Genomic DNA, 71,615 nt, shown 5'->3' with positions numbered 1-71,615 from the left:
ATTTTGCATGTTTTCAAATAAAATGTTAATGCGTGGCGTTATGGGCCTTGCCTTTTCCATTTAATAAACTACTGTGATTATCTTTCCATATCAGCTGCCGCATATTTATTTCAACCCTTTTAAAGTTCCCCCAGGACTCCATTGTTTGGAGATACTGTGCTGCACGGAGCCCGGCCGGGCTGGACGCGCACTTCCTTCCTCCATCTCTTCTCTCCTTTATCGGAAGCGGAAAGGCAACATCTTCGTGTTTCTGGCCTAATGTTTACTGAGACAGCTACACAGGATGTCTGCGTACCCACCACAGGGTACTTCTGTTAGAGGGTGCACGGATCTTTGTTGTAGAAGTTTTCTAAACAGCTTCTGTGAACGTTGGCAATTTTATATTTTTATGGGCTCAGCCTGTTTTCCCCACACCCTCTCCAGAGGTCCATGTTCTCAAACGTTAGCACTGGGACCACCTGAGTGGGGAGTATACCGCCGTCACTGTCTGGTTCGGGTTTACTCGATCTGAATACGAGTCGCCCTGGGCTGCATGTGTTTAATTATGCCGTGAGGCTGTCACGACAGGCGTGCCTGTGTCCGACGTCCCTGCTGTCCTGAGCCCCGCCTCACGTGTCTCCCTCACCCACACCCCGTGTTCCAGGGCACAGGGAGCCCCTGCCCAGGGCTGACTTGATGGGCTGAGTGAATTTCCAACGGTGCAGAAATCATTTCCCTTCCATTGCTGTGTGTGTGTGTGTGTCCACGTGTGTGCTCGGGGTGGAGGGTATTCAAACCTTAAGCCAATAATAATGAACATTTTCTGAGCACTTTGTATGCATGCTGTTCTAAGGACCTCAAATATCTCATCTTTATAACCATCTATAAAGTGAAGACTATCACTATTTCCATTTATTGACTAAAACATTGAGGCATAGAAAGATTAAATGTATTTCCTGGGTCCACAGCTCTGAGCCTGCAGAGCTAAGATTCGGCAGATCTAGGGTTCAGCCCTCCTGAGCTTTTCATCTCTGCGCTACACGCCGCCTGCCTGCGTGGAATTCTGGGCAACGCCAGTCGGCTCTCCCAGTAAGCCCGGGTGCTCCGCTCCAGGTGGGGCAGGAGTGAAGCTCACGCATGCACGATGCTCCCGTGTGCGTTTGCTGGTACCTACGGCGGCTCTCTCCGTGACGCGGTGTTATCCACGACTCTTCCTGTAGTCTTGGCGATTCTGCAGACGTCACAAAGGCTGAGAACACAATAACCGAGTCCGAGCACACCAGCGCGGGGCACGCTTGCAAAGGGAATGGCGTAGGGGTGGCGGTTCCACCAGGATGAGCCCGTGACGTCAGTAGAGGTCAGAGCCTGGAGGCTGGAGGACCGACTCCCGCAAGTCAATTCTTGACCCCCCGGGAAGAGGACGCCTTTCTGCCCTTCCACCCTAAAGCGAGGGAGGGGCTTCCAGGGAGCGAGCCAGAGCGCCAGAGCCCCTGGACGCGTGTTCCCTAACATTCCGGGGACATGAGGACCGGTGCCCAGTGCAAGCCTCGAAGAGGCCCAAGGCAAAAGGCTGCTGCCAGAGTGACTGCATTAGCAGCCGAGAGAGGAGCGAAGAAGGCAGGGGCAGGCAGAGCAGCCAGGAGCCCGCCCGCCCGGCCACCAGGAGGAGCACGAGTCTCTCTCCCGGGGAGGGGCCCACTTGAAGGTGCTCCTGCCTGGAGAGGCTCCAGGGCATGCCCCCTCCAAGCCCCCCAAAAGAAGTGATTCTGCCCGTAAACACCAGCAAACCGCAGCCCCAGGGCCTTACAACAGCATCGCTGGCCTCTGTGGCGAGCCCTCCTCTCCACCCGCTCAGCCCCTGGAGGCCCTGTGGCAGCCCCCCCCCCCCGAAGAGTGAGGAGGAGATGAAGGCAGACCCGCTGAACAAGTGGGGGGGCCCTTTGCGGCCTCTTGCCGAAGGCAGGTTTCCCAGGGGAGACAGGGCGGGCAAAGGGGCGGAGGAAAGATTAAAACTGGATGAGAGTACCTTGGCACAGCCAGACATTCGTACACTGGAAAGTGACCAGAAACGCAAGGGACCTCACCCAGATTCCAGCCGTGACCTCAGACAGTGCCAGCCAACGTGATGGCGCCAGGTGACAGGGTGGTTCGCTGGGCCCCGGTCCAGCGCGCCCCTCGGCAGTTAGACAGGCTGGCTGGAACCAGCTCAGCCTCTGGCTCTGGGCTTGTGACGACGCTCTCCGTTAACTCCCAGCTCAGTGCCAGCCCCGCCCTGCGCTTCCTCCGTCCTTGCCGATGTCAGGCCACGGCCACTTGCCTCTGCTCCGTCCTTCCCCTCCCTGTTCAGGTTATCAAGGGAAGGGACGGCGAAAGAATGGAAACACGACAGCGATGTCCTCTTATCTCCAAAGCTCCCTTCAAAGGCTTGTAAACACACGCTAGTGTCCTGTATAATCACACATTTGTATGTATTATCATTTGCTATTAGTTTTATTTCTGTTTTCAATGTTATTATCCGAACAGGCTGGCACGGGTTTTCTGTGCCTGTTCCACCAGAAATAAACAAAAATGCCTAAACGCGATTTGTAAGATGTCATCTCCGAACCACAGCCAGGATGCCGCAATGAGGAGGAAACCAAAATTTAATCAAGCTGGGCGAGACGCCCAGGCCGCAGGCTTCCGGCAAACAGACGCGGAGGAAGGAAAAACGACACCAAACTGCCAAAAAAAACCCGGGTGGGAGAACAGGGAACCGTGGCAGCCAACCCTTGGACCCGTCTGTCTGCTCCGCGGCCCACCTGCGAGTTACCTTTGCACGATGGATGTGGAATGCTGTCTGCTTTTATTTGAAGTGAATCCCCATTCCAGCCATCGTCTGAGTTTCTTTTTTTAAAAAACACCAAGCCTCACAAAGTTTTGCTTGTATGGAATTTTTAAAATATATTCTTGTTATAAAATAACCCAATAATCCCACTACTTAGAGGTATCTACTCTTTTTTTTACATTTATTTTTCAATTACAGTTGATGTATCACAGTATTCTAATTTCCAGTATGCAGTATCATGTTGAGACGTTGACACACCTTACGGAATGATCACCCCCCATCTGACCCCTACAAATTGTTACAGTATTATGGGCTACATTCCCAATGCCGTACTCTGCATACTCATGACTGGTTTTATAGCTAATTTTTCCTAAAGTCAGCTGGAGAAAAGACACAGTCACTGTTATGCCTCAGGAATGAGTCCTTTCCTCAGCCCCCTCCTGCTTTCTTAGAAAGTCACATAGCAAAAGCAGCGTCAGCAATAGCAACGCCAACAACTAGAGCAGCCGCAGCAGCCGCAGCAGCCGCCGCAGCAACTAGGACTGCTCCCCTTCTCTGGCCCGCGTGGCCACCGGTGCCCCCCGCACACGCTCAGCACGTCTGGGTCCGCCGAGAGCGGGGTCCTGGGCAGGCTGGAGCCCCCACCCCCGGGCACCTGGCTCTTTCACCTCTCTCCTCCTCTGCCCAGGGGCCTTCTCCAGCAGCTGCAGAGCTGGAGGGTCCCACACCGCAGTCCCAACATATGAAGTGGGAGGAGCTGCCACCTCGCTGGGTGGCCTTTAATCTGCAGGGGATGGTAGGGGATAAAACCCAGGCTTCCCCGTCTTCACTTGGGAGTTTCTCAGCAGGTCCTGGGGGGCTCGCAGCCCAGGGGCCCACAGCGGCATCCCCACACTGGTGTGCCGTGGCTTTTCTCCCTTCTCCCTCCTTCTAGGTGACCCCCCAAATCTACCGGCACCAGAGCCCTGGTTCCAGAGTCGCCTTGACTGAATCATCTACTACGAGTCTGCTCTGTTTTGAGTATGCTATCTGCAACACTCAGAATAAGCTTAGGCATTTTCCTTATGATATCTAATCCTCCGAATAAACATGTGTATTCAATACTGTGATTCTTGCCACAGAAATGGGGAAACTGAGAGGGAGGCCAAAAAGCTTGTCGGAAGTTTTATACCCTGAAAATGGCAGAAATAACATTAGAATTAGAATCCAGCTGCAAAGCCAGGGCCATAATATATTTCGATGCGTCTTATCGTCCCCTCTTACCATAGCCCCACGGCGGCAGGCGTCCTGTGTAACTTGTTACCACAGCCCCTGGCTGCAGGTCCAGTCTCCTGACTGCAGGGGTTTTCCCAGCAGGCCCTGGGGACCAGTCAGGGAATTTAATGCATTGGACAGCCACGTAATGAGCAGCAGCTAAGCCAGACATTGTGGTCGGCCTGGAAATACAAAGATGACTAAGGTCATTTATTTTTCTTAACAGTACCACGGCGTCCCAGGAAAAACAAGACCGGTCGAGAGATGAAGGGGGGTGAGCGCGACAGCGAAGGGACGAACGAAGTGCTTCTGGGTGTGCGTGGGGACGCGGAGGACATGCCCACCCAGACCCGCCCCCGTGTGAGGACCTGCTGCCCGTCAGTGCAGCGTGAGACCAGCAGAGACCCCCGCTGTCCCCCCCCCCCAGTGTGCGTCGCAGTTGCCCGGGGATGCTCTCTCTGTTCTGGCCCAGCTGAGGCCGGCCAGCACCCAGTGCCCGGGGTGGGTTCCAGCGCGCCCTTCCTGCCTCGTGGGTGGCTCTGGCGGAAAAGGCTCTCTCCAGAGCTCTGCCCCGGGCTAACTACGGCACTGTGGAACCCGTACTGCACTTGACTTCCTCCCTGTCTGATCCTGCTTCCTCTCTCCCCGGGCCTTGCACGCTATTGATCTTGAATTAACATTTCACCCTCCAATCGCCATCTCGGCCTTTGCTCCTGGGGAATTCAATCTCCGATGGTGAGTGCCAGGAGCGAGGCGAGAAAGCAGGGCGAAGGTGGAATTGGAAGCAGGATCAATCACTGTCCGGCCGGCGGGGAGGACCCAGTGCTAGCGGAAGGGGCAGTTCGGACAGTCCTTGACATCAGAATGCAGCCACATTAAACAGTCCACCAGGGAGTGAGGACTCATCCAGTGAGTATAATGCATGCTCGCTGGAGACGGACATATGGACTTAAAATCAACTGACTACAGATGCTGGCCAGACCTACAGACTCTCTTCACAGTAACACCTAGATTAGTGCTGGATTCAATACGGGTAACTGGGTTCTGCTGCCTGGCCTCAGCGACACACCAAGCTGGCCACCACGAGAGTTCCTTGGTTAAAGTGGGGCCATGCGGGAGTCGGGCGGCGTCCTCGCGTCCCGGCCAACACCCAGCGTGCTGTGATCCACTGCAGCCAGAGCACGGCTGTCACCCCTGTGGCCCCTGGAATGAGAGCAGATGCATTCGGCAGTTGACACAATCTCCATAATGGGATGGAGGTGTTTGGGGTCAAGTCCATCACAGCGGAGAAGGCGAAGCAGAGACCTCGGAAACTACCAATCGTGCTTCCTCCCATTCGAGGCAGTAAATGAAAAGCAGCATCACACCCTACAGTGGTGATTTTCCACATTTTTCACCTGCTGCTACCTATGAACTAATTATTAAAATCCTGCGGCACACCACAAAGTACACTGTATTTTTGCCAGCCTGACAAAAACAGGCATAATTTTGATTCATTCACACTGGATGGCTACTGTGTGTTCAGTGTGATTGTTTTTGTATCAGGCGGTCTGAGGGAAAGGGTCAGCGACCCTCACTAAACAGTTGGGAATTGCATGTTTCAAAAACGCTTACGGTGTGCGGGTTGGAAATCGCTGTCCTGGGGGGAAGGCAGGATTCGTGACCACTCTTGGGGACTGAGAAGATGTGGGGGTGGGGCGATTGCTGGGACCCCCTCTTTGGCCGGCCGAGGTGCGGAACTTCAAGAGCGGGAGGGTCTGGAGGGGTGCTGGAGACCACCGCGGCTCAACCAAGGAGCAGCCCTGCCCCCACACCAGGGCCACCAGGAGGACACGGTGTCTCTGACAGAGCAGGTCCTTGTGCCCTCAGGTACCCGACTGGTGGATTTTTGACAGTGTGTTCTTTACTGTCTATCCTTGCCACACAAGGTATCAAATCAGCTTGCGTGAAATCACACACACACACACACACACACACACACACACACATGGAGTTTACCCGAGGACTGTGCACCTCTTTAGCTCTCTGTCATAATAATAAAGTCCAAAGTGACCCAGATGCTCTAAGTACTCTGCCAGACATCACACGGACCGATTACATGGGTGACGTCATACTGATTGAGCCGGATGAGCAAATAGCGGCCAACCAGCCGGAGGCCCGGGCGAGACCCCTGTGCCTCGGGGGGTGGGAAATGACCCTCGCAAAGATCCGGAGGCCAGACACGGCGCCGTACAATTGCAGGGGTCTAACACTCGGGGGGGCAGGTGGCCGTGTTTCCAGAGCTCGGCCTCCAAAAGGAAAACATGAGTTCCTGTGTCTTCTGCCTCCCCCCATGAAGGGAAATTTCCATGCCTGCTGGGTGCCTTTGGGTTTCGGACAGGACACGGCCCACAGCTCAGAATGTTGCTGTGGCCCATCTTCTGGGTGACACTGAAGGCTGCCAGCGTTACGTGGGACCTGGAGAAGGAAAGGGCGCCGCAGCAGGCCCGGGGTGCCTGAGCAGTGGGTGCCTGAGCAGCGGGTGCCTGAGCAGCGGGTGCCTGAGCAGCGGGTGCATTATGCTTATGTGTAAGCAGCCCGCTGGTGTCCATAGGATCTGGAATGCTCTGTGGTATTGGAGATAGCACTGGTGGTTAAAAAAAAAAAGCCATGAGGTGTTTTAGACAAAATCTAATGAAAAAATACAGCATCAGAGTGAGGCCATTAGAGGTCAGGAAGGAGTTCAAGCCACCTGCCGCAAATAATTACAAGCTTTTGAGAAACAAATCGACTCGGAGACAGAACATCTGGCCACGGTGCACTCGGTGGCCTTGCGGACACAGCTGCCCATTATGAATGGGGCTCTGTCACACACACACACTGGGAAGTAAAGCCAGGCAGGCCCCACAGCCATCCCTCACCAGACAAGAGCGTGACATCCAGGACTGAGTCTGAGGGACACGCAGGGCACACACAAGCCACACGAATCCAGGCACCCATGACGGTCATCTCTGTAAAAAGAGCGCCACCCCTCAGCTCATACTGTGGCTGTGTGGGGGGACCCTGCCCGGCCCCTGAAGGGGGTGGCAGTCCCTGCACGGCTGAAGGATCCGCGGCGAGTAGTGGAGGCGTGAGCGCACATGAACAGCCCCCCCGCCAGAAGCCTGCCTCCCGCAACCCTCCCACTGAGCGCAGTTTTGCCCAGCGCCGCTCTTCACCCACCGCGCGTCGGCGGACACGTGGACCGAGGTTAGAGTAGATTCACTGAGTCACGGGCAGTGGTGCCTGTGGCCACACAAAGGCGGGAGGCTCAGGGACAAGGACGACTGTCGGAGGTGCGGTGGACGGGGCGAAATGAAGTGTGAAGGTTTGTTTATCCCGTGTTGATGCCCACCGGAGAGCGCCGACCGGTGGCCGGGCCAGGTGGCCGGTGGCTCCGTGGTTGGCGGAACCCGGCCCTTGGCGCCGGTGATCCCACCGTTGTCGCGTGGCACGTGCGAGTGAAGTGACCACAGTTGAAGAGGCCGAGGCTGACCGTGGGCGCAGCGCCACGGGCTCCCACGTACCAAGGCCGACCTAGCTGCTCTCACCACTGATTGTCCGAAGGACCAGAAAGACAGGGGGAAGTTGGATCCTAATGGAACACGGTTCCTTTAAGAGACCCAGCCACTGGGTGGAGCACCTATTGTATTGCAGGCCCTTCCTCTCCTGGGAAGGCCCACTTCTGTCTGCATTAGAATATGCTTCCTTTCCTTCCTGCACGCCCTCAGGAACACCACCTGAGGGTTAGGGTCCGCCAGCCTAGAACCCCGCGTGACGTCGCTCGGGGCTCAGCTCACAGCCTGGGAGGCGTGGACCTGGGAACACGATAATGGGGTGGACCCCCGGGTCCCACCCCAGAGGCCCGCCCCGCCCAGGAGATGCCCGTCGGGAAGAGCATCGATGTGTCCTGCCCCTGGCAAAGCTGAAGCACCCGGCTCCAGGGCTGTGGCCGGCGGGCCATCTGCAGCTGCGGACACCGGCAGAGCGGTCCCGCCGGCCTGAGGTCGTGTCCTCTGGGCAACGCAGTTCGGGGACTGAGGGAGGGAGGCCCATGACGGCCCGGTCCTTCTGGTTCAACACGGGGGAGCACTGCGCGCTGTAGGCTGGCGGAGGCCTGAGCTGGCTGCGTGCAGTCCACCTCCTTCCTCCGTGCAATCCCGCTTCTCCACTCCTCCCACTGTGCCGACTCCTGGTCCACGCCGGCCCCACACGGCCTGTGATTCCGCCCCTGCTCCCGGAGAGCCTGCCTGCCTGGGGCATGCTCCTGGAATTCAGACGTGGGAGCGGTGAACTGCACTCCCGGAACCGGGAAGCTTCGCAGAGGTGTCCTTGCACGTGACATGCAGCGATCATTCCACAAACATTCCTGGCTTGAACTGACCTGACATGGACACTGGGTGTTTAAAATAAGTTGTCATTTCCCAAGGCTGAGGATGTTCTGAACTATGAGTGAAGTTCAAGTGCATCGGAGGGGTGTGTGGAAGGAGGAATAGCATGGACTGGTCAGAGAAATCTCCTCCTGATTGACCTCTTGACCTAAACAGTAAAGCAAAGCGCTGGGGGCTAATCGAGGTGACGTGGGCAGGCGGGGAGGCGGGGACACTGAGTGCCCGAGGAGCCGAGTGATGTCAGAAGCTGGCCGGAGGGCGGAGCCCTTGAAGGCAAAGACCAGTGCAAAGCACAAGCCGAACATCGCCTTGCTATTCCCAACAACAATGGAGGCGAGGGGTGCCCTTGTTTTTATTATTTTACACGCGAGACTCTAAAACTCAGAAGGAACGAGCAATCTATTCTTTGTGAAACTACATGAGAGGTGGAGCTCTCAGTCTAGAAAATAGGGGAATGGACAGAAATAAAAAGTGCAAGTTCAGGGGCACCATGGGTAGGTCCATGCTGGCCACCGACCCTTCCCCGGGCTTCTGTTTCCATGGACACTACACACCTCCGCCTGTTTAAAGCGTTTTTTGAAAAGTCAGATTTGTGGTTACTTTCCACTGAAATCATTCCTCACTGATTCATTGGGGGTTAATTGCATATTTAACATAAATTGAAATCTACTATGTTATTAAAACGTTCCCTTTTAGCATAGGCTCTTTGCAAACAGGATCATATGCAGTTTCTAGAATCATCTTAGGATTTTCATGACTCTAATAGAAAAGAAAAAAGTACAGTTAGTACGTGTGCCTACTTGCTTGCTTTTGTCCAGTTGAACAACGTTCTATATTCAAACACCCCTTTCGAATCGGCAGTTGCCGGCGTGAGAGGCGTGGCAGTAGTGACGCTGACGTGTCCAGAACGTCACAAAAGGGGCGAAGGGAGAGGACAAGCCACTGGGAAGAAAGGCGGGGCCAGAGGTGGTAGGGAGCCACAGTCGAGGTGCGTCTGGGGCTTGATGAGTCAGGGCTCTGGGATGAGCCGACCGCGCACCCTGGGTGATTCGATGCCTACCCGCCTCAGGTCACTGCCTCTGCTACTTTCCTAGGAACATCATTTTAAAGATGCCACCAAGCTCCAGCTTGAGATTTCTCATTTGTACAAACTAGGCAACTCTACTCAAACCACACATCCTTCTGAAGGGTACGTGAGGAGACAGTGGTAGGGAAGTGGTTTGCGAATTTCACAGGGCTACTTGGCGGGGTAATACTTCTAGTATTACGTTCTAGGGTTATGTTCTTCCCTTTCTGAACTAAATGTTCCCTATTCCTCTCCTCTTCCTCATACCGCGTACCCCACGGTTCCCTATTTCCCCTTTATCCCAATGCCCTGGGTGAAGGCCGCAGGTATTTAGGGTAACTGCCTTAGAGTGTAATTCCAAGCATCGCTTTGTTTTGTGTTGGTTCAGATTCGTCCCAGACTTGCAAAAACGCAGGGAAGGCCGGGCTGCGGCGTCCAGGAGTGAGAACGGAGACAGAGATTAAGGCCACCTGGACCCTGTGCTGGGCAGCGACGCTGTCTCCTCGTGGGACCTGGCGCATTCCCGCTGATCTCGAGACCAGCTTGGCCATTTGGATCGTGGGGACGAGAGCTCTCCAGATTAACTAGGTGACATGGACGTGTGAGGAGGACCCCTAGGCTCCAGGAACACAAGGTTACCCCAAAGTTACTCCTGATCCATCTTCCTGTAGAGTTAGTAAACTGTCTCTTAATGGGTTTGAGCCCGCTAGGATGCCACCGAGTGTACCCTTAGCAGTCGCTTATTAAATGGAGCCTGGCACAGGGACCGTAACGTCTGAATGAAGCAGCCGACCCACAGCGGGGCGCGCCCCCTGCCCGGTCCCCTGCAGTATGTGAGCTGAGAACCCTGCGGAAGCAAACACACTCCAGTGTGCACGGGCCTTCCAGAAAAAAGACCTTTTCCTCCGATGACCATTTCCCTTGAAAAACATACTGGCGAGTGGAAATACTGTGACAATTTACATGTCTATTATTACAAGTTATATGTAAATACATGCATGCAGATTAGCTGTACTATAGAAATCGAGGGATGTTGATCTGTACGCAGTGTCTACCTACTGAGAGAGTGACGTTTATGTGTGTTCCTCCCACTTCTCCAGACAAACACACGATGGAGGCACTGTCATTGCTGTTGCCCCTCTCAGAGGTAGCAATCTTGAAGCTTAGAAGGTGTAAACCGCTTGTCTGAAATTACCCAGCTGGTAAGCCGAGGCACTAAGTTTTGAACCTGGTTCTGTGTGGTCCCGAAGTCTGTACCTACTCCATTACCCATCGTCTGCTTGTTCTGCCCTGTTTCTCTCCCACTAAAACTATTGTCGTTGCTCCCACCACCACCACCATCGTCATCATCGTCACCATCATCTTTACCAGATACCTCCTACTGAGTGCTTACCACGCACCTCATTCGACTTCTCCATCACACAGTGAGGTGACCGTTATTACCGTTGCTACACAGAACGAGGGGAGGCACCTTAGGAGGTGGGGCATCTGGTCTTAGACCCACGCCCCAAAGAGGTAGATGCTTTCATACAAACTGATTTGCATCTATTACAGACTCTTTTTTTTTAAGATCTTATTTATTTATCTTTAGAGAGGGAAGGGAGGGAGAAAGAGAGAGAAAGAAACATCAGTGTGCAGTTGCTGGGGGTCATGGCCTGCAACCCAGGCATGTGCCCTGACTGGGAATCGAACCTGCCATGCTTTGGTTCCCAGCCCGCGCTCAGTCCACTGAGCCAGCCAGGGCTAGGGAGCAGCTGTCTTAACATGACTGCGGGCTCCTCTCTGGAGTGTGTGGGCCGTGAATTCAAAGATCCTTCTGTGGATTCAGGTCTCTTACCCAGAAGATGCATTTGATGTTGGAGGAGTGAAAAGACACGTTTCCTAGCGGCGCGGTGAATGGATCACCTGGGCGGTCAGGAGTCCCTCGGGGTAAACGAAGCACTCTGGGTAGCACGGGGAGGACTGCCTGTCTCTCATGAAAGTGCTGCTGTACGGGAAGTTCCAAGTGCAGGTGCCACTGAAACCGTCTCGGAAAACTGGGCGTCGGCCGGCCCCGGAGGCCCAGAAACACCGAGACCTCGGCGCTGCTCTGCGCCGAGCCGGCAGGCTGCCCAGGGCTGAGCCAGTTCGCCTTCCCAGAACACGGTTTCTCGTCTGGGGCCGAAGAGGCCACACCGGAGGAACGGTGGCTTCCGCCAGGCGCGCTCGCGGTCAGGCTTTCCATTCACACGCTGCTGGGACGCCGGGGTGCCCTCCGTGTGGGTGCCGTCTCCCTCTCCCGTCACGCTAGAAGGGAAGAGCTCTCCTAGGTCTGAGGGAGGGGCCTGAGACGGACACCAGGGCACAAGGGTGCCCTCTGCGTGAAACCAAGAGACGAAACTGCTCCATTTGTGATTTGTTTTCCTCCTTCCCACGCAGCTGCGGTGGCCTGTGGGGCCCACGAGGTCCTTTCAGCAATTGCGTCCTTGCCCTCAGAAGGTCACCTGGGCCTCCGATAAGCGTGTGGCGCAGGAGAACACGGAGTGAGCATCTCAGGCCGGCTCTGCACTGTCAGAGGACGCCGGGGTGCCGCGTGCCACCTGAAGTCGTGAGCCACCCAGGAAGACGAGGACTCAGTACGGGGGTGGGGGGTGCTGGAGGAACGCAGTTCGCAGTCCCTGCCTGCCCGTGCCCTGCCGTGTGTGGGGCCGCCCCGGCGTGAGGGGGTTGAGTGTGAGCACGGGATTACCAGGCCCTGGATGTGTAGCTTATCTGGAGGCTTGGGTTTAGCTGTAATTGTCTGGATTAAGCCTGCTGAGAATACACACTCTTGGTTTCGGAGCGGGCCCAAGAATAACCACACGCAGGCACCGTAATGCTTCCCATCGGGCATACAACACCCCAGAGCAGGTCGCTAAGGGCCCTGGCAACTTGGAGAGTGTCTTTTCCCACTCGGCTGCTTGCGGCCCGGCTTACACTGAGACGGCTTTAAACGATGTCGTGTCTCTCTTTATCCACAGACACAGGACGTGGGAGGGCGGGCCGCACTCGCACCCAGTGGCAATGTCAGGAAGGGAGTGCTGGATTAAGAGGCAGAGGGCTCGGGGTCCTCACTCTAACTATTTGCCAGTGAGCCATGTGACCTTGAGCTCTGTGGCCAATGAGCCGTGTGACCTTGGCAACGTCATCTCCCGGCCCCTTTCCCTGTCAAAGCAAAGTGAGGGGCTGGACGAACACAGAAACGCTTATGGATCTTTCCAGTTTCTAATTTAATTCAACAAACATTTACAGAGCGTGTGCTATGGCGCAATCACGGCGCTGGACTGCTCCCAACCGCATAATTTATTTTTTCATTCCATTAAAAACGAGAGTCAGGTGATTTTCATGCAATTTTTAGCACAAAATCACCGCCCTGGGAGCCACAGCCTTGGGTTCTGCTTACGGCGCGAGCATTAAATATTTGTGCGGTCTTTACAAAGTTATGTCAGCCATCTGGGGGGATGCAGGGAAAAGAAATCACCTGAAAGGTTATTTTGAAAAAAGTGAAAGGGGGATGAGAAGTTAGATTTCTTTCCTCTCAACTTCGCCTGCTTGGGAGATCTCCCCTGAGGCACAGTCCGAGTTTCTGCTCCTCTCTCCGTTCCCTGGAATCCTGAGTGATTCCTCAGCAGGAAGTCAGTGTCTTCCTCCCTTTCCAGGCTGGGAGGCCTGGGGGCCGAGGCCCCGCTGGGCAGGCACGACTCCTCCAGGGGTCACCGCTCCGGCCGCCCGCAGTACTCAGGTTGCTCCATGCGCTCTGGGTCTGCAACGGGCCCACCTCCTACCACGCTTCCTTGCGGGGGGGGCCCAATCCACCTTGACTCGGACCTTCCAAATGTTGGCACCCCGTCATGTGAGGGGGAATTATATGGTTCGGTCTAATTCAGGGGGCCGGGATTTAAATCCTCTTTGTTCGCCCCTGCTACAGCCTCTCCCCCAACTCCGAACACAGCTCTGAGCACACCTACCCCCCTGCACCGCCTTCCCAGCGTGGGCACCCCTGGGCTGTGCCTCGGGCCGGGCGCCCCACCTTTGCTTCTCCTGCTGCTTGAGTTCTTCCTCGAGACTTGTTCTCTTCCTGCCCCAGCTTTTTAAAGATGGCTGGTGCTCAGTAAAAAGTCATGTTGTACCTTCCACATATCCTCAGAAAATGTTTAAATTCTCTTTCGTTTTTGTAGTGTGGCAGTATATTCTTTTTTAATTTTACTGAGTATTGGGGTGGCACTGGCCCATACAACCATGTAGGGTTCAAGGGTGAGCCTGGGTAACAGTCCCTCTGCGCAGGGCACGGTGCGCCCGCCACCGGGAGTGAAGTCCCTTCCCACCGTCACTCACGGCCCCTCGGCCCACCCCCGCCTCCCCCAGCCCCCGGAGAAACTGTTTTCTCGTGACCTTTTCCTTAATGCTAGGTTTCAAAGATCACTAGACAAAATGATGTGTTTCAAACGTACATCTTGCACACCAGCACTCACAGGGTAACAGACATGAATCTGGGGACGCAGGGCCAGCTCGGGAAAATCCATCATCCAAACTGAATTTTCCTCCCACTGGAACGGGGTACGCGTGAAACCTGGAGTCAGAACGTGGACTGAAAGGTCAGGGGGCAGGGGTGAGAGCGGAGGTCGGAGACATGGGGGTGCGTGGTGGTCACGGTCATGCGTCACATTTACCCTGTGGACGACAGAGAACCTCGGGTCGGTAGCTTAACCAGGACCCTTGTTTAGAAGGTGAGACCGGGCTGGCTATCCTAAGCAGGGACAGCTGTATTTACCACATTCCCGCACTCACCGAATCCCTGGGGGAATCAGGCTCGTGGGCCTGACGCCACACAGCCACGCGCCAGCCAGGTGCGTCCCAGGCCTGGTCTGGCAGAGCAGCTGCTGCCCACCCTGCCGGTCCTGGGCCGAGAAGACCCCATGACTAGTGGTAGACAGGCACCGCCGCCATCTCAGGGTAGGTGGTCGGTGACCCAGGTCAGCCTCCAGGCGCCTGCACACCGCAGGATCAGGCCCCGTGGGAAACACCACTCGGAGGGTGTCTCAGGGGCATAGAGTTAGCGGCACGTGGCTGTGTGCTCAGGGGACCAGCCCACGCCCTCTGCCCCCCGAGTTGCACTGAGAAACCCCAGTCTGTCTAGAAGACAGTGTCAGGCAGACGACTTGGGGACAGTTTTAGAGCAGGGACTTCGGCAGTGGGTGGGACTAGCGACTTTCTAACGTTCCTTTCAACATCAGGATTTTTGGCCTTTGGGGGCTCAGCTCCCTTAAGAGAATGTGAGTTAGGGGAACAGAACTACTTTTTTATTGATCAACTACTATGTCCCCAACACTGAGCTTGGTGTCTTGTCTGCACAGATTCATAAACCTCTCCATGAGGTGAGGGATGGAGAGGACTCTTGTCTCCTTTCCTTCCCCTCTGTCCTTGTCCCCACCCACCCATCCTGATCGGGGACTCTCTGTCCCAAAGGGGGACAGAGTCGATCTTTAGAGCTTAGAAAATAAACAAACAGCCTGTTCAGAAGCAAACATTTAGGAAGTAACTGTGCTTGGGTTCGAACGCAGATATTTCTGTCTCTTCCTCCCTCACTCTGCCTTGGGCAGTGGGGGTGGGGGTGGATACAGAATGCGAGAGAGCTCCCCCGTGAGCACCCAGAAGGGGCCCTGACAACGCCCACCCTGCTGGCAGGGAAGGGTGTGGTCCAGCAAGGCTGCCCACGCAGCTTCCACAGGGACTGCCTGCAGCCGGGGAGTCGGGCCATGCAAAGCATCTGGACCCAAACCCCGTGAGCATCTTTCCCTGCCAGAGATGCTTCGGGAACGTGTCTCTGAGCCAAGAACAGACCAGCGGGAGCCCCGTGGATTGTAAATGACTGGAGTGCCCCATGAGCTCGCAGACGCCCTTCCCCAGACGGCTTCCGGCGCGGAGGCAGAAGGTGGCCCGGAGTGGGGCGAGGTGCCAGGAGCCGAGAGAAATCCTCGCTCCGCCGGAAACCACAGCCCAGAAGTAATCAAGGCTCTCTTTTGACGCAATTTTACTGCGGGCACCTGTTCAAGGGGAAATACAGTGCCTGGGTAGGAGAGAGGTCAGCATTCACTCACAGGGCAGGGAGGGTCCTGAGTGGGGAGATTGCGCCGGGAAGCCGAGGACAGAGTGGGGGGGGGAGGGTAGGGAGTTCGGTTATTACACCGGGACTTGCGGGGTGGGCTGAGGAATGCTGGTCTGCATCCTTCCTCTGTCACTCCGGACCTGCGTGAACTGGAGCAAACGCCGGTCAGTCTCCTTTACGCAGCATCGTGGACCCGTTGAGACGGTCGAGAAAAACAACCTACAGGAAGGCAATTTTACGCAGGTGGAAGTTTAGCCAGTTAGACCGCCCCCGCTGAGCACCTGCTGAGTGCCTCCTGCAGGTCGGGGGTCTGCAGCCGCCTAGGCGACAGCCCCTGAGCCACCAGCTGTTCCGCTCAGGTCTCCCCGAGTTCTGTTGCCGCTCCGGAATGCTCCTCCCACCGACACTTTCCCCCTTGCTTTCTACTTTCATTCATTCAGTTTTCCCCTCAAAAGTCACTTCCTCAGAGAAGCCTTTTCTTACCATCACTGAAACAAGTGGAGCCTCGGACACTCTTTCTCCCATTTCCAGCATTACTTTAGTCCATATTGATCATTTATAGTTCTAGTTTACACATTGAACTTCACAAAGCAGGAGCCGGAGCCTGCAGCCATTTCCCTGTGGGGTCACATGGCTAACGTTTCCCGGGCGCTGGTTACTGGCCAAGCCTCCAGGTGGGCACTTTGACCGTCTTCACTCCTGAACCGCTCTCTGCCTGGCCGGTGTGCACGCACGCTCTTTTCTTGAACGGATTGAAGGGAGAAGGACACCACGGAAAAACCCACTTACTTAGCAAACGTGGCTGAGGCTGACTGCGGCGGATGGGGGGAAGATCAGCCCGTTCACCTGACTTACCTGCCCCGCTGTTTCCCGCCCACCGTCGCACCCATGAGGGAACCTAGCATGCTGTTTGGCTCATCACAGCTGATTAAGGCACGGGCATTAATTTAAGTAAGTTCCACTGAAGGTAGGCGATCCCGTGCCATGCCTGGACTGCAGTTGCTAAGTCTCATTATTTTCATTGTTACCAAGCTCCCCTCTGACCCCGCCAGGGCAGAACCCACTCGCAGGCACCTCGCAGCACCACCCCACGCGTGGTTTTGCTCTCCGTGGTTTCTGGTACTCTCGGTCAACCACGGTCTGAAAATATTGAATGGGAAGTTCCAGAAATAAACAACTTAGAAAACTGGTTCTGAGTGCATGATGAAATCTCGCGAGTCCCGCCACGCCCGGCCTGCACGTGCCGGAGCGTCTGCAGGTCTGCAGGTCTGCAGGTCTGCACGCCACCTGTCACCTCGGCACAGCGAGGTTATCAGATCCGCTGTGTCCGTCCGCGGCGCCAGCGTCGCGGGGTTTGTGATCAAGTCCCGTTTGCCTTGTTCAACCGTGGCGCGGGAGCTCGGGAGTCGCCGCGGGGCTGCAACCCGGCTCGCCCGCACGGCGGCCGCCAAGGGCGCCCTGTAAGTGGGGCGGTGCGTGCAGTACACGTGTTTGGTAAGAGAGAGAGGCCGCACCCACATAACCTTTATCACAGGACGTTGTTGTAATGGTTCTGTTTTATTATCGTTGCTGTTAAATTCTTCCCGGCCCTAATGTATCCATTAAGCTTTATCACAGGTATGTATGTGAGGGAAAAAAGCAATCTATATTAAAGGGCGTGGTACTACCCGAGCTTTCGGGCGTCCTCGGGGGCTTGGAGCTGCCCCCTCGGTAAGGGGATGACCGCATCTGGAGGTGTGTTCGCCCGACGTTGTATCTGTGAGGGTTCTGAACCCGTGAAGGCTGAGCGGCAGGTCGCTGAGCACTGGAGCTATTCACACCAGCTCCTTCCGCGCGTCTCACGTTTTCCGTTCTACCATCATCCTTCTTTTGCGCAAACTCAGGTGGAATCGGACCCTACAGGTGTCTCTTTCAGGCTCCAAATGCCTTGGGGTGGAACATCACGTGCCAAAGGAAATCCACTGGCAAGTCTCAACATCGACGCAGCGGAAAACACGGACTCGGGTCCCCGAGCCAGGTGTTGTGCCAGGAGCTGGGGAGGCACAGCGAATCAGACCCCGCCGGGGCCCCGCCCCTCGTGGGAGGGGCCTTCAGACAGGAAGGAATCTGGGTCCTTGTGCTCAGTGCCTTCGGCAAGCACGGCCCTGGCTGGACCGCAGCTCCGAAGAGCCGATGAGACTGGGCCCTGCGGCCCTGCTGGCCCAACATTCTGTGACTTCTCTCCACTCCCTCCGCTCCCTCCCTCGAGCTCCTTTAGAAAAATGCATGACTTAATAATGCATGAGAGGACATCACTTTAATGTATAATTACGCTTTTCCACGGTGACCTGTGCAATTACACCTGAGTGGTGAACAGCAATTGCAGAGGGAAGTTGAAACAAGTGCCCGGGAATATAATGCTGCAAAATGATCCCTGTTTCAATTTTGCTTCTCGTAACTACGTGAGGATGACTTTTGCCTCCATCACAGAGCCGTGCAGTAAAGAATGAAAAAGACCCATTAGCTTATCCACTCTCATCTCCTTCTGGGGAGGGGGTTTTTTTAACACTGGTAGGCTTTCTTGGGAATTTATTCTGAGATGATGGGGACAAGGTCGAGGGAGGAAAGGCCCCTCCCCGCTCCGTGCTCATACTTGGGAAATCCGTGGCTGGGTACCCAGAGTGGGGGTCACTGCCACGGCCAGAGCGTGGGTGCATGGGGCCCAGAGGAAAGGTGGGAGGTGGAGCCAGGAGACCCAAGGCGAGGCTGGGATTCTACGGGTGGGGCCGGCGTTAGAATGGAAAACCATACTTGGATAAACGAAAGGGGTGAGTTCGTACTCATGCGGGCGGTTCCAGATCCAGACGCCAGAGACTCCAGACAGGCGTGTGTGGGATGAACGTGAATGCGGCTGTGATAGTGATATAGATGATTATATAAACAAAAATATTTGATGAAGTTCTATCAGACCGTGAAGTCTCCTCATTCTCTTCCCTTAATAATAAATTCTAATCCAAATCAGCATCTTGAAGAACATCTATGAATGACCCGTGGGCATGGACAGCAGCGTGGGGACTGACCGTGGGCGTGGGGGTGGGCTGGGCAGAGGGGGCCGCGGGGGGTAAGATTGGGACAACTGTAATAGCACAAACAATGAAATATTTAAAAAAATAAAAACACCTCCACACAATTACCTTAGTGTCTTAATAATGTTAAATATGTATATTAATTCATTAATTACTTTATGGCTGGCAACAAGTTTATGGTGGTTATTTAAATAAAATAACACCGTTGAGTAGAAGCTTTAAAAACATTTCCCTGTTTTAATTCAGTAGATCATTTTCTGGGTGTATACTTGAAAGAGAAAATCGGAGAGGAAGTCGAAGACGTGCGTGTTATTTGAATGAAGATGTTTCTGTCTGTGTGCGTCAGGATTCAAAAAGTGTGTTCTGGTTCCAGAACTTCGCTACTTCCTCGCTTCGCCATGTCGCTTCCCCGTGTGCAGAAAGGCTTGTTGAGAAACAAACCAATGAGAGACGACAGCAGAGGCCGACACGTTGGCATCCCCGCTTAACGAGAAAGGTGCTTTTGGGTCGCTGACAACTTAGGAAGGAGCACAGACTCAGAGTCGGACAGACGTGGGTGGTGTGGTGCCCCTAATATTTGCCAGCAAGGTAAACTTAAAAAAAAAAGATTTAATCCCCTTAAGTATCAGTTGTGATATCTATAATTTGAAAAACCTTAATATAAAATACTATAATCTGGGCAAAGCTCCACATCAACCTCCCAGGCACAAACTTGGAACCCAGAAAAATGAATATTTGTTCACCTTCCAGGTCCGCAGGTGATACTACTCTGCACACTCATGCGCTTGGTCACTTACTGATAACTGTTTCCTTTGAGTTACTCGCCTTTTTCGACTTCAGCGGTCCTTGCGGTTCCCGCATCTTGTGTCCCACATTTATGCTTTTCATGATGGGGGCTCATCTGGCCTTCCCGGCTGCTGCACAATGCTCCGCTTGTTTTGCTTTAACTTATTCTTTTCCCGGATTCTTCTGGTGGAGGCTTTAACAATGGATTTTAGACATTCCTTCTTTTCTAATATATTGGTTTAAAACTATGAATTGCTTTTTTGATTTCATGGAAAGTATATTGCCTAAATCATAGACGTTCAGAGACTTTTCAGGTTCTTAAAAAAATATTGGCTTCTAATTTAATTATACAGGGTTGGGGGGAAAGTAGGTTTATGGCTGTGAGTACGTGAAATAGTTTATTCTTGTTTTATTATTTATTAATTGTTGTTTTCTTTTCCATACTAACCGCCGTCAACCTACTTTTGCCACACCTTGTGCCGTGACTAGAAAACCAGAATAACTCCGTGTTATTTCCATTATTTTACATGTATTGAGCATTTGCTTAGTTGTCCGTGTTTGGTCTACCGTGGTGAAAATTCCACGTTCACCTGAGGGGAGAGTGCACTGGCCCATGACTGGGCCCGAAGTGCTGGGACAATTATCGGCGGCCCGGAGCTGGACTGGAGCGCGTTCTTCCTGACCTCCTCTCCACTCCTACCGTCAGCCCCCAACAGTGACGTGCTGAAGTTCACCACTGGGACAGGATGGTGTACTTGACCTTTCCACCCTGTCATGTTTTCTGCATAGGTTTTCAGCTCTGGGATGAGATATAAACACATTTACTATCATTATTTATTCCTGACGGACTGACCCCTTTATCATTACGGGAACTTTCAGTCACCTTCGCAAGTTACTGTGTCTGATATTGACATGGTCACTCATTATCTATCACTAGTGTTTACCTAGTGCATAATTATTGCCATTATTTTACTTCAATCCGGGTCGTTGTATGTAAAGAATATTTCTTATGGACACAAATACATGCATCTGGATTTAAAACTTTTACTTACCCCTCTCTGCTTTTTCATTTAGGTGTCCATACCATTTCTGTTTAATAATTACTGGCAGGATTTGGTTTAAAACTACCTATTTGATATGGACTTTCTGCGTCCTATGTGCTCAGGCTTGGTGAATTTCTGTGTGCACTTGAGAATAATACGTATCCTGTGCTTGTTGGAAGTAACATTCTATAAATGTCATCGGCCAAGTGGATTAGTAGTATTGAAACAATTTTCTACATCCTAACTTAATTCTTATGTACTTTGTCTGCGTGTCTTCCTATACACGGGAGAAGTTTCTCTTTTCTCTCTGCACGCTGTTCAGCCATCCTGCTCCTCTTCACCCTTCACCCTTCACCCTTCACCCTTCACCCTTTGCCCTTCACCGTGGTGTGCATGGGCAGGCTTTTCTTTCGGTTTATCTTCATTGGGCTTCTCCGAGCTGCTTTGGCCTGTGGGATATTCTCTGTCATTTCCGAAGACTATTGACCATGTGCCTTCTTCGTTTTCTCTCCACCCATCCTCTCTCTCAGCTCCTTCTGGGGCTGCGGTTACACGGACATTGGGGAGTTTTATATTTCCCCGTGGACCTGGAACGTTACACCCTGCTTCTTGTCACTTTTTCTTTTTGTCTCTGTCCGGATAGTCTGTGTGAACATGTCCTCACGTTCACAGACGATTCACATGGCTCTATCCGGTATGCTAACAAGTCCACCAAAATAATCTGTTATCACCGATATCACATGCTTCGTAGCTAACAGTCCAATTGGGCTTTTTTAAATTTATAATTTATGTCTTTCTGGTTAAATCCTCTCTCCACCTGTTAAAATTTTTTCTACCTTTTAAATTTTTAACAGTTATTTTTGTAGTTATTTTATAGTCTTTGATGAGTCCAATCTGAGCTATCTCTGGGTCTGTTTCTTTTTATTTTTTTAAGTCTTTTGATGTTGTGCCTTATTTTCTTAACTTTTTTGTCTAACTTCTTAAAATCTGAATATTACACATTGCATGAAAAGCCGAGAGTCGGACAAAGGAAGCGGAAGGTGGGGGTGGGGGGCAGAGCTCGCTCACGGGCCCCCGGGGAGGAAGAGAGGAGGTTTGTCGGCACAGGCAGAGCCCCAGGGCACCCTGGGCGGCAGGAGTCCTCGGGCACTGGGAAGCGCCCTGAAACCTAAAGGAAACTTAAAGAGCAAATTCTGTGCTCCTTAGGTTGCGGGGACCGAGCGCTGCGTGGGCAGCCAGGGCAGCGGTGGTGCGAGCGGACTTGGGGGGCCACATCGGGCCTGACATCCGTACCCCATGAAAGTGGCGGACAGCTCAGCGGACCGTGGCCTGGGAAGTCCTGAAAGGAGGGAGGACAGCATCCTGAGCCCAGAAGTAGGACTCTGTGCCGCATCTCCATCATCATCATCATCATCATCATCACACAGCCGCACTCCATCGTCCTCAGGACGCAGGGCCTCTGCATTTCTTCTCTGCGTCCTTCCGGGCTGGAAGCTCCGACTCCGAGAAGGAGCCCGTGACTGTGAGGTGGGAACGGCGGGTGACAACTGTTCCTCCGTGAGCGAGCAGAAGTCACCGCTGCGCGTCTGGGGCCCAGAGAAACACCTTCCCTCACCAGTCACCCCAACGGGGCTTGAAGCAAGGACGGCGCCGACAGGCAGGTCAGAGATCCCGTACGCACGCAGGTCAGGTCGTATCTCAAGTTCCTTGCACATTTTAAAGGTTCTAATTGCACTGGCGAGTGTGCTTACTAGGAACAGCAGTTCCGAAGTCGGGTTCTGCAAAGCGCGATCTTCAGAAGGAACTCCCGGAGCTTCTGGGGACACAGACTTAAACGCCCACATCCGGAGGACTCTGATTCCGAGGTCTCACATCTGCGTTTCTAACGCAGCAGGCGGGCAGTCTCTCTAAAGCGCCGGCGTCTCTCTGGCCACATTCTGAAAAGCACTCCCCCAGAAACCCGGCCTACCAGTCCCAGACCTGGGCCCTTCTACTCTTTAAGGATCCTCTTCCTTAGGTACCCGGACACATCGACCTTAGGTTCTCGGTCCTAAATCCCAGATGCTCTGGCATTATTCTTTTGCATCTTAGCTAAAGCACAGTTTTCACATTCCAGTTATAACCAAGCACTGGTGACTATAATGACAGTCTCTACCAATTAACCGTATTTATTGCTATCCGGTTGGGAGAGTGTCACCAGTTTCCAGGGGAACCACCTATCGATGTCTTTCTTTGCTTTTCTTCCCGACAGCCTGTGAGGGCAACCTATTTTCATGGAGGAGCACACACTCAGTCTGGGGCAAATGAGATGCAGAGAGGTTTTGTACCGGCGCTTCTCTGCGTAAACCCCATCTCGGTAGAAACGAAGTAATTAACACACTGGGAATTAGTTCAAAACACATCCAAACACTGAATCAACCACCTTCCTCTCTGGTGGACGTTAGCTCAGTGGCAGACGATCATTGAGAAGGAAGAATCCGCCGTCTGTACGTCCTGTTTATCCTCCTAACCGTTCTCCTTCTAGCCTCTCCGTTACTCCGACCGCAGTCCACGCAGGGCTTCCGTCACGAATGCGCCGCTCGTCCCTCGCAGCCGCCCTACGCCGTGGGCGCAGCAGGGGCCGAAGCTGAGGAGTCCAAACCTCAGCGGAGGCGTCTTTGCCGGGTTAGCACAGTCACGGGGAGGTGGAAAAGACATTCAAAGCAGGCGTTGGCTTTCACATTCATTGCTCCTATATCTTTAAAGCAAGATTCTATTCTTTGGCAAGATTTGTAATGAAAAACGAACTATCCACCCTGGCTGGCGTAGCTCATTGGATTGAGCTCAGGCTGCGAACCAAAGGGTCACAGGTTCGATTCCCAGCCAGGGTACATGCCTGGGTTGCAGGCTATAACTCCCAGCAACCGCACATTGATGTTTCTCTCTCTCTCTCTATCTCCCTCCCTTCTCTCTCTAAAAGTAAATAAAATTTTTAAAAAAAAACGAACTATCCAATGTCAGGGTACAGAATCCAAAATGTTGGCCACGACAGCAAGAATGGCGACGCGTGTCGATGTCCAGGAGAGGGCGAGGACACTCGCACACCCGTCCGTAGCCCGGGGTGATGTCGGATGATGTCAGGTGATGGATGCGTCAGACCGAGAGGATCTGAAGGTCGCCCGAGGTCGGCACGATAAACAATAATCCGCGCAGAGACGTAACCCAGACCCCCGCCACCGACAACCCCATAATTCCTGCCGTGGCCTCTCAGCCAGATGCCCTCGGCCAGCCATTACTCACTGCCCAGCCGTGTCAGAGGTGACCGTGACTGTGCCGCTGACCTCTGAAATCATCCCGAGGCCACTCCGGCCAAGGGCCTCTGTCTCCCGCAAATGTCAGTCTCATTTCTAAATTCTTATTGTCAGGGAGAATGTCATCAAGTCTCTCCGAGTCATTGGGAAGTCTTAGAAATAAAACAAAAGTCAAGACTGATATTCCCCAATATCAGACATAGGACCAAATAACAGGTCTCCTCCGGTCCTGAATACTCCCTAAGTATGAACAAAAACATGCAAAATGCACCCCTTTTTCTTAGAATCCCTTTGGCGTGTGGATTCTACCTCTGTTTCCAGGTAAAGCACACGGGGATCAGAAAGTCAACGCTGCTCGCTCCAGGGTGAAGAGCTGGGAAGGGCATTGGTAGGACCCGAGTTCACATCCGTACCGCCCGCCAGACTGCCCCTGGGAACAGGGCCATGAGTGTCAGGCACAGTGAGGCCCATGACTCTGGGCGGAGCAGGGGCCAGAGGAAACGCACTGGAAAACAGAAATGGCAGGCTAGGGCCATAGCAAACTCTTCAGTCAGAGACAAGATCCTTAGATTTCAGGCTGAAGGCAGGGTTTAGAAATGACCGTTTGGCCTCCTCGCAGATCCTTTGTGTCTGACCAAGGGGCACCTAGAGAACCAGAAGCAGCCTCAGCTTCCCCAGCAAAAGCCTAGGAGGGACTAGGGACGGCTTAGGGCTCCACATGGGTGGGTCGTGGGGCCAGGCCAGTGAACAGTCCTTAGAGAGACCAGAATTGGGAAAAGCAGCCTCACCCTGGGCCTGGGAGAGGCTGTGCCCACAGGAGGGGGGAAGCCGGAGCAGCTGTGTCCCCAGGGCTCCATTGGGTGCAGCTAGCCTGGCGTGACCGGCTCCGAGAGAAGGAATCAGTCAGTCCCCAGACCGTGACCACAGGTGGGAAGGAGCCCCACATGCGGTGCACACTGGTGACAGCTTACAGACCACACGCCTTCGGTTCATCAGATGACTGGGGGCTGGGGGGATGGTGTCGGCAGGAGAGAGCTGGCTCGGGTTTTCCCAGAAACAGACACAAGATGGGAACTTGAGGGCAAGTGGGGGGAGGTAAGCAAGGGAGGGAGTCCACACAGGGTGCCTTGTGCAGCGAGCTGCCCCGGGGGAGACCGGGGCCCCTTACCCTGACGAACGGAGGGCCGCAGTGCAGGGCGGTACCAAGTGAGGGGTGCTAGGGGCGGTGTGTAGCAACTGCCTGTCTGACAGTGGTTTGGGGGGCAGATCTTGAGGACATTAACTCTGCAGCACACACAGCTTGTCACTGCTTTGGGGGGGCAGATAAAACGCCCACAGACACAGGGAGTCAATCTCCAGAGCCCTGTGGTCAGAGCTCAGGGAGTGCGGGTAAGGCGGGAGGAGCCGCTGCGGCCTGGACGCCTGCGTGTCCCTGCCACTATTTCCACAGGGAGTGGGATGGGGGACGTGGGTGGGCAGTGGGGTGAGAGACACCTGAGCTTGAACCCCAATTTGGCCCTAACAACTTTGCAGCAAATTGTTTTTCAAAGAAGAATCAGCCTGCATGATCCGATGTGACCCCCTAAACCAGTAAAAGCAGGGTCCGTCTGCAGTCCGTGTGAGGAGCACAGTGACCCTGAGGGCACTGTCTGGTGAGAGGCAGGCTCTGCCATTAAAGAGAAGGACCGAGTGCTGTTTGAGAGAGGCACGCACCACTCTTTCCAACAAATCCTGTCTCGGTGTCTCACTGAGAAGGCTGCAAGGTGATAGGAAACAGACCAAGCCCTGGCTGGCATAGCTCAGTAGATTGAGCACGGGCTGCGAACCAAAGCATCGCAGGTTCGATTCCCAGCCAGGGCACATGCCTGGGTTGCAGGCCACAGCCCCCAGCAACTGCATGTTGATGTTTCTCTCTCTCTCTCTTTCTCCCTCCCTTCCCTCTCTAAAAATAAATAAATAAATCTTTAAAAAAAGAGAAAGAAGCAGACCAGCTAGTTGGGGAGGTGGGAGAGTGTGTGTGAGCGCTCCGTGCAATGGTTGCCATAGCCAGCGTGCAGAGGGTGCTGCCTAGTGTGGATTCAATCTGGTCATAATTCTTGTAACAGCAGCAACTATTTCTGAGACGTTCCACATTCCGGGAGCCACGTCTGTGGGAATCTACAGGCACGTTTGTGATTTTCCTCTCTAGGAACTTACGTTGAGATAACAAACATACAATTAAGTGACGTCGTGAGTGCCAGACATTGTAGTAGAAAGAAAGAACCCTTCTGGCCGCATAATAAACTATAGGAGGCAACCTTATGCAGAGAATTGCAAGTATTTAAGAAATAGATTTCCTTATAAGCTTCAGGAGAACAGGGACCTAGGCTGTCTGGTTGCTGCTGCATTCCTGCCGGATCGAACAGGGCAGGCCAACAGCTCAATACTCAACAGACGTTTGTCAGTGAAAGGACTGCGGAGGGGATGGCGCGTGTTTCCTATACGGAGTGACGGCGTGAGCGGGAAGGGGGGCAGGCCAGTGGAAGGAGCAGAAGGAGACACGGAGCGATGCACTTCAGCTGCAGCTTGGGATTCGGGTAGGACAGAGGCGGGGCTGGAGCCCGGAGGGGCCGTTGGAGCAAGATTGTCGCAAAGTCCCGAAGAGCAGTCCGAGGTGCTTGAATTTTATCCTGTCCACAGAGTACAGACACTGAAGGCCAGACGTGACCCGGTAAAAACGGGGGTTGGGGACGCTGAACCTGGCAACACGGCGAGGAAGGGTGACGTCAGGGAGGCAGGAGGCCAGGAGACAGGTGGGAGGCGGTTCCAACCGCCCAGCCCCAGGTACGTCCCTGTGAGTGATGCGCCCGGGGTGAGCTCCAAATCCCCGCGGGCCCCGACTGCTGCGACCTGCTGCCTCCTGTCACCCAGGACAGAGAGGCAGGGATATTTATCTCTGGCTATAACCCCCACGTGGGAAAACCTGTGAGTCAAGCAATCTGTTCACCCATATGGACCCCACCGATTTTATAAATGTGAGTAAATTCACTCTCAACTTGGGTTTCGTATAATTAAATTTAGCGGATATTCATCAAAATTACACCCGTTGCAATTTCTCATTGCAGGGAGCGCTTATCAATTAAGTAGAAACACGCACGTACCTGCCCACACAGAGTAGCAACATAATTCTGTGCTCAAAGTTTCCTATCTTCTGCACGGTGCCGTTAATGAATGAAAGCAGAGTCGGCCGAACAGGACCGCGCACCGACTGCCTCTGTAGCGGGAATATCCCATGACCGCCCGGCTCGCAAGGAGAGTATGTGGGCACGATTTGAGACAGAAATCTCTCTCTCTCTCTCTCTCAGTAACTTTGTGCCTGTCAACCTAAGACAAACCTATCGGAAATACCTTACTTATAATTATTCAGTCAGTCATTTATGAAGTGTATGTTAAGTGCGCGGGTGTAGAGCTGTGACAGACGTGATTGGGATGATGGGGGCGATGGGGAAATGACACGCACACAGGACCCTCAGGGATCCAGAGTCGACTGAGATGTGGTAACACGCGACGGGAGGCGGGGAGGTCGAGGCACCGCTCGCTGTGGGAAATCAGCAAGTGTGTATTAGCGTCTGTTGTGTGCAAGACCTCGTGTGAGTTACTATTATTTGTAACTATTTGGAAGATAAAGCTTAGTGATCTTTCAAAATGCTGACATCTCTGTGGGTTTGAAAACTAAGCAATATTGATAGCTATGTTACTTTTAGTTGTCATTCAAAAATGTAATAATTTAGCCCTGCCTGGTGTAGCTCAGTGGATTGAGCACGGGCTATGAACCAAAGAATCGCAGGTTCGATTCCCAGTCAGGGCACATGCTTGGGTTGCAGGCCACAGCCCCCAGCAACCACACATTGATGTTTCCCTCTCTCTCTCTTTCTCCCTCCTTTCCCTCTCTAAAAAAAATAAATAAATAAAAATCTTTAAAAATGTAATAATTTAGTACCTACTATATTCTGGACGCTATGGTAGGTAATAGGGATTTGATAATAAGGAAAACGTGGTCTGCACCCTAAGCAGCTTATCCTCTAGCCGGACAGGCTGCGTGAGACCGCACAACTTCAGAGTAAACACAGGTTCGCTTCTCGGTCCTGCCACTTACACGTTAGCATTCAGCCCCAGCTCTGCCCCTGGAGTCCTCTCCGTGTGGAACTAAGCCGGCAAGTGTCCCCCTGAAACATGGCTGCTGCTGTGGCGGGGAGGGGACACATATGCACAAAAAGGACATGGTACCGCTGCTGTCGGCACTTCACTGGCCAGCACACCTCTCGTGCCCATCAGGACACCGGCAGGATGGGGAGGGAAAAGCGTCCCACAACAGGAGGCGTCTCAGGGAGGGACCGGGGTGTTTGGTGAACGACACATCCGCCCCGGGGAGTCCCCCGGGACCGCAGACCCGCCCAGGAGTGCGTTCCTGGGTTCTCAGGGACTCGCCGGTGTGCACACGTTAGTTGGCAAATCCTCACGCTGGTTGTCCACCCAGGAGCTATTATAGTGGAAAGACCAAGTGCAAGCCCATGAAATTACCTCCACCCCCTGATGCCAAGAACCAAATAAAAAGAATAGCCCTTCACAAGGGTAATGGCCCAATGAGAATTGGAAAATTTGTTCTTCCTGAACCCATAATTCCAGGCTCCATCTCTGCAGAGGTCCTGGTTTCCAAAGCGGGAAGAATTACACAGGGGTGGGGGCCACGGTACTTTGCTAACCTTGAAATTCTGTACTATTAGTCAGGGCTTCTCTCAATATATTGGTTTCTACACCTGTAAAATATCGATTATTGTGTCTGCCACTAATGTTCTTACTCTGTCATCATCACACCCACCACCTCCACCGTCACCATCATAACTGCTGTCACTGTCATCATCACCACCATCACAGCCATCCCCACTCCCACCACCATCATCATCATCGTCACCACCATCACCACCACAGCCACCTCCACCATGACCATCACCACCATCACAGCCATCCCCACTCCCACCACCATCACCACCACTTCCATCCACCATCACCGTCACTGACATCAACGCCATCACGACACTGTCACCTTCTACTAAAGACTTGTGTGTGTCTGTTATGTATTTTTATTTCATTTAATGTACAGTGATGCTATGAGATAGGTACTCTGGTTATCCTCATTTTATTGCTCAGGTAAATGAGGATTAGTAAAACAATTTTTAATTGCTCAACTTTTGATAGCTAAGAAATGATAGAATTTAGAACTTAAATCTAAAAAATCTTAATGCCAAGTCTCTGTAACATAACCGGCATATACATTGCCTCTGAGTAGCATTGTCTACCCGGCCAGGCTGTCCCCAAGGTGGAGAAAGAAAGCAGCGGTGACCGCAAGCAGCATCGCGCAGGTTTCCCTGTTATCGGCACTAGTGGGAGAATCGCAGAGTTGGGGACCAGAGGATGTTTCTTCTGTTCTTGTTTCACTGCCAATGGACTGCGGGACCTTCCAGATACATCCACATTAACCTCTCCGAGGTGGAGCTGTGAACACGAGACAGTAGTCCCGTTTGCCTTACCCACGATTGGTGAGAAAGTTAAAAAAAAAAAAAACATGTGAAATCATGATGTGAGCTGTAATTTCTGTGAAGGTGTAAATTCCTATTATTTCTGCTTGGCGTTTCTGTCCCCAAACAGCCTGTCTCCCCATGCGTCTCACACGCAGAGGAAACCTAGACGGTGGTCTCGAGGGTGTGGCCGGAGGAGTGCATTCTACGAAGGATCACCATAAGTACGTGAACCCACCTGCTTTTCAGTAACAGAGCAATCACCACTTCATCGGGGTGTCAAAAAAAAAAAAAAAGGCTGACTCTGATGGGCCAGGGACCTGCGGGATGTCCCCAGGTTGGTAGGAGGACAGGGCTGAGGGGGCCGGGACAGTCCCTACTGTCCACCCTGAAGAACCCTCTCTAAAGGGGGGTTTTCCGAGTCAGAAGCTGCCCCCCCCCCGCTCTTCGGCTATTCAGGCCACAAACTGGCTGTCCCTTCATTGCATCCGGAAGGGACATCAAGGGACAGCCGGGAGCACCCCGGGCGCACGGGGGTCGCCTCTTCTGAACAGAATGGACTGAGGCCGTGCACAGGAGCGCGACTGCAGGGGCTGCCCTGCCTGGCGTGTGTGCTCGGACGACGAAGCTGGGGACGCCTGTGGGTGCCGGCGGTGGCTCTTCCGAGCAGGTGCTGCGTGTACGCACTGTTCACGCCCTCCTGAGCCGCCCTTGCCTTGTCGAACTTCGCTGAGGACAGACACCTGCTCTGGACACTGCGGACCATTCACGCGACTCTGCAGGCCCCTGCCCACCCCCTGGATGTAAGGGCTGCGGGCTAGAGGCCCTTCCCAGAAGCAGAGATGACCTCCTCCCCTGGACACGGCCTCGCTGTCGTTCAGGGCCGCGCGAGGGGGCCAGGGAGGCTAGGATGCGGGGAGCAGCTGAAGCCGTCCGCTGTGTTTCACACTGTGCGGCAGTGCTGAGCCCTGCTCGGTCTGTCCCGCACTCAGTCTATCTCCCTGGGAAGTGGGAGGCAGTTCCAAACCCGGGAGCCAACGGCAGGTCCTGGCCTGGCTTAATTTACGTGTCCGAGCAGGTGAAGGTGGCGGTGGGCCCGTGACCCTCAGCCACACTCCACGGGTTCAGATGAGCAAGTGCTCGCCAAAGGGGAAGCGTCCTGATCTGTTTATTGCCCCACACGGAGCAGAACCGTGTGCCGGGGAAGCCTCCCTTCTCACGTCCTGCCGCCTCGCTGAGCGCCGACAGACGGATTCCTCTGGGCCCTCTCCTCTCTGGGCAGATCTGATTTCTGGCGCAGGATGGATGCCCCCTCGGGGGTCGCAGACCTTCCCTGTTATCTCCCCTCATGGCCAAGTGTGCGCTTCGTCTTCCAGGCAGGGGCCTCGTGTCTTCATGTGACTCATGTAAGAAAAATAGCCCGCCGTCACAGGATAGTAATCGTCTCTGTTTTCCTCAAAAGTAAAGAGATTTTTTTTTTTAAAGTCACACGCCTTGCAAGAGTAGGTCCGGCTGTAGGTTCTTACAGGGGAACTTAAGATTTTCCGTAAGGCTCCCCAGTAAGCTTTGGTTCCCGGGGCCCTCGTGCAGTGGTCGAATTTGGGGCTCCCTCGTCTCTGCCTAAAGGACCGGACTCATTAGCATCTGAGATTTTCTTTACTCGGCCCGATTGTTATAACTAATGACTTTTTCGGGCTGCCTGAGCCTGCGCCTTTTCGCAAAGTCACAGCCTTTTGTTACTCTGGGGTTTGCTTTCAAGGTACTGCTCTAAGTTTTAAATCAAGGGACTCCATTGGTGGCGGCCGTGGAAATAACATCTATTCTGCTCTGGTTAAAGTTACAGGCGAGCTTCCCTCGAGGCCCTGGACCGAAACGAGGCCGGGAACAACTCTGTGCTTTCCCCAGCGGCGGCCGGGCTCGGGAAGGACATAGGGCCTGTTCGTCGTCACTGCCTGTGGCCTCCCCTCCCTCTGTGTCGGGACGGAATCTCTCCACAAGCACCTCAGAAACTGCCACAGCGTTTCTCCCGGCCACGTGCCGGGGGGCCCAGGATGGAGGGTCCCCAGGCCGTCTCTTAGGTTGCCCATCTTGCCGTGCTTAGCTTCTGCTGTTCCAGCAGGAGCTGCTGCTTCTGCCTGGGGCCCTCCTCCCCCTCTCCTTACCTGGCCTTAGGCTTCTGTTGACATTTAGATTTCTTAAGGTATTTCCCGAGTTTAGGTGTGCTCTGAGGATGACATTTTCACAAAAGGCTTTCCTTGACCCCCTCCTTCCTCCAATTTATATCTCCCTGTTGTTCTCCGTTTTGTGATGTTATAACCATGTGCATTTGTATCACTCGTTTCCTTACTAGGGGCGCATTATTTATGAGGATGGGAGCTCATGGGTTCTCTTCACAGCGGCGTGTCCCCCGGGGCACAGGCCCAGCGCAGGGAAGGCAGCCACGGGGCGTTTTCGGACGGCGGGGTGGAGGGGGAGAGGGAGAAGGAACCACCTTGGGCCCAGCACTGTGCTAACTGCTTCCCGGTCACGTCACTGTGTCCTCCCACGGGACAAACCACGGTGGCCGCTTCTGTCAAATATCACCCATTACACGGATGAGAACACTGAGGCCAGAGGAGTTCAATAAACTGCCTGAGGCCATGTGGCTGATGGCATTACTAACTGTTGTTATCGTCTAACTTCACGATCACATTACGAAGCAGAGTCCTTTGAAGGCTCTGTTGAGGTGTTGGACACGCTCTGGGCACCTCTGGGCCTGACCTGTAAAACGAAGTGGCGATTGCTGTGACCTCCATTTGAAAAGACGGGCTCAGAGTTCACGTAACTTCGCCCCCGGCCCTGTAAGCAGGGCAGGACCACGTCGGCCGCCCAAGATCCCCATCCACGCCGCACCCTTTCTGGGCTCCCTCTCTGCAGGAGTGCCCCCGAGGGAGCCCCACGTGCGAAAGGCATGGTTGCTGCAGCTCCAGGACGGCAGGGCCACGCCCTCAACCAGTATCCATAAGCCAAGGGGAGAGGCTGCAGAAGAAACCAGCCCTGCTGACACCTTGACCTTGCACACCCAGCCTCCAGACTGGGGGAAGATAAACTCTCCTTTGAACCACCCGGTCTGTGGTGCTCTGTTCCCGCAGCCCCGGCAGAAGGACGCAGGCACTGCAGTAGGTGCTACCGGCTCCAGGGCTCCACGGGGCAGAGTGCCGCAGGGGACAGCCTCACCCAGACCCGGGACACTGGCAGGACAGAGGGACTGGGGGCAGAGTCCGCAGCAAGAGGAACGCCTCGCCCAGACCAGACACGTCGGAACACAGGGAGTCAGCCCGTCGGGGACCCAGGGGACTGGGCTTGGGCCTCGTAGTGGGAGCCCGTCGTGCTGGGCGAGGCCACTGACATGTCTGAAGTTCAGTCACCTCATTGGTGACCCTGAGTTAACCATCTGGGCCTCACAGGACAATTCAAGAGGATGACAGACAGCAGATCCCGTTGCTAACTCCGAAGTGCTCCGCCAGCGTGAGGAGTTACTCCTATTATTTTTACTCCTGTTTTCATTTAACAAAATCTAACCAGTGGCCCAGGACAAAACGCATCCAGCGGCCCTGATGAATGCCACCTGCCTCTGCGATCGCCCCCTTCATTTGTTTCCATCTCAAACACCCCGTGAGCAGAGTAATTGAGTCTGAATTGCTTGGGGGGGGCCTCCCCCGCACGGCTCCAGGCCCCGAGCAGCTCGCGGTTGCTAATGATGTGTTATTTCGCCTCCTCGGCACATTAGTGCCCGTGCCCAGCCCCGTCGCCGCAGAAGGGAGCGCACGCGTGCCGTCACTTCCAATACAGACGCGCATGAATCCACGCCGGCCCCGCTGCCCTGCTCACTTACGGAAGCAGCTCGTCCAGCCTCTAAAGTGGAAACGTTTTTATCTCGCAGCCCCTCTCCTGGGAGCCGGGTCTGAATTAGCTCGGTGTCCTCAAGCGCCCGGCTTCCACTTAGCCCTGGAGGAGGCCTCCCCTGCTCAGGAAAGGAGGGGAGGATCTGGAGGTCTGCAAGCACAAAGATACTCCCGTAAACTAGAGTCCAGCTGCAAACGGAAGCAACTCACATCATACATGGCCAGTGTGACATGCTGAGCATTTCACAAGGGTGGCCTCGAGGGTGACTCACGGCCAAGGAGTATGAATTGTAATTGTCCCTTTCTACAGTGCGGCAGCTTGAAAACATGCTAGGGTTTTTAGACATTTCCCATAGCAAGGGTGGGGGCCGTGTCTTCTTTCCTTAAATCCGGGCGGGCCATAGCGGCGTCGGCTGGAGGAGGATGGCAGAAATGTGACTCGGGGACCCCAGAAGCTTGGTCGTCAGAGGCCACGCAGTGTCCCTGGGGAGTGCTGGAGAGCGTGCTGTGGGAGCCCAGACCACTGTGTGGGACCTCCCGGAGATGACCAAGTTGGCGAATCTCTGCTTTCCTTTCGGTCAGCAGTTCCGGACGGACCCAGCCTCCTGATCATCCCGCCGAGGCGCCGGGCGCCCGAGAAAGCCCTTCCTGGGTCGTCTGGCCCAGCCCGCCTGCCCTCCAGCCCACCTGCCCACCCAGCACCAGCCAGCGAGCTCTGTTGACCCGTGCAAAACAGAAGAGCGGCTCCGCTGAGCCCCGCCCACACTGCGGTACCTTACGTGGGAGGCTGATTTAAGACACTAAGCTTTGGGATGGACGGTGTGCACACAGCTGCAAAGAACCCAGACACCAGATGAAGAGACTGAGGCACATAGAAGGAGCAACTTTCCAAGGTCAGATGGAGGATACGCTGTGGGTCTGTGGACTCCAAAGGGCCCCACTGGAGTCCTCTGGGACCCCAGCCTTCTCAACTGTGCTGCCTTTCAATAGGAAACCCAGAACCACTGGATAATTACATTATGACTCAGGCTGGGAGGAGCACAAGGGTTCGTGCCACAAGAGCAGTGACGCTAGTGCCGACACGAAAGCAGGTCGGCGTCAGCGTTTGGGAAAACAGCCGTTTGTAGTCAAGTTCATGGCTTCCAACCCTTCCCCAGGCTGTGTGGCCCTGATCCAGGAACTCCTCTAACCCTTCCCCTTGGCACTTGTAGGGCAGAAAGGTAATAACCGTGAGGTTCACGTGAGATCAGAGCCGGCACAGACTACGCACTCAATTTGAAATGCCGAGAAGTCCTCAGAAGACCCTGTGCTTCCTCGGAGGTAATTGCCTAGTGGGGGGGGGGCGGGGGGGGGCGGGGTAGGAAGCAGGGCCTGGGGCACTCGCCAGCGGCTGAAGACCGCTTCACAGACACGACCCAGGTGGTGCTGCCGCAGACTGCGGGGTCCAGGCCGGAGGCTCTGCTAAACACACTGTCAGGCACCAAACCGCACTCCCTCCTGCCCCCGACAAAGACGCATCCGGCCCAGAACGGTGGACGAGAAACAGCCTCAGAAAAGAAGCTCCACTTGGTGGGGAAGTTAGACCAGGAAACACCTGAGCCCCCACCAAGGTTCAATGGCATCACTCAAAAAGTCTGGTATTCGGGTTTTTAACATGCCAGGATCCTGACTCTTGGCAATTCTATGATCCCTAGATTATAAGATCTAAAAGGTTTCATATGTTTTGATTCTAAGAAGCTACAATTCTAAATTTCTGAGAGCCTATTTATTACTCCAAGGTACTTTAAATCTAAGGCTTTTCTAAGCTTCTATGATGCTCAGATCTTAAGAGGCTTTAATCTTAGAATCTGAGGCATCTTGAGGTTATATTTCCAATAAACTGTGTTCTAAGAAACAAGTCTTCTATGAGTCTCTGATAAATAAAGCTGCCACTCTGAGATGTTCGTGCGCCGTAATGCGTGTTTCCGGATTCTGCGTGACCAGAGGAGGGACAGCCACTGTACTGAAGGAGAGGTGCTGGGCTGGATCTTTAAACTTAGATTCCCAAGCTGTTTGCTGGTCTGCTTTTATAATAATAGTGTTCAGGGAATGGGGATTTTTATTCCAAAGAAATGCTCCTTTCAGTATATGACAGTTCCATACCTATGACGCAACATAGAGTTCCTGGCCTGGTTCTGACCAGGGTGCCTGTTCTCGGATACAAGGAGGACACTAGCACGTGTGCGGAGAGTGCTTCTGAAAAAGCGTGCTTGTGCGACGCAATCAGAGAGCAACTTTAGTTGTTGCTCCTACCCTCTTTCACATGTATTCTATGGCGTTAGTTGTGCTCTGCGCCTGGATTATATTTAGGGTCAGTCTTAGACTCCTTCTGATCATGTAGAAGTGATTGATACGGAAGTGATCAAGAAATAACTCATCTCTGTTCAGCAAAATAATCAAAACTTCAAACTTCACTAAGAGTTGCAGCTGCTTCCCTTCCCCGGAGCTGGCTTGTCCCCAGCCGGCCACCTGCCCTTGGGGAGGGGTTCCTGGGGGGCTCCCCTTTGCTTCCTCCACGCGGCTCTCCTGCAGTCCCATCTCGTCTTCCTAGTTATGATGGCAGACCCTGCGGGGCTCAGGAGTGGGGCCGGGGGAGAAGGAGAAGCAGAGAAATGCAGGGATGTAGGAAGTGTCTGCCTTGACTGAGCTGTCGACACGGGTGCTCCTCGGGGCTGGGACGTGTTTAAGCAGGTCCCTCTCTCAGGAAGTGCCCAGGAATTCTTCGGATGCGCTACCTCTTCTCTGTGGGCGGAGCTCTCCTTCTGATGGTCCGTCAATGTGAGATAGCGAATCTCCGTCTCAGCTTCCCAGTCAGGGCTCCCCTCTCAGCCTCGAGACACCCTGTTGTACGCCTCCACCTTCCCTCCACTCAGTCCTCCCGCCCCCTCCAGCAAGACCCAAGACTACTGTGTCACGTGCAACTCCCACGGATCCGCAGGGGACCGTGGCGCGTCCTTCGTCTTCAGAAACGCTGCCAGTACATGTCGGTCCCAGCTCAGCCACGTCGTCCTCCCGTGGCGCTGTGACCCAGCTGGTTTCTTGCCACTTACCTGTCTCAGGTGCAAGTCAGACACCGGCTCACTAGTGACCCCTCGCCCCCTGTCATCCACGGCTCTGTGTCTGGTTCTGGGGAGAGTGGGACGGGAAATTAGGGGACTCAAAGTAAACGAGAGGCTTTGTCCAAAACTTCTACCCCCTGCAAATCTCTGACATTCGGCAGCCACGCCAGCATCCGTGAACGTGGTCTAGACCAGCAGTCCGTAAACGTGGCCTTCCAGCCCAACCCTGCCCGCCACCTGTTTTTATAAATAAAGTTTCATTGCAGCACAGCCACACCCACCATTTCCGTAACAGCCTATGTCGGCGTCTGTCCGGTTTTTTAGACGAGAAAGTGAGATCTAAAGGACACAAAAATAAATACATAAATAAACTGGTTCTAAAGACATAGCAATTAACGGCTGAGGTAAGAGAAACTAAATTTCAGATTCCGCATCTGCTTTCCTCTCTGGTGTGAGTTAGACAAAAGGTAACCAAGTCTTTGTGTTTTTTTCCATTTTCTTAAAGAATATTCTGTGTTTGCCTATTAGATTCAGAGATCTCTCATTACACTCTAAGAAAAATAAAGAGTCAAGATTTCAGAAGTTAGCAGAACAGGTGACATTTAACTGATGAAAAAGACTGTCAAGCTGCCCTCGGAAGAACCGCGTTGACCTGGAAGGTGAGGGGAGCGGAGGGAGCACATGAGAGCCACAGTGAGTCGGAGGGGAGTCTGGGCCAGAGAGAAGAGACAGGAGGAATCTCCTTGGGTAGAAAGTAGAAGGGGTGAGTGATGGTCACAACTGTACTGTACATAGGATTTTGACAAGATAGGCGGACTACATTTAAAATTATGCCCAACCTTCCATTTTAATGACATCAAGAGAACTAGTAAATTTTTAATTATTCACCATCTCTCTTTTTGACAACAGACTGATGTTTCTTTTAAATATGACATATGTTAAAACTTAAGAGATGACTCATTTTTACACAAAGGACTTGAATATTCATGAGTTCTCTGCCTTTTCACCTGTCTGATTTACTTGTTGGTTCCCTCCACAAATATTTCCTGAGCACTCAAATTGTCCTCTGAGTCACTCCCATCGCCGTCCTCAGGCTTCGTGTCCTTCAGGACACCTCCGTGACGGCCACGAGCGGGGCCCGTGTCTTTTGGGGGTTTTGGTCACGCCTACCAGAGCATCTGGCCCGTAGCGAGCCTCTGGGACACTGTTAGATGTTACTGGGTTGACTCATAGGCCTGGTCTGCGGTACTGGCCGCCCGGGCGAACACGACCAGAGTGTCACCCTTGAGTTCGCATCCCGTGGGCAGCAGGAGGTGGACAGGGGACAGGTGCAGGGCCCCGCAGAGGAAGCCTGCTCTTGGAGGCAGGTCACGGGCTCCCCTCTCGTCCTTGTCGAGAGAAGAGCAGAGAGGTGTCCCTGCTGGCCCAGACAGAGACTCGCCCTTAGGGACGAACGAAATCACAGTCCGGAACCTCTCGGTCCGTGCGCTGCCAGGTGTGCTGCCCCCATCACTGACACTCCTCGGCTCTGAGAGGCTTTGGCAGGCAGCCAGCGTGGAACACGCTGGGACTGGATTATTCCACTGAGCAGGCTCCGAGGAAGCCGGGGAAATGAGAGGCGCTCTGCTGCCTCTGAAATCGCGGCCGAGGCGATGAAGTGCGATTGGCCAACGCAACCTTCCAAATGGAGCCCAGCCACTGCCTTCAAAGACACGGGCGTCAGGCCAACCTACGGGGTTCGCGGGAGACATGCAAGGTGCTCAGTGTCTGTTAATTGGCCGCGTCGCTCCTGAGTCCCCGCTACCCACAGAGTCTCGCTTTCAGCTCAGCGCACACCTGTCGCAGGCTGGCTCTTCACGTATTTACTCACCCATCACACGACGTTTCTGCACGCCCAGAGCCACGCTTGGCTGAAGACACAGGCTGGGGCATCACCAGTGTCACCCTGCCCCGAGCAAGCTCATCCTGGAGTGAATGGCCCACACGGTAAATGGTCACTCAGAAAACCGGGGAAGACTGGACAGGCACAACAAAGAAAAACGCAAAGTGTGAAAAGAACGGAGAATGAGGTGCCCTCGTCTAGGCTGAGCATCCGCAGCGACCTCTCGAGGAAGTGAAGTGTGGGGAGGGACTCGGCGGGGGGAGTTAGGGGGCACCGGGCGGGTCTTCTGGTGAGGGCAGGGGCTGCCTGTGGAGCGGTGGAGAGACACGTAAGTCCACGCGGGCCGTATTAGTCATGAAGGCTCCAGGCACAAACAGAAGGAATCTTAGACTCAGCGAGCGTGGGCAATGGAGGAGTTCACTATCTCATGTGACTGGGAGTCCAGACGGTGCGCTGGGCAGCCCCTGGGAGCAGCCCAGTGAGTGCACTCGTCATGTAGCCAAGACTTGGGTTCCTCCAACCTTAGTCCATGTCTGTCTGTCTGTCTGTTGTCTCTCGTCCTCTCTCTCCATCCGACTTTTATCCTGAGCTCCAGGTTCCTCCTGGATCCGATCCTGACCACCCCTGTCGTCCCAACAGGGCTTCCAGAAATCACAGCCTGGTCTTCATGCGGGCCTGTCCGTGTCCGGGGGGCGGTGCAGAAACGGTCTCCAGGCACGAACTGTTGGATGTCGCCTTCGGTTTTCTCGGGCTGGTTGAGTCATTCTCCCGGGTTACAGAAGTCGCAGGGGCACATCCTGCACTGATGGGTTTAGAGCGATCAGAATCCACACTCCGGAGGCATCACCCCCAGCCAGGTCGGAACCGAGTGCCGGCATGAGAACAGAGCCCTGGTAGGCAAGTCGGGTAGACGCTGCGTGAGCTGGCATCAGGCCCACGACACGGTGCCCCTTGAATACCGGGGAGACGCACGTCGAGCACACCGCTGGGTGGAGGACATGAGGAGAGCCCAGTCTGCTCTGGTCCTGCAAAACCGCATTTCATTCCTGTTCTCCCACCGCCGGCGGTAATAGCTGCCTTAACAGCTGGGCCTCTTACTCCCAGCTCGATCACCTTTAAAATGGGGGGAAGAATTACAGCTGTATGGCATGCTTTGGAGAATTGAATACAATAATGTAGGCAATGAATTGGGTATATGACAGATAATCGATGGATGTTTCTTCCTCCTTCTGTGACCCTCCATCCATCTTGCCCCAGAGAATGGGGACGCATTAATTCTCATGGCTAAGCAGAATCTTGAAATCTCAGTGGCAAAGTTGGGTCTGAAGATGGGGAGAGGAGGACGTGCAGAGGACACGGCCCACGTACGACCCCGGACACGGGGCAGAGCTGAACCCTGGAGAAGGGAAAGGCTCCCGGGGTGCCGGGCGTGGATGGCGCGCGTGTTCCGTGTGTGACTTGTCGTGTGCGTGGGTGAGATGAGAGGGGGCACAGAGCGGGGCCGGGTCTGCTCTCACCTCAGGATCAGCCCTCCTTTCGAAGGCTCGTGCCTTCTCGCTAAGTCAAGTGCGTCGTGTTTTTTCTTCAGCAGGAAGTCCCTCTCTTGAGGTTCCTTAAATGTCACCCAAAAAGGAAGCGGCAGACCAGCCCACTGTGCACCCACATGCCCGGACACGCGTGGACACCCCTGGACTCGCCCTGCGACCTCGCCGCGGAAGCAGTGCGTGCCGACCCGCAGGTACGGGGGCCAGCTCGGCAAGGACGTGTAACGTGCTCCCTCTGACGGCGGTACCGACAACGGAAGCGTGGGGTCTGATTTTGCTCTTGTTTCAACAATTTATAGAAACAAATAATGAGATCTCAGGCTAAGGAGAAGGCAGGAAACATGGGGAGGACAGAGAGTTCTGACGATGACGTTTTGATGAAGTCTAGAGATGTCAGGACACCCGTGCGTGTGGAAGGCTTTGGGGAAGAAACTTGGGAATCTACTATTCCCCCCCGCCAGGGTTCAGTTTGGGACCACCCCAGTATTTTGGGAGCCTGTCGGTATTTTCAGTGAAATGCGGGACGTGCAAAGGGAATGTTGCATGCTGGGGAGGGTGAGTGGCCCAGAGTTGCTGGAACGCACGTTTGGAGGACAGGCTGGCGGGGGCGGGGCTGGAGACAGCCGGAGGCGCAGGGAGTAGAGAACCTGATACCCAGGTGTCCAGACTTCGTTGTAACAGTAAAACAGCATCAAGAATGTCTCTAACGCAGGGACGCGCTGCTTGTGTCTTTGAGAGACTGCCTTGGCCGCGCAGGAGAGAGTGGCTGCTGACCAAGGGGCCAGTTAGAAGGTGCGTGTGAAGACCCGGGTGAGAAGCAACGGAGGTCTGAGACAGGGAGCGATGCGGGATGGCGGGAGAAGAACCTGGAGGAGCAGAGTGGCAGTGACCGGGGACGGAGGGACTCACCTGCCACCTCAAGGGAATTCATTCCGGGTGGCAGAGAAGTGTGAAGTGGGGGTGAGGGGCGTTGGTATCGATGGATCCATCCCTCGTGTGGAAATAGCCCCAGCTTCAGGTGCAGACAACGGAGCCAGCCCCCACGCAGGCCCTGGGTGGGACTCGCCGCCTGGGCTGAGAAGACATGGAGGATTGGGAAAGTCGGATTTCTCTGGACCGGCTGGGAGATTTCTGTTCTGAGAGTGCGGTCTTCCTTTTCAGACGTTCGTGCTACTGGGAATGCCTTACTTGCATTGCTGGGGAGAGCTGAAGTCCGATCCCCACCCGCCCCTGATCGGCAGTGCGCGAGTCTGTGCAGCATGAGTCTGTGCAACTCGAGTGGCTCAATGCCTTTGCTGTGTCACCCCCGGGCAGCCTGAAGCCCCGAGCAGGGCGAGCGCCCTCTGTGCCCCAGCTTGCCCGTGTGTCCGTGCCTCTCCCGCGCTGGGACTGCATCTGACACGTCCCTGCACCCTTCCTGCCACCCACCTGCCTGCAAGACGGCAGCGTGTCCCACGCTGACGAACTGATGGGCTGAGTTGGCCTGGCTCTGGTGCCCCTTTACAGGAGGCTCCTCCTGACCAAGGATTCGGCTACAACCTAGCAATGCAGTTGAATAAGTGGTTTGTGTGCATGTGTGTGCACATCTGTGCATGCATGTGTGAACGCATGTACATGTGTGTGTGCATGTGTATGAGAGGATTCTTCTCCAATGCCACTGACGTCAGGATACGTTGAACTGTTGTTTCCTGACTGTTACCAGGGAGTTCTGAGTCCATCGGGGGTTCCTTTCCTCCCTTGGAGTTTCAATTTAAATGTCGCTTTCCTAGAACATTTTCTGCATCCAGACTTCATAAAGTAAAAACTGTTCTTTTATTCACCATTTCGGCACCTCTGTTTTTGCCTTCATTGCACGTATGTCAGCGCGCAGTGACTCTAAGTACACAAATATGCGCCTGTCTGAGAGCATGTGCTTTTGAACTGGAATGCAACTGTGGGAAGGCAGACGTCAGTGGTTTGTCTGCTGGCGTCGTCATCACTCGGGTTTGTCCCCCACCGCCTGACATTGATCGTGGTGCTTAGTAGTTAGTTATTCAGTACATCGTTGTTGGAGAAAAGCAACAGCAATAAGGAAGTGAGGAAGGAAGGAGGAAGGAAGGCAGGAAGGAAGGAAGGAGGGAGGGAGGGAGGAAGGGTGGGAAAGAAGGAGGGAGGGAGGAAGGAAGGCTGGGAAGGAAGGAGGGGAAGGAAGGAAGGAAGGAAGGAAAAAAGGAGAAAGGAAAGAGGTAGGAAAGAAGGATGGGAAGGAAGGAGGGGAAGGAAGGAGGGAGGAAAGAAGAAAGGAGAAAGGAAAGAGGAAGGAAGAAAGGATGGGAAGGAAGGAGAGAAGGAGAAAGGAAAGAGGTAGGTAGGAAGGAAGGAAGGAGGGAAGGAAGGAAGGAAGGAAGAGGGAAGGAAGGAAAGGAAGGAGGGAGGGAGGGAAGGAGGAAAGAAAAGGGGGGGAGGAAGGAAGGAAGGGAAGGAAGGAAGGAAGGAAGGAAGGAAGGAAGGAAGGAAGGAAGGAAGGAAGGAAAGAAGGAGAAAGGAAAGAGGTAGGTAGGAAGGAAGGAAGGAGGGAAGGAAGGAAGGAAAGGAAGGATGGGAAGGAAGGAGGGAGGGAGGGACACAGTGAGGAAAGGCAAGGAAGGGTGAAAAATGCAGACGCCCTCACTTCACTGGGTTGATGGGTGGTAGCCGAAGTCCTGCATTAGGGAGGAAGAGAGGGTGAGGAGGGGGAGAAGTGGGGATAAACAGACTAATGAACAAATGAACCAAGGAAAAAAAAAAGAAAAGAAAAGAAAGCAGTTTGGTAGGTACTTAATTTAATACTTTAATGGAGCTTCTTATTACTCTTGTGTACTGGCTTCATGAGCTGAATTAATTACCAAGAATTTCGTGTGACAGTCAGACAAAGCGAGTCGTAAACAGCACAACAGGGCCTGGGGCACACCGGCTCCTCCCCTCCTTCCCGCCCGGCCTCGCCCCTCCGCCTGCCGGCGCCTCCCCCTTCTCCATCTCCACTCCTGCTCCGTCTCCGCAGCGTCCCCCGGGGCTGCCCAGCGATGCCCGCTTGCCCGCACTTTGGGTTAGGTGTCTCTCCCACATCCCCGTGGGGTCCCGTGAGCCCGTGGTGATGGGGGCAGGGAGCCGCCGCCCTGACCGTGTGGTTCCCGAGAGTCTATTTAGGAGCCGGTCTTCCTGATCCGGCGGTTGGCTCCCCAAGGGGTGTCAGGTCTTGTTCATTTTAACAACGGCTCTTAGCAAACAACTGCCATGTCACTGTGAACACGGAATCGATACATGCAAAGCCGATTGAATAAGTGAACACACCAGTGAATCAATAAACATTGTATAGCCGCCGAACATAGGAGCTGTTTTTGTGAGAATTCTCATACATTGCCTAGTGCCTAAAATAGGATAAGAACACAGCTGCACAGCACTTCTTTGGGATTTTTTTGCTCGCTTCTTTTTTTTAATGGCTGGTTGTCTCTCCACATAAGATCCACTTTCTCTAGGGCCATGCAGCCCGGCCAGACCACAAGCGAGTATGTCATTCATCATGGAAGAGCAGCGGGCATGACTCTAGGCACTCCCCGCCGGAGCACGAGCTGAGCCCCTAATTCACCCTGACAACCTCTTTCTAAGGAGCCGGAGTGAACTGGAAACCTTCTCTTGAGACAGTCATTGGAAAAATCAGTTTGGATTAGTCTAATAACTGAACGTCAATGGACTCCCAAACAGAACAGTGGGGCTTGCTCCCTCCTTTACAGATCGAGTAACTGGGAAGGATGCAGCCTCAGGAACCGCTGATAACCATTCTCGGAGGGTGGAAGCCGGCAGGGGGGTTGTTTTTACCTGTAGGCCAGTGTCCAAACACCTTAACTCAGCATCCACAGCCCTTTGTGAGTTCGCCCTGACTTTCCCAGTCATCGCAAGACTTGATTAAATTCCACAAGCATTTCTAGAAAAGCTGGGGGTGGCAGGGAGAGCGTCTTCCAGGTGGAGAGAACAAATTGAATCAAGTCGGGAAAGAGAGCTAAGTTCAGCGAGTCAGGGAGTGCCTGCGTGGGCGGAATTGATGATAAAGTGGGGAGACGAGAACCAACTGTGACGTGCCCTGGCAGAGATGCTGCCCGGGCTGCTGCTCTGAACGGGGAGGCACCGACGGGTGCTCCCTCGTTCCTGCCGCTGAGCGCCACTCTGAACCCTGGAGCCGGTGCAGAGGACAAGGGCAGGGGCACTCAGAGGCGGTGGGGAGCCGACCAGCTGTTGGGGACTTGGGGACTGGAGGAGCAGCCGGGGGCGGGGTGTCTTCTGTCTTCTCACCCGGAAGAAGAAGGTGACAGTGATGCAGGTCTGGCCTTTCCCAGCCCCTGACTCGCCAACAGAAGAAAGTACAGGAAGGCTCGTTCCATCCCTGCATCAAAGGGGGTCTCTCTGGATACACCAGGGTTCTGAGACTCTGCAGACAAGGGAGATCGGGTGGGTGCCCCTTGAATAACAGGACAGGCAAGGAACTTCCCTTCCCCCACCGGGGCCCGAGACTCCCTCCCTTTCTCCACTGAGAGATTCTGAGGGGATCGGGCAGAAGGCAAGAGGGACACAGGGAAGCACGTGGCTGCACCCAGGAAGCCTCTTTGCCCCTGCAGGCTTGACTGAGACTCGCCTTCCCCGCTCGGAGACAGCAGGAGGCTTGGGGGTGGGGGGCACTCCAGCAGAGCAGCTGGGCTCAGGGAGACCCTCAGCAGCACCAGCCAGGACGGTGAGAGCCCCGCAGCACCCGGCTGGACGACTGCGCAGGCTCTGCGGACGAGCTGCCATTAGCACCTCCTCCAACTGGGCCCGAGCCGCATCCCAAATCCAACTTGGCAACTGCCTGCGAAGTAAATAAGGGCCAGGGCACTCTGTGACAACAACCCATTGTCCAGAACACAATGGAAAATCACCTGGAATGCCAAGAAAGAAAATTGCAACTTGGATGAGAGGCTATGCCAGTCTGAATCAGCTGTTGGAATGGTTCTGTTGTATGCTGAGAACTTTACAGTGTAGTTATAAAAAGTTTTATAATTCTGATACAGATTCTCTTGATAGAAATGAAAATAAAAAACCTTAGCAAAGGAATAACAGTTATACATAAAAAGGACCAGCCCTGACTGGTGTGGCTCAGTGGATTGAGCATACACCTGTGAACCAAAGGGTCAGCTGTTTGATTCCCACTCAGGATACGTGCCTGGGTTGCGGGCCAGGTCCCCAGTAGGGGGCGCTCACGAGGCAACCACACATTGATGTTTCTCTCCCTCTCTTTCTCCTTCCTTTCCCCTCTCTAAAAATAAATAAATAAATAAAATCTTTAAAAAAAATAAAAAGGACCAAATGGAAAGTAATAAACTAGAAACACAGTAACAGAAGTGGAAAATACCACCGGATGGGCTCAAGAGTAAGGACAGAAATGACTTACTAATCAGGACGGTGTGGTATCAGTGAACGAACAGGCACACAGATCAATGGAACAAAATAAAGATCCTCGGAATAGACCTACACGAACGTGCTCAATTGATTTCTCACAAAGGTAAAAGGATAATGGAGGAAAAATAGCCTTTTAAACACACGGTGCTGAGCATTTGGGGCAACCCATATGAGGAAAAAAGCACAAAACATCTTGTTCTAATCCTCAAACAGCATATAAAAATTAACTGAAAACTGAGACTTAAATATACAACGCAGAACTATAAAAGTTTTAGACAGACAACAAGGATAAAATCTCCAGGAGTTAAGGCTAGTGTTCTCTTCTTAAGCTGACAACAAAAACATGATCCTTAAAAAGGACAAACTGATACACTGAAACTCATCAAAAATGTGATAAAATTGTTTTTTGAGAATCCATGTGAAAAGGAAAACAACTTACTAGGAGAAAATATTTTTTACTTCATATGTGGCAAAGAATCAGTATTTAAAATAGATAAAGAACTCTTAAAACTCAACAGTAAAAAAAGAGAGACATTTTGCCAAAGAGAATATATAGATAGCAAATAGCAGATGCAAAAATGTTCAGCACCATCAAACATCAAAAGGTAAGCACATTAAAACCACGACGAGACACTACCACACAGCGGTCAGAGTGCGTGAACCATGAGAAGATGCACTGAGTCCTGACGGGCCGCTGAGCACCACCTGGAGACATGGGCCTTCCCGCAGGTGCAGGGGGCCCTGGCACACCTGGCGGGGCTCCCCTGGGACAGGCGTGAAGTTTGCCCGTGTGGCCGGAGCGGAGGCGGGTTTATTGGCATGACTAGAGGGGTCGTGATGGTCTCTTCTTGGGCGCACAACTATTCCTGCAATGAACCAGCAGAGTATGACGGTAAACTACTTCTACAGCTTGTCTGACCCATCAAAAAGTGGTTCTTCCACAGAAAGTTTCCGGTTCTTTGTTTCTACCTGTGAGTTCCATGGAGAAAGTTTGAAGGAGGTCTCGGATGCCAGTGGAGCCAGAAATAAAAAGAATTTGGATCCCAAACACCCTCAGAGACACGGGACTCTCTGCTAACCCACATGCCACTGTGATAGATGCTATCTGGCCAAGGGAAGGAAATTTTCGGATGTAATTAAAGCCTGTAATCAATTCACTTTGAGTAAATGAAAAGGGGTATTGCCCTGGCTGGGAGAGACCTAACCACGTACACTCTTTACAAGAGGGTCTTCGTGTTGATGTTAAAGCAGAGACGCTCTCTCCTTCGTTGACTTAGGACAAGGGGTGGGGAGCAATGGGGGACGTCTGTAACAGTGTCAACAGTTAAAAATTAAAAAAAAAGAAAAGCAAGCTGCCATGAATTCTGTGGCCACGAGGAAATCAGTTCTGCCTCCTGATGGAGCAGGGTCGCCGATTCCTCTCTCGCTGAGCCTCCGGGGGAGGACCGAGTCGGGCTGACGCCTGTGCAGAGGGCAGAGTTAGATCGTGTGGAGAACTCTGCCCCGCGGAGACTGGGGAGAGGGAAACATCCGTGTGAGGTTGCTGCTGTGCGGTGGTTCTCTGTGCAACAATGGAAAGTGGATACAGTCGCCTCGTGTAATCTGTCCTGGATTTAGGTTTTGGTGAAAATGCATCACTACAGTCTTACCAAAGCAGGGAGTTTTGTTGTATGCCCCTTCTTTTCTTAAATCAGCCAGAACCGTTTCAACAGGAAAGAAGCCCTCGTAGGTACGGTGTCCCCACTCATATCCTTGTCCCCACGGAGTCTCTCACCTGATCACCACTGCTATTATCTTTGGGAGCTCTACCACAACCGTGGAGAGCTGAGATACAATTAAATACATGTTTTTCCTTTTCATCTACTCAAATGTGTCCTCATTCAAAGCCACGCAAAGAGTGACACCAGCTGTGAGAGCCGGATCCCCACATCCCAGTGGCTCCGCACAGTCAACGTTGATCTCTCCTTGTGAAACGTCCCAAAGACGGGCATGCTCCAGGAAGCCCCCCCCCACGCAGCTGTCCCCCAGGCGCCCGTTCGGGGTCCGAGGTTCCTGCCGTGCACTCCCGTGGCCTCCACCTCGCCGCGGTGCTCCTCTCGGTGCCGCCACCGCGTGGGTGGACAGGAGTGGGGGGGGGGGTCATGCCCGAGAAGCCCCTTGGTGCTCAGCCTTGAGGTGGAGCCACCCACCTCTCCTTTCCTCAGTCCCACCTACGGGTCCCAGGATACGCCCAGTTGCAAGGAACCTGGAAAACATCGTCCAAGTCTAGGAAAGTGGGAGCTGGAGGGGGGGCAGGGACGTAGGTTTGAAGATCAGCTAACATTCTCTGGCAAAAACAGGTAGCTTTACTGCCACACATAGAAATTATATGTTTTCGTGCATAGAAATTCAAGTAAAAGTGAATAGCGTCAATTATTAATATCATCTGAAATCGTCAATTATGGATATCATCTGAAATTCTGGGTCCCAGCTCCACCTCGATGGAGAAAAGGGAATCTGAAAATGCTGTTCCCCTGACTGGAGTTGTCCTGAAAGCCATTTCCTCAAGCCTGAGGTATTGAAGGAGATGAACCCTGGAACTAATTTAGAATATCACCCACATCCCTGAGGATGAATTGGCCAGTTCTCCTCCTTCCCGTCCTTGCCGCCTCCTTAATCAGCCCTTCTCCCGCTCACTGGGCAGACGCAGGTGGGAAACACCGGGGCCGAGAAGCGGTTCTCCACCCGGGTGTCTTGGCATCCAGGTGACATCTGCCCGTATCTGGAGGATGTTTCGGTTGTCACAACTAGGGGGCGTACTGCCACCGACTTCTCATGGGTAGAGGCCAGGATGCTGCTAAATCTCCTGTAATACACGGGACAGCACCCCCACAACAAAAGGGTAACTGTCCCCAAATACTGAGAGTGCCAAGACTGAGGAAACTGGTGTAGAGCAATTGCCAATTCATTTGTGAATCCTTGATATCACAGAGTCACGCAGGAGAAACCTGAAGTGTGCATTGCACGCCAGGCGCTGTTCTGTACTCAGTGAGGCAAAAATGAGCAAGACAGACAGATTCCGCTGCCTCGCGGCACCTGTATTCTGGCGTATTACACGTGTGACCCAGTTAACCTTCCTGAAAGTTAGGTTTCTCGCCCACGGAGCGAGGGCCCGTATAACTCTCGGAGCACGTGCAGAGTTTAAATGAGACAATGCATGTGTAACGGGGTGTTAAAATGGTGCTCTTCATGCTTCGCGGGGCATGAATTCAACAGATGTTGCATTCCGACGCGACCTGGAGACAGAGCACCGTGGAGAAATGACTGGCTGTGACTCTCACAAAACGTGGATACGAAGAGTAGATGGTAGATGGACTTGGGGGAAGGACCCCGGGGGCTGGCGGCAGTGCGGCGGGCGGGGGTGCTGGGGAGAGGGGTTTGGGAGCACAGCCAGGCCTGACGCGTGCCCCCCGGGATGGGAGGAAGGCCAACCAGGGGTGCTGACCTGTGCCAGAGAGTGTCACGGGAACCCCGGGCCGCAAGGAGGGACGGTGGCCTCGGGGAGGTCACCGCACCCCTCTGAGTGTGCGGGCATCGAGCTGTGGACAAATTTACAGGAGCTGACAAGAGAAGCGAGGTCCCAGACAGGTTAGGCAAGCTTTCTAAGGCGCCGTGTCTCGACCCTCCATTCCCCGCGTCGTGTTCACCCCCCGGCCCCGCCTCACAAGGCTCCGGGCCCTGCGGTGTTCTCCATGAAGCCCCAGACTAGACTCTGGAAAGTCCTGTTTACTTCCCCCCTTCTCGAGGGGACCCCCTGACACCTCTGAGGCCTTCGTTTGCCAGAGGAGGATAACAGCCTCTGATCCCGTCGACAGAATTCACGGAGGGAGATCTTACTTCCAGCTCAAACAAAAACAGTGCGCAAAGCCCCGAGCCAAGCAACACTTGAACGATCACTCATGCAGCAACGGCTCACGAGCTTTCCTAAAACAAGGCAAGTTCCGCATACATGCACGCAACGACAGCAGCCACAAAATGACACACACCGCCAGTAACAGTGTAAAGCTGTGCTTCCTAAACCAATGATGCCTCACGGGGTCATTGCTCTTCAATGAAGTTATCCTTTTAAAAGAAGAGAATATGGTTGTGACGTTTGTTGAATGGTCTGAGCTTAGAAGCTTACGGTGGCATTCTAAGATTCCGAGATGTCTAATAAAACCGTGATTACCTTAGCCTCGCCCAGGTAATGAAAATTCTAAACTCAAGTCCTAGAACCATCTTCTCTGTATAGTGACCGGCCTTGAGAAAATAGACTGTTAGGTCCTTCCTGTGGTCACTGCGGACAATACCGATAGGGAGCTATTCCTTTCTCCTCGGCAGCCCCTCTGTCCAGCCCCTTCATGTCCACCCTTTAAGACATGTCCACCTGCCCCCGCATCACCACTGGGCAGAGGCTTTGTAACGGAAGTGGCAGAAGTCCGCACCCTGTCTTTTCTTCCGCTGTTTCCCCTGCCCTGCCTCCCTTTAGCTTCTCTCACTTCTGAGCTCTGCAGCTGGGCTGTTTTCCTTGGCTCAGTTCTTGACCCAGCCCTTTGGGTTACCCAGTTTGGGTCACCCCTCCAAGACCAGCCCCCCGGTCTCCGACCTGTGAGCTTCACACACCGGCATCCAGTCCGTGACACAGCTCAGCGGAGAGCCCGGGCTGGACACACGGGTAAGCGTGGGGCAGGCCCGCGGGTCCACCCAGCTGGTGTTTACGAACCAGAGCCGCACAGACAGGCCCGCCCGAGGCGGTGTAGGAAGCATCATGGGGAGTGAACGCTGTGGATGGAGCAGGGCCTCTCCCTTAGACCCGGGGGGCCGGGAGGGGGTTCCCGAGAGGACTCGGGGCACACGCTCTGCACCTCGAGGGCAGGGAGGAACATCTAAGGGGGAAAGGTGGAAGTGAAAGCAGTGCGAGTGCCCCAGACCCACGGACCCCGGGGTTGAAGGTTTTGCTGAGAGACAGAGACAGCCCTCGGAGGGGCAGAGACTAGCCCCTCTGACAGAACGCTGCCGTGGGGAAAGGGCAGGAAGGCGAGCCCTGCGACAGCAGCCAGGCAGCTGGGCCGGGCCGCCTCCTGGGCCCGCCCTTCCCTGACCGTGGGGGAGAGCCACCAGACTCCCCTGCTCTGCTCAGCCTCGGGCATCGGCGATCTTTTCTCACGGTCCGGCTCCTGCCCTTCCTTCCGCCGGATCCTCCGCAAAGTTGAGTATACACTGGTGCATGCTAGGAGCCTCACCCTTCCCAGCCCCCCGAATGGGGGCCAGAAGAAAGGTTTGGGGGCTGAGGCCTGGGCTCCTGTAAAGGCCAGGTGTCTGCAATGAACCCTGCTCAGGGCCGGGCCCCATCCCCCACCCCATCTGATCCCGTAAGTGTTCACATTCCCGCTGATATCTGAGGGCATGGATAATGAGTGAGAGAAAGTAACTCATAAAAGGGTACAGGGATTGTTCATCACAGTTAGAATCCAAACACTGATTTAGCGAAAACCACCCTTTTTCCACCCAAAGGTAATTTTTCTGAGATAACGGGTTCACACAGGGAGGGGGTAGAACGAGAATTCGGGTTCTCCTGACTCCAGGGTTGCGTGTCCCGTTTGCAGCCGCGCTGCCCCCGGACCCAATAAACGCAGGGCAGAGGGATAAGCAAACGCATGAATGATCGCGCTGGCCCCTGCGTTTTTTGAAATGAAACGCATCGAGTGTTCTAACAGAAACTGAATGTCTTTTCTACTGCTATTTTTTTTTTCTGAAAATGGAGACGCTTCCCAGACAAGCCCTCCGGGGCGAGGCGCGGGGGTCTCCCAGCGCCCACCACCTCCCAGACGCGGAGGCCGAGGGCTCCTTTTGCCCACCGCAGGGTTGGTCTTATTTTATTTCGGGGGAGATAATGAGCATCTCATTTATTCCGGGCACTTTTGTTGATGACATACTAGTTGCCATAAAATCTGGAAAGTAAGATCAATTTTACGAGCAATTAAACGGGGTCTCTCCAGAGGTGATTAATTTTACGGTGGAGGTTGAACAAGGTGAGAGGAGGCCACGCTTCAGAGGCGTGGAGGCTGGGGGAACACTGGCTGATCGGCCCTGAAATAGCTCCAATACCTCGCTCTCGGGCCATCATTCATGCCGCAAGCCCGCCGCCCCATCCGCCGCGCGGTGGAAGGAGAGCGCACTGTCCCCCGCAGCCTTTAGGAAGCAACCCACCCAGCTCTGGCGCGTGTGATGGAAACCCGGCTGCCCCAAACTGGACTTTTCCTTCCTGCAAGACAGATGTGCCTTCGGTCCGCGGTCCGGGGAACAGGGAGGCCATTAGTCAGTGGAAGGACCTGGTCCTTGTCTGAACTCGGGAAATTGATGACAAACAGCTAAGAAACAGGTGTTTGGAGGCTGTGGCCCTGGTAGAGTTAATTAATCCATACGTGCATTTAATGAATGCTCATTGAGAATATTCTGCGCGTCACGCACTGTGCTAAATATTGGTATTAACAAAGTAAGACTGAATGTAATTATTGGAGAGCTCGTGGATCTGGGCTAGAAGAAATGTTTCTCTGTGAGATGACTCAAAAACGTTTGTTTTTTTTTAATTGCTCTTGAACAGGCTTGACCACCTCAAAATTCATTGCTTACAAGACAGATGAGTGATGTGCCTTGTCTCCGAGGTGACCGGTAATGCATGCCTTTGTCCTTAGACTAGTGTCCCTGCCACAGAGGGACAGGTTTAACTATAATCATCAGGGACAGTACAGGACGATAAAAAATGCCAAAGGACATTCTGGTCACCGTAGTTTATCAAAGTGGTATCAGTCCTTCATGTCTTCTTCATGAAGTCTCCTCTTCGCCCGCATCTTTAGGGCACTGGTCATCCCCTCCCCGACTGGGTCCCCAGGCATGGACACAGTATGGACCTCTGAGTCAGAGGACTGTCCAACCCCAGCTGTCCTCGTATAGCTCTGACCTCAGGCAAGAAACTTTCACCTTGAGGACCCTGCTCACCGCCCCGATGAGGACTATGTGGCTGCAGGTTTTGAGAGAGGAGAGAAAGCGTGCCCCAAATCGATGAAGAAGAAAGGAAGCAAAGTCTCACTGGGTTGTGTGATAGAGAGCCTGCATACAGAACATGTCTGGGATCCGTTTCTGATTGGACCAGCGTGAGTCCCATGTGACACACGCAGCCAGCCTCCGATTGGCCAGCGGTGAGCCACACGCCCACCCCTAGAGGACGGAGTGGACTTCATCTCTGGAGACGGCAGTGGACCGGAGAGGCTGGGTTCTCCAAGGGGGTCAGGAGTGCTGCGCGCAGAGGGCGGGGGCTCAAAGAGCAGGGTCCTCTCCACCTCTTTTCCTTCTGCACTTGGAATGAACACTTACGCCTCATAAAGTTACTGGAGAATTAAAATAGATAAGTGCAGAGTCTCTTACTTGGTGGAAAATACCGAGTAGATGTTCAAAGAGCCCATTTCATTTCCTTAAGAGCCAGCTGCATTGTTTCATGCTTCCTTGCCTCCCCAAACAAGAGGCAGAAGGTGTTTGGTTAAACCGTATGGTTCCAACGTTTGTGTATGGCATTGTCCAGATAAATGGGTCTGTCGGCTTACACCAAGTGTGATAGGTGTGTGTTTTCACAAGGAGAACTGTTTATGAAAGCATAGCCTGGAACTGCCAGAAACCTGGAAAGGTATCTTGGAAAAGGTCACTTGTGTGGATACAGGTGACATAGCTCATCCTCACACTGGCCACACCATGGACCAAGAAGAAAGATTCAGCCGGACCCCTAATTCCTGTGATAGGAAAATCACAACTGGGAAAAAGAGATTCCAGTCTCCCCTGTGGCCCTGGCTGAAGTCACACACGGCACAGCAGCTTCCCCGGAGGTTCGGACAACAAAGGTTCGGTGAACACTCCCAGCCGCGTGGCCCTGGCGAGACGGAAGGGTTTGTACCGGAACACGCCTGGGTGCGCATCTACAGACAGAGCCCGTGGATCAGAGCAGTGCGTAGTCAGGACTTTGTAAAAAGCCACCAGGCTCTCCAGAGCAGGCCTACTGGACTTGGAGACACATTCTCTGGCCTCAGTGGGTCCTCCAAGCTCCTGGCTTTGGGATCTCCTGCAAGAGCTAACAGTCATTTTGTGTCTGGTAATCTCTTGTGTACGGTTAGCCCATGCCTTTTGTTCAGAGCCATCACCTGTCAAACAGTTCAGTGACCTGTCCTGCCACGAAGGGACAGGAGGAACGAAGTCCACCCCAGCTACCGAAACCTTCCCCTGAAAACCTGGTGACGGGGAGGCGCAGTGACAAAGATCAGTGGCCCTGAGCAGATGTCTGCAGCCCACCCTGCCCTGTGCTGCCCTGCCCCGCCCTGCCCTGCCCATGGCCGACAGTGAGGGACCATGTGACGGCCGGCAGCCACCCTGAAGCCAACTAAGTTTCGGTGACCCACTTCGCTCTTCCCGCCGTGCTGAGTCCAGCAACAGTGCTGCTCCAGACTCCTGACAGCGGCACGCAGCAGAGCAAACTCCCACTTTTTTTGAAGTTTCCCCCAAATTAGCTAACAATCTCAAAGCCTATGGCGAGCCCTTCTTGGCACCATATTACTGGAAGCCCCCCCCCAGTTCCCTAGGTGTGGGGGGTTCCCGTTTTTCAGCAACCTGTGAGCCCAGCACTGTTGGACTGGAGCATGCCCCTTGGGGTCTGCAGCTGGGGGGACAGACAACTTTACCGAGTGCCCAGTCGATGCTGGGCCCCCTGGGGAGCTGTCCCTATGTCCATGGGTCGCATCCCTAGGAGCCAGTCCTGGAGGTCTGGCCCCCACGTTCACTAGCCCCATCCTGCCGGCATCTGCCACTTCCACAGTCCATTGTGGGTGTGCGCTCTGCCTGTCTGGGTGAACTTCTGTCGACAGGACCTAGTTCTGCTGCAGAGTGAGAAGCGTTTCCACAAGTCAGGACAGGACTGCGAGACAGAGCCCTGGCCTCAGGCAGGAAGCCCTCAGCACACGGGGGACGGAGGTCCCCTCTGCGGCTTGTGTCTCCCTCCGGAAGGACTGCACGGCCAGGGCCTCAGCCGTGCGGGCCCCGGGAGGGGTCCGACGACTCCCGCCGCAGGACAGCGAGTGAGCCTGTGCGCGGCAGGGAAGCCTGGCCGCATGCCCTAGACAGCAGGCCGTTCCTTGGAAATCAGATTATCCGGTTGCTTGTGACTTGCGGCATTCATGTCTTGGTTAGCTCCAGCCTCTGGTAAACTCTCACATCAGCGTGTCAGCCTTGCTCCTGCTGTGTAAACGGTGACACTGAATGTCCATCCTTGGTCCAGGGGCCCAGAGAAACAGCACCACTCCCTGAGGCCAGCGTGGAGGAAGGGGCAGTCAGAGTCTCGGGCCCCCAGACACCGAGGCATCTCAGGGGCAGCCTGGAGGACACGGGCTTCCCTTGTTGGAGGGTGGCAGTTCCTTCTGAGCGAGTCTTTGCTGCTTTTAAACGAGCTTTGCCCTGAGCCCAGTAACTGCCGTTCCTTGGAAAATGTGCTAATGGAGGGGGGGAAAAGACAAGGAGAGAACAGCCCGTGGCCTGGGGAAGTCACAGACAGGCAGCCTGAGAAGCAGCCGGTAGCTGGAGGGACGTGGAGGATGTAACTTCGAGTGGCTTGATCGCCGCAGACCCTGCGCGCCCACCCTGTTCCCCCTGCCCCCTCGCCTTTGCACACCGGAACCCCAGCCCGGATGCCCTCCGCCTTGCTGAGAATAAGTCCATCTCTCTGAGAGCCCTCCTGCCCATCCCACCCCGTGCTAATCTCCCCGCCTGTCCTGCAGGGGCAGCCGCTGGCTGCAGAGTCATGGTCTGCAAGTCCAGACCTGTGTCGTGCGAATTTAGCAAAGAAAATACCGAGAACTGTTCGCTGCTTACTGGGCAGGATGATGGTGTGCCTGAGGGGTCTGAAGTGTCAGATGTCTTGGAAGCACAGCTGAGGATTCAGCAAGGTCAGCCGGGCTTTTCCTCTCAGAGTTCTGTACAAGCCAGAGAGTCCCGCTGTGAGGCGCTGCCTTTAACCGGGTTTTACAGTCGGCAGCTCCGTGTGTCTGCTGCGCCTGGAAGAATTTCACGTCTTTTATTTACAGCACTTTTATCTACCAGCACTTGACTGGTAGACGTGGCTAGTCACAAGGAGCGCGGGATGCTCCAGGGCGGACTCACAGACGTGCCAGGTCAGGCTGAATTTGCACTATTCCGCAGGCATTTTCCTGCACCTGCTACGTGCCATCTTTTGTGTGGGGGCCAAGGGGGGCGGGGGTGGTACATTTGCCATGTGATCAGCCCTGGGGAGGCAGGACCAGCTGGTAAACCCCATGGCCATCCTTCCTCAAGCCTTCCGTCCCTCTCACGTTGCACGACCACCCTGTCCCATGGGGGTGGGGGGCAGCGTTCATGTGCAGGGTCCTCTCGTTTGTCCCTTCCTTGCCGAACTCTAAGATGAACCACATATCTGACCGCTTTCCTCTCCATTGCTAACGCCCCAGTCTTAGTGTAATTTTATTTGAAGAAAGATGCAATGAGTCAAGCATGCATGTTGCAATAATACCTGGAGCAGTGATTTTCAACCTTTGTGCTGCAAGAATGTTTAAAACATGCAACACCTGACTACTTAGTCGGGGGCACTGACTTCTTTTCCCTTAGGTTGTCAAATATAAAAATGACAACAGCCCACACAGCAATAGCCATCTGGCGTGAAATGCCCTGTCATGAACCATAAATACATGGGTCATATAATAAGAGCTGCATCTCATTGGCCACGTCCCATAATGAGATTGCATCCTCATTGGTTAATTTTTGGTACCAGAAATCCTTATATACAAGTCTAGGCGCCTGATTTTTTAAAAAGTCACTTTAGAGCCCAAAGGGTAGGTAATACCTGTTATTTTTTTTGTAAATCAATCAAAATTATAGCTTTTTTTTGTTGGATCAGCAAAAAATATACCATATCTTTTGATGTGCCACAGAATTTTAGTAATTAGTTTATGTGTGCCATGAGATGGAAAAGGTTGGAAATCACTGATCTGGAGCCACCATTAAAAAATAGGAAGTATAAACAATGTCGGGAATGCAAAATGGGATCCTGACCACTCAAGACCAGAAGGAAGGAACGAAGACTCACAGGAACAGAAAGTGAAGGGTATACGTAAAAACCAAGGAGCAATTATGGTAGAGCTAAGCTCAAACTTATAAATATGTGTAATAAAACTTTAGAAAGCAACACAATTAAAAGGCCAAGTTGTGAACCTAGACACAAAGCAAGACCTAGTGACAGACTACCAACAAGCCCCTTCAGCCAGGTTGATAATAGAAGGATACAACTACATACCGTAAAAACATTACAGTGAAAAGAGGTGTGAAATTCTAGGAAACTGGAGATTTGAATTCTAGTACAATTTTTTCAGCAATTAGTGTGTGATTTATTTTCTCTGATTGTTGTTTCCTAATCTACAAAATTAAAAAAATTTAACTCTTTCAAAAAAGAAAAAAGGAAGCCATACGGAAGTTCAAGGAAGGCATTTAAATATGTGTGGCTTTTGAAGGTAACCTAAAACAGATCCAGGTTTAAGTTTTGGCTCCATTAGCACCTTGGATGTAGCTCTTTATGATCCCAAGATCGCTTCCCCATCTGTGAGAAATAAGGCAACAAGACTTGAGGGTTACCCTGAGCTTTGGATGAGCTAATTATGTAAAAAAATTGCATTACATTTAAAACACTCTACAGTTGTAAAAAGCTTTCATTTTTACTCTTAAACAAGGGAACTCAAAGAAACATTTATCTAATGAGATAAAAGTCTATACCTAGCTGTACTGCAAGTGCCCCCTAAACTACTAACGACCCTGTTACGGCAAGTAATAGGCTCTGCCATCGGAGTTTCTGGGTCCTACAGCTGAACGCACCACTGCCCTGGACATTAACCAACTTCTCTTCCTTGCTCAGAGGGAAGGAGTCTTGTATCTTTCATCTAACTTCGAGAACGTGGAGCCCGTGGGCCCCCACCTTGGCTGCCCTGCGTGCGTCCAGGCAGGAAATGGATGATCAGAAACGTGTGTTGAAGACATTTCTGTTGAATCACTATTTCTGGTGAATAACCCAATGTCTTACACACGTGTACTTTTGTACATTCACATTCACTCTCACTCTGCTGTCTTCGTCGGGTGTGACACAGACACTGTGACGCGGCAGGGACAGTAATACGGTCAACACGCTCATGCAAAGGAGCACTGCAGTGCGCATACATGTGCTAGGAGTCCAGCAGCAGGCGACTAGTGACAGGAGGGTGTAAACTACGGAGAGGCGGATAGATCGATGATGTGTGTGTGCCTGCACAGGCGCATGTATCTGTGTGTCAGGGTGCACATGCATGCATTCATGTGTACGTGTGTGCTCAGTCTTCTTCTATCTACCTGTCAAACAATCAACCAATACTAAATAGTCACCCTTCTAAAATCACAAGCCAATGGCATGACTAGACTCCCACCCGACTGCTAACTACTCTGATCTTTGGAAGAGCTTAGAGCTCTTTCCTCGCGTCATAGATGTAGTGGAAAATGCGAAGGTAGTAGTGATGTCACCGATACATAGTCAAAACGACGTGGCTCCTTGGGCGTTACAACCCAGCGCAGGCACTGGAGCCGGAGGGAGAAACGCTAGAATGGTGGGCACGGGCAACCCGGCCGTGGTTTCACTAGGGGGGGGGGGGCAAAGGGGCTCTTTTCCTGAGGGGCTGGTAATGATGGCCGTTCTCCCCACGTCACTGACCCACCCACAAGACTGTGGAGCTAGAATGGTCTGTCGTGTCAGGGAACACTGCGGCTCAGGGAGTGCTGGACCCGTGAGCTATCGGTGCGGGGTGCCGTGAGGAGCCATTAAGGTGCCCCTTGCTGGTGTGCACAGTATTTGGGGGGCCATTGCTCCCAAAGGGACCGTTTTCTGTCTGCTGACTCTGAGGGCTTCCTTCCTGAGAGGCAGAGGTCAAGCTTAAGTGGAAGAGGGTTTTTCAGACAAGTTGCTACACTGTGTGCGTGTGAGAGGGAGAGGGAAAGAGAGAGAGAGGGAGAGAGAGAGAGGGAATGAGGAAACAGAATTCTATCACAGGAATTTTTAAATCCCAGAGCACCCTCCTGAGCTGCGCCATCGTCGGCTCAGTCCGTCCACAGGCGATCCCTAAGCCTCCGTGACGCACGAGATGTGAAATGACACACGGAACGAACCCCATCCTCGGTGTGGGGACTGGAGGTTTCCGCGCTCCCCAATGCCCATACGTTGAACCCCCAGGCCTCGTTCTCCCTTTGCGTTCACAGAGTGGATCGCCCTACTGTCCAGGGGACGCTGAGCATCTGGCTTTCAGGACAGACTCCTGGGCTGTCTGTCTGTCTCACTGGACAGACACCCTTTCTCGGTCGGTCTCTTCTCCCGGGCCCTTCCCCTGTTTCTGGCCTCTAGACGGTGGGACCCCCAGAGGTCAGTCCCTGGACCTCTGCCTTTCTCTGTCTGGACCTTCACGCCCTTGACAGTCCTGCGTGTCTTTAAAGTCACATGTCTTTAAATGACACACACACACACACACACGCGTGCAACGGTCACCTTTCTCTCCAGCTTACTGCTTCCCAGTAGTTCCACCTCTGCAGGTGGTGCCTTTCACTCAGCCATCCAGCAGCAAACTAAGAATTGGCCTTGGTTCTTCTATTTACTCGTATCCCATGTGAGTAACAAATCTACTACTAACCATCTAGCAATAAGGCTTTCCACACTGCCTTTAAAACATACAGTCGACCTGGCTGGCGTAGCTCAGTGGATTGAGCGCGGGCTGCGAACCAAAGTGTCGCAGGTTCGATTCCCAGTCAGGGCACATGCCTGGGTTGCAGGCCATGGCCCCCAGCAACCGCACATGGATGTTTCTTTCTCTTTCTCCCTCCCTTCCCTCTCTAAAAATAAATAAATAAAATATTAAAAAAAAACATACAGTCGACCAACTGACCAACCATACAGGGCTTCTCCTCGCTCCCTTTGCTGCGGTCGTGGCCCAAGCTGCTGTCATCCCTTGGTGGCATCAATGCCACAGTCCCTGAATGGGTTCCTTAATGGTGCTTCTCCCCTGTACAGCCAAGTTCCAGAATGTTATTTAAAATGATACGTTTTGTGTCATTCTTCTGCTCAGAACATACACCATTAAAATAAAATCCAAAACCCATGAAATGTCGCAAGGTCTCACATCATCCCACGCCATCGTGTCCCTGCCTGTCTCTCCCTGCTCACGTCCTCCCACTCTACCTCTTAGTCACTGCCATGTTGTTGTGGTTAAAAAAACGTCAAGTCTGTTCCTACCCCTGAGCCTTTCTGCTTGTCCCCCATCTGCTTAGAACCTCCCTTCGCCTGGCTCGCTCACATCCTCACGGGGGGCCGCTCTGCCGCCCGAGCTAGAGCAGCACCTGCCTCCTGCCTCCTGCCCCCCGCTGGCAAGCCACCACTTCGCTCTATTTTTTATCGCAACCATCTCGGTCTGAAATTCTTTTATTGATTGATTAATATAATATTGCATAATAGTGTAAGCCCCAAGAGGACAGAGTCTTTATGTGTGTGTGTGTGTGTGTGTGTATCTGTGTGTAATGTTCCATATGCTTAGAAGAGTTTGGATTACAAGAAGGTATATATATGTACACAGATACATAAGTAGATAGATAAAGTAGGTAGATATCAATACAGATATATACGGGTCTGTCTGCAGATAGTCCATCCATTGTTGATATAACGAGAATGATTTGTGTAACACTGACGTAACCTGGCAGCCAAGGAGAGTGGACCAGAATGCACATGCGTGAACAATGACAACTTCGCTGTACTCGTCAGTGGGGGCGGTAGACGCTGTTGAGTGAGCACGTGCACTGTGTGGCCGTCACATTTAAATTGACTGAGCAAGTAGAGCAACGAATCTGCATCAAATTTTGCACTAAGCTTGAATATTCCTCCATGGAAACTATTTGGATGATTCAAAGGCTTTTGGAGGTGATGCCATGAGTGCAGTGCAAATAAAAGTGTGGAACAAATTCTTCAAAGATGGTTGAGCACCTGTTGAAACTGACCCATGCTCTGGAAGGCCTGCAGCAAGCACAGCACCTGAGAGTGTTGACCATGCATGGGCTGCGATCAACAAAGATCGGCAACCGACAATCTTTGAGAAAACTAGAAGCTGACCTGGGGATTCCAAAAACTACTGTGCCTGAGATTTTGATGCAGGATCTTGGCATGTAATGTGTCATAGCAAAATTCATTCCCCAGCTTCTGCACCCAGAGCAGAAGGAACATCGTGCTACAGCTGCTAATGACTTCATTCAAGCCACCACCAGTGAACCAGATTCCTTAAGAAGGTCGTCACTGGAGATGAATGGTGAGTCTATGGCTGTCATCCGGAAACGAAGGCCCAGTTGTCCCAATGGAAACCACCAGGTTCTCCATGCCCGAAGAGGGTGCAGCAAGACACAGCAAGTTCAAGACTATGTTAACTGTGCTTTTTGATTGGGAAGGTGCTGTCCATCAGGAGTACACCTCTCCGGCCAGACAATTACTAAGGAGCACTGCTTCAATGTTCTTTGTTGGTTGAGAGCAAGCAACAAAACGGCCATAGCAGTGGGCAACTGGTGATTGGCAGCTTTATCACAACAACGCACCTGCCCATGCATCACGTCTCATACAGAGTTTTATGATGGAACAGCAAGTCATCCGGGGACTCAGCCCCGCTGCAGCCCTGGTACCCTGTGACTTACAGCTTTTACCAAAACTAAAATCACCTTTGAAAGGGGAGAGAGTTCAGACCATCAGTAAGATTCAGGAAAATACGACAGGGCAGCTGATGCTGATTCCAGCTAAGGATTTTGCAGAGTGTTATGAACAGCGGAAGAGATGCTGGGAGAACTGTGTGAGGTCCCAAGGTGCCTACTCGGAAGGGGACTGAGGCATCGTCATCCTGTGTACGTTTATTTTGTCATCTGTCTTCTACAATAAATGTCTCTATTTGTCATGGCATGTGGCTGGATGCTTTCTGGAAAGGCCTCATATACTATGCGTATATATCCTTTATATTCCCTATATTACCTATGTCACACATATAGTAGGTATAATCACCATTTATACATACAAATATAACACAGTTAGGTCCGTACTCCTACCCCTGTTGAATGAATGAGTGAATGAATGAATGAATAGCCCCGCAGACCCGGGAGCGTGCGCGCAGTGAGCGAGCTGAGCTGCGTCCACGCCGCCTGGTCCTGCCTGACCACTCCGGCGATCGGAGCGGCGCCAGAGTGCCAGTCAAGAATTCTCCGGGCTGCTGCTAACAAGGACCAGACCTCTCTCCGACGACAAGACCTTCTGGAATCGGGTCTCAGCGGGCCCTTCAGAAATAACACAGACACAGAGCAGCGGAAACAGCCTGCGGAAACGGCATTTACACCTCTCTCTACAACCGACGCCTGTCACAGGAAGCGCCGAGCAAACACATGCGACTAGAAATGAATGCTCAGATTTATCTGCTGGCTGTAACAACCTAATAAGGTTTCCCCGGCAAAAGCAGGGCAGGCGGGGAGGATAAAAGCACCCTCGATTGCTTCCTTTCAGCTCACACACAAAGGCAGTTCCTCCTCGTCTCCAGCGGGGGCCTGCTCCGACCACACGCACGTGGGCCTAACTGCCTTCCATTGGAGGTGAGACGGGGAGGAGCCCTTTTTTGTGTCGCTAATTCTCCGTGGCACCGAGGGCAACCGCCCCACCTGGCACCCAGGCTTCGCCGCCCCCCAGGCCCACTCTAGCGGCACCATCACCCGAAGCCCTCACCATCAAGACCTGGAACGACAGTGCGTGTGTTATTTCAGGCCAGAGGCTAAGAAAAACACCTCTAGCTACCTCGGTTGTCAACTCCTCTTCTGCTCACGAGCCCTAGCCACACGCCCTAGTGCTAATCACTGAACCCCACCCTCCCCCTCTGTGCTCGAGTCCCCAGGCCCCAGCGTGCTCGGGACGCGTACACAGTTTCCATCCTAAAGCACCCATGGGGAAGTCAGGCCCACGTGTGAGATTCCGTGCCTGGGGGCCAGACCTTTCACCTGAGGCATGGTCCCCAAAAGTCCAGGACCTGGTCCCCGTGACCACCAGAGCCGCCGCTGGAGACCCAGAGGGTCCGGGATGATGTCTTCACAGAGTCAACGAGTGTCCCCGCGCACCTGTGACAGACAAGGCGCTATTTCAGGCTCAGGGGCACTTCAGCGACACCCTGGGCTCCGGGAAATGTGTATTGCAGTAAGAAAGTACCGAAAACAGACATCCAAGCAAGAACTTGCAGTTAATAAAGGTCCAGTAAATTCTATGCTTCTTCCCCAAAGCCCAGGGAATCTCTCTGGACTCAGAAACTCAGAGATGCAGCAGTTCTTTGGGGTCTGTTATTCGCTTTGCAAGGAGAAATGGTTACAACATAGTAATAGACATACCATTCAGTTATCGGTCAGTTCTGACGACGCAGCCCGGGCGCTTGGATTGGATTTGGCTGTTTCCCCTGCTCCCAGCATTTGAACGGCTGCTGCACTTGGGACCAGAGTGCATGCCGGGACGGCGGTGCAGGCGGTAGTCAGCCAGCCTGGGTCTGAGTCCCACCTCTCCCTCCCAGGCTGAAGGATCTTGGGAAGTTTGCCTACACTCGCTGTACTCTTTGCACGGTTTTAAAAAGTGGGCACCTGCAGAATGTCACTCAGGGGCCAGTTACAATTTATCTACGCAAAGGACGTGGCAGTGCTTGGCACGTAGTAGGTGCTCAATAATTATTAACTATTACGATTCCATTTTGATGCCAGATAAAATATACCCATGAGAAGACAGCCGCTTCTCGATTCTTCAGTCAAAAGATGGGATATTTTTTCAGATTCTTAAAGGTTCCACCATTCAAGTAGCACTTAAATCTTTACAGTTTAGTGAAATGCCGCCCCTCCCCCTTTCCCAGACAGACAGCTTTAGAGAGGGGTGCATTTGTTAAACTGACGAGGGGTAACAGGGGTTATTCCAGAACCAGCGTAAGTAAAAAGTGTTCAGTAAATTTTGACCAACAAGTTAACTGCAGCAGAGGAGAAAATTGTTCACACATGCGATTTGGAATGATTTAGGGATAAAGCTCCTTTGCAAGGTTCATCCATTCCGTCCTCTAACACCGCCCGAGGGCTGATCCACTCTCTAAGCCGGGTTTTATGAGAAAGCCCCTGTGGTGTCCGCAGGTGAGACCGGGCTGACAATGACGGAGTGCGGTTCCCTGGGCAGTTCATCTTCCCTCGTGGCTGCTCAGCGTCGGTGGAATTTGATCTGCTAAGACGGGCTGGTAGGGCCCAGCAAAGTCATAAGGCAAGCACGTGTGCCTTTTCTGTGGGGACACAGCTGCCACTGGTGACGACAGCGATGACGGTGACAATGGTGGGGACAATGCTGCTGGCGATGGAAGAGCTGTTGACAACTGAGGGGTGGAGGCTGAGTTAATGACTACCTGTGCATACTGTAATTTTATCCATATACTAGTTTGGAATAGGAGTAACGGGATATCTTCATTGTACAATTCAAGAAACTAAGAGTCAGAGAGATGGTCACATTATTAACGACGGCAAACTCAAGATTCACTGAGTCTGATTCCAAAGTTTCTGCATGGGATCTGCTACAAAATAATTAAATCATGGAAGACTGTAAATAGATTTTCTTCATGTTACTATTCTTCTTCAGTCATAAAAATTATACTAAGTGCAAGGAAAACATATTCAACTGTATTTGTAAATATTAGAAAAAGCAGATCTTAGTAATAAGATGCTTCCATTTGAAAAACTGATCTCGTGGGTCTGATAGGTCACTGGTGTATCCTTCGCCCACCCGGCGTGCTGCGTTGCACAAACACTGTCCTCAAGCCCGCAGGGCCGCGAGAAACAGTGTGCCACCTGCACTGTGGGCTCTCCATTCATTCGCTTGACAGACAGTAAAAATCACGTTACAAAAAAGAAAAATCTCAGCTTTCAAATTGTGATGGGCACTTCCTTGGACATTTGACAGCAATGTCTGAGCATCTGGAGCACACACCCCGATTACAGTTTACAATTGTTTAGCCAGCTGTCTCATTCTGTTGCCACCGGGTGTCATCTAGACACTGATTTGAATCATTCCGGAGCTTTGTGGGAAGATTCCAAGGGGGACACGCAAGGCCACCGTCCTTGCCTGGGTGCTCTGAGACAAGAGGAAGAGTCCTTGGATGTCAGAGATGAAGGACACATCAGCGATCACTTGTCCTTTTACCAATGAGCAAACCATAGTGCAGAGAGAGGATGCGACCCATTTAAGGTCACAGTATTAGTCAGGACAAGGCAAGGTCATATTAAAGTAACAATCACATTTCAGTGCTTAGTTTAAAAAGAAGGGTATTTCTCTCTAATGCCACGTGACCCAGATACTAGTCAATCAGGTATCCAGGCCAACAGAGCCCCCACCCCACCCCATCACATCACCACCAGAAATGCACCTGGTGGGCAGAGGGAGAATAGCTGGACAGGGCACTTGAGATGCCTGAGTCATGCGGCCAAGGTCATAGAGCCATCCGGAGGTGGAGCCAACCTGTAGCATGGCAAAACAGGCTTCCAAAGCCACGCTCTTCTGAGTGTGACATTTCCCTAGTGGGTGCTCTTCCGTACCGGTCACTCGCTCTGCAGACCTAGGAGCCCAGAGGAAGAAAGCGTTCGAGCAGCCCCAGAGATCACAGAGCTGAGCCGGGGCCAGGCCTTCTTGGGTCCAGCCCCTGTCCTTACCTTGCCACATTTCTTATTGCCCCATCTCCTTCCCACGCGGCCTGGAGCTGGAGCCTCCGTGCCAGCCATGGGAGTGGCGTGTCGTCGCACACGAACACCCTGCCGCTCCAGGTGTGGTCCGTGGACCCGCTGCGTCAGCACCCCTGGGAGCTCGGAGGTGCAGAGCCAGGAGCCCCCTCAGACCCGTGGAACCCACAGCCGCGTGGAAGCAGCAGCCCAGACGATGTGCGTGCGCTCGTGCGTGTGTGAGAGGCACCACCCTCGTGCGCCGTGCCCACTCCGGCTCTGGGGCTTCATATGGGGGCACCCTCGTCTCCGCATGCTGTAGCGTGGATAGCAGAACCTTCCTTTTGTCCGGGAACGTGTTTTCAAAGGGGTTCCCCTCCCCAACACGGTGAGATGTTCGTTGTAGGTCTGGTCTTCCCCACCCCGTGGGAGTGTGGTGATGCAGGCGGGCCTGGGCGCTGAGATTCCAGGATCCAGAGACTAAGGTGAGGACAGCGCTTTGGACTAAGTGCAGTGGGTGAGCGAACACACGAGTGACCGAATCGGGGTGTGGCCCGAACAGGGCCAATCAGCGGCCTTCTCTGGGGAGCCGCTGACAGAGTCACTGCCTGTATTGGACAGAGCAAGTCTGGGTCTGCTCAGAGCCTCCCCTTGCCTGCAGAGGAAGGCAGGTCGGAGGACAGAAGCAGGACGTGAAAGCCGTGCGTGAGAAGGAGAAGAAGGCAGACGCGCCTAAACCAGCTCTCACGCGTGCCCAGACGGTCCCTCGAACCCCTCACTCACAGTAGCAGCAAATTCCTGTTTGTGCCTGATCTCCTTCTTCTTGGATCTCTAAGTAGCAACTGAATGATTTCCAACCAACACTCCTGAATATTTTATATCCGCATTCATCTTTCTGGGCAGAGCTTGAGTGTTGCCTCCTCCAGGCAGCCTCCCATGGCACGCCTTCTCTGAGCAGAAATCAGTGTCCCACCTCTTCTCCAAGGGATATCTCTGCCATGACACTCACCCCCACCCGTGTTTTCCCCACTGGACTGGAAGTAAGGGCGGAGGGAAGGCCCACGGAAACCACAGCACGTCAAAGAGTGCCCGGCGTGTCGTAGGCACTTAATTGAAATATTGTGAATAAAATTTTATTGTCAGCAACTTTCTAATTCTACGCATACGCAGAATTTGCTTTAAATCCTTGTGAAAATTTCAATTTAGTATTTCAGCAGAATTGGACGTATCCTCCTGGGCAGGTGCAATAAAAATAAAGGCACAATGTACTCACCCAGTCTTTCTGGCTTCATTAAGTAAGGAATTGGAGGCAAACTGAGAAGCCAGGCGGCACTGGGGAATTTGGTCCGTCCTTTAAGGGACTTAAAAAGAACAATTTCGAGGACAGGGTTCTGCAGTTAAAAGGAATCTTAATTGAATCAGTCTGGAAAAAGAAGCCTGAATTAGATTTAAAAGGAAAGTTTAAGGGATTCTTCATAATTAGGTAAGTTAATTCAAAACATTCACAGTCTAATAGTCCCATCCACTTCTAGGGATGGATCGAGAGGAAAGAGAACGGATTAGCCAGAAGCACCTCTGTAAAACTCGCCCCCCCCACGTCCCCCCCCCACCCCCGTGTGCTTTGCTCTCCCTGTCTCGATGGGCCTGGCTTGGAGCGGAAACTGGGAGGGGGACCAAGGGGGTGCCTCGGACTGTGGGAAATGCAAAGACAGAGGAGAGTTAACAGAGGCTGCTTTTCCAAAGATGAATCAATGAAAACATCTAAAGTCGTGTTAACAAATCTAAATAGAGCCCGAGATGCAGAAGCAAGTCCGGCGATCTGCTCTGGATCACAACAAAGACGGTGTATTTTTAGACAGGGCTGGAGGCCCCTGGTGGGCACTCGGTGGGGGCATGTAACGGGGTGGGGCGCTGGGCAAGGTGGAGCTGCAGGGGGCAGTGAAGAGGCGGGGACCACATGGGACCCCCCAGAGAGGGGACCCTCCCGACCACCACCACGTTCGCCCAGGTCCACGCGCAATGATCGAGTGCCCACCCGCACATACCTCCGAGAGAGGCTGAAAAACTCGCAAGCTCCTGTGACCGCCCTCACCTACCCCGGCGTGCAAATTCCCACCCGCCCCTCACGTGCACTGAAGGGAAGTGGGCTGTGACGGGTTTACCACGGGCTGTGACTTACGGAGACGAATCAGAAGCAGCCCCTGCTCTGTCGAGGCGCACAGCTCGGGGACACTCAGCACCTAACGCCAGAGGATAGGGCCTGTCACACAGCGGCAGTGCGAGGCAGCCAGGGGTGTACAGCGTGTGGTTGGGTGATCCTTCTTCAGCCGGCCGGTCAAGTTTCACAGCATTTCAGGTGGCCAGCGGTAACCTGTAGGTAGAAAGCCCAGCACAAAAACTCCTGCATGCAGATACACATACACACACACACACATACACACACACACACACACACACACACACGTGTGTGTGTGTATATATAACATTTTTGCCAGAGCAAAGATTATATTTGATTCTGCTACTGCAACCACTACTACGACAAGTTCTTCACAGACACTTGCACACAACTTATCTCATGCCAGTGTCCTCACAGCCCTACGAGTGGACAGACGAAGGGATTTTATTCTCATTTTACATTTGAGAAACTGAACCTTAAGCCACCGAGCCAAACATGGCAGAGCCAAACCTAGGAGCTGTCCACCTCCAATCGGATGCTTTCTGCCATTCTACAAACCAGGAAAAAAAGGAGGGGCAATAATGAAAGAGAAGGCCATAGAATGACTAGAACCACGCCCTGTAACATCTTTAATGTTCCTCTCAAGGGTTTAGAATGCAGTATGTAGGCACTTAATAGTCACGGTGTATCTATCTCTATAGACAGCGCCCAATGTATGTATCCCCCAGTCTCTGTCAGCTGCCCTGTCCTGTTTTCCCGACTCACTCACAGTCTGAAATCTCTTCCCTTTCAAAGGTGACTTCAGTTTTGGGAAACGCTAGCAGTCTCAGGGCACCATGTCTGAACTCCAGCTGGTCTGAGTCCCCTGGGTGATTTGCCGGTTTGCCAAAAACCTCTGCACAAGATGTGTTGCATGAGCAGGCGCATTGTGATGAAGCTGCCAATCACCGGTTGTCTGTAGCTGTGACCTTCTGAATCATCCAAATAGTTTCCACAGAGGAGTGTCCAAGCTTAACACGAAATTTGACACAGATTGTTGCTCTATTTGCTCAGACATTTTGAATGCGACAACCACACAGTACACACGCTCACTCAACCATGTCTACCACCCCCACTGACTAGTACAGTGAAGTTGTCATTGTTCACGCATGCACATTCCACTCCACTCTCCTTGGCTGCCAGGCTACATCACTGGTACACAAACCGTTCTCATTATATTCCGGACAGAGATATATATTCCACATAGATATAGATATACAGGTGTAGACCGATGATAGATACAGATACAGACAGACGGTATAGATAGACGGCATAGCTATAGATGCATCTAGCAGTCAGCCCAGAGCCTGTTGGTTCTGTTTCCCTGGAGAACACTGATGCAACATGTGAACACTCACAAAAGCAGCGCTGACTGAGTGGGCACCTGGAGCAGTGCGAGGTTGCTGCTGTCTCTCCCTCAAGGCCTGAAAACCAGCTGCCGCCTGGTATTTTCCTCTTTTAGATCAAAAAGGATAGAGCAATTAAAAAAATAAGACCGAGCCCAGAATGGCCACCCAAATCTTTTGATCCTCAGAAAGGATATTGCTAATGGTGATAAGAAAGCGATGCTTCTCAGCTGAGTGATGCTGAGGGAGACGCACGTGTGGTTATATGTGCACACAGGCAGGTGCATGGACATGCAGATACACAACTATGACCCTGAAACCAAACTATAAAGTGGCTGTGTCTTGTTGCCGAAGAAGGCAGTGCTTTTCTTTAAGTGCACAGAGGCTCCTGCCTCGTGAGCTGTGTGCATGCACGCACCGCTCCGGAACCAGGGCGCCAGCACGCTCGAACAGATGTCTGGGGGACTCCCGTCAAACGAAGACAGAGGTCACCTGAGAGCTGCGAGGCCACCTTGCACCAGGCACCCGGAGCCAAGCTCTCTGCCCTCCACCTCACGGGTGGAGCCCCCCAGGCTCTCAGGGACCCCCCTGCCAACACACTGCTCTCTGCCTTGTCTGGGCCTCTTTCCTGCTGCTTCCTCCTCTCCACGGCAGCCAGTTCCACTCGGGGGCAATGTGGCCTTCGGTTTTCCTCCACTTGGGGGCGTGCAAGTAACAACAAGTGACCGCTACCAGCCAAAGATGCCGGCCTGGCTGGAGAGGGCAGGCATTTGGCAACCCCCGAGTCCGGTTTTTCACCGACTGAAAAACTTGCCTTCATGCTTACCTGTTCTCCTCCCTTTACCACATGACTGTCCTCGAATGTGTCTCTTAACCTCTTGGAGCTTCCAAATGCGTGGGGTTGCCACCCAGATTCGAGGAAAACCTCGGAGTGAAACATGGGTGCATGGTAAACATTCTTGCACTGTTAACTCTTCATTGGTGTGGGAGTTTTTATTATATTTTATTTTTATATATAAGTCAAACAAGCAGTATATCCCCATGGGGTTATTGAGGTAATTGGAGGAGACAACCTATGTATTACGTGACAATAGGGCCACACACATAGAAGCTCAATAAAGTTATTTCTATGTCTTTCCTTCTTTTCCCCTGTCTTTGGAAGTCTTCTGAAAGGTAGAGTGCTACGTCAGTGACGGAAAGACGAAAGCAGTTTCTGGTCCGGAAACCACGACCCGCCCCTTGAAGCCATTCCAGAACACCATTGGCTACCGTCGCAACCCGCGACAGGCATCAGACCCTTCAGCGTGGCCTTGGCCGTGCCCTGATCTGCCTGTCATTTTCTGAGGGTCCCAATTTCCTCCACATCCAAGGATACTACCCAAAATTCTTTCTGAGAATAAGAACAAAAGAAAAAGAAAAGCAACACAAAAATAAAAAAAACAGAAGATAGAATGGGTTCCAGCGCCCCTCATACCAGAATCTGACTCGGAATCAAGTGTGCCGAGATTAGGCATTCATCCAACGAGTTTCACCGTGACAACGGGCAGCGCCTGTCCACCTAAGACCCGGGTTTCCATCCATGACACGGGGCCACGGGCAGGGGCGCTGCCCAGCCGGAAGCTGCGGTCCCCACTGAATCGGACAAACAGTGAGAGCACCTTGTAGCACCTAGTGGCGTGACCCTACTCAGCACCCTCCTGGGTGACCCCTGTTCTCCCACGTGTCCATCTGCCTGTCGGATGCGTGTGGACAATCAGCACAATCTTCAAAACCAAACTTTCAGGGCATCAGGCCCTCCACGGGTCTTCACTTCTGAATAAATCAGAGAAGCAAGCGTTGCCACCATCAGCAGTCAGTGTGTGTGAACGAGACATAGATGTCTGTTTATTAGGTTATTGAGATTCTGCGGTATGTCTGTTTTCATAGCTGGTGTTTACCTGAATAAATACAGTTCTTGACTATATAAAATGTGCCAGGAATTTACAAGGCGTTGATTATGAAATGATCAGAAAAACAAGTGTGGTCCATGCCCCCCCGGAGACTGAACGCAGGGGGAGAGACGAATAATTTAAGACGCAGTTTCGGCGGCACTGCATTCAGCACAGACTCGAAGGGGTGTGGTCACCTGGGACGACACCGTGGGGAGCTCGCGGTGCTTCCGGCCAGGGAGCCGCCGCGTGGGAGTTCTCAGGGGAGGCCCCCTCGGAGCGGGCCTCGGGGCAGGGAGCTGTGTGATGCGCGCGCACAGTGTGTATCACTGGGCCTCCAGGAGGCCCGTGCCCAGCCAGTGCCCTCTGGCCGCTCCTGCCGCTGCCTGACTTCAGGACTCTGCCCTGCACCCCGCCTGGGCTGGGGGCGCGTTCCTCCGGCGTGATTCAGCGCTGGGCCCGTGCCCAACGCCGGGTCTGTGAGGGGCATGTCTGGGACTTCACTGAACATGTTGACAAAGAGGCAGTTTCTTTCCTTTCCAGCTCGTCAGCTGCAGGCTGCGGACTGAGATCCGTTGGTGGCTGTCTTTCTGTCACCAGAGGAAGCCTGGAACGGAAATAGGTTCTCCCACGGTGTGGCGGGAAGGGAATTTCAGGGACACGCGGGTGGGAGGATCCGGGCGACAGCGGCAGATGTATTAGCGCGCCCTTGGGAAAAAAAGCCACCGCCCTCGGCGAGGTGCTCCCCTGGCGGGTCCAGCAGCAGAAGCCGGTGAGGTTGTCATTCTGCCCCCAATACGCCACGCCCGACGTCTCGTCCTCTGCCAGGTGGCCCGGCTCCCCCTCGCTGCGGAAGAAGTCTAGCACCCTTGCTTGCGTCCCGCCCTGGGGCCCGCCAGGCCGGGGAGGGTCAACAGGGCCCAGAGCCTCCTCACCTCGGCCCTGGGGGCTGACCGTGGGTGAGTTACTCAGCGTCCCTGCGCCCCACTCCCCGTCTGCACAACGTCTG

Source organism: Phyllostomus hastatus, unplaced genomic scaffold (assembly GCF_019186645.2).
Source record: "Phyllostomus hastatus isolate PE091 unplaced genomic scaffold, TTU_PhHast_1.1 phas_scaffold_21, whole genome shotgun sequence".
Classification (NCBI taxonomy): domain Eukaryota; kingdom Metazoa; phylum Chordata; class Mammalia; order Chiroptera; family Phyllostomidae; genus Phyllostomus; species Phyllostomus hastatus.
Note: the sequence above shows the minus strand (reverse complement) of the source record.